General features: G+C 39.8%; 1 protein-coding gene across 1 annotated transcript; it reads right to left on the bottom strand.

Moving 5' to 3' along the window:
• Nucleotides 1–28,315: 28,315 nt before the first annotated feature.
• On the bottom strand, nucleotides 28,316–67,863 carry SYT10 (synaptotagmin 10). Its single transcript, XM_064457644.1, has 7 exons — nucleotides 67,600–67,863; nucleotides 54,878–55,235; nucleotides 47,968–48,532; nucleotides 36,088–36,208; nucleotides 35,556–35,727; nucleotides 33,948–34,077; nucleotides 28,316–32,901 (listed from the first exon to the last, which is right to left on the bottom strand). The coding sequence occupies exons 1-7, from the start codon at nucleotides 67,748–67,750 to the stop codon at nucleotides 32,830–32,832; spliced, it is 1,569 nt and encodes a 522-aa protein (XP_064313714.1). The 5' UTR covers nucleotides 67,751–67,863; the 3' UTR covers nucleotides 28,316–32,829.
• Nucleotides 67,864–72,089: the final 4,226 nt, after the last annotated feature.

Here is a 72,089-nt window from a genome sequence, read left to right as displayed (position 1 = left end):
CATCTCTAGGTGTTAATATTTATCTTTCTAGATAACACAAAAAGCAGATGGTTACCATCTCCGCCACCTATGCCAGGCTCCTACTGATCACTTCAGTAGTCTTGGAAGTCAAGGTGGTGCTAAATTCATAACAGAGCATTGTTCTTGAGGTAAATTTGAGCACAGTTGTCTCAGGAGAGCAGGTAGGCTTACCAGATGGGACCAGGCAGGTGGGAGAAAAATGCTGGTCTGCTACTAATTAACTTTCTTAAAGTCATCAAGAGACTCTTGGCATGATAACCATCAGAAAATGCTCTACCTTTTCAGCTGCACATACATGTATGTGTACATGTGAGTACATATATATTTTTATATATGCAGGTCTACACTTATTGGTATGTATATTCCATGTAGCTATTGAGAAGTTTCATCCATCATATGCAGGGCCCAGCTTAAGAAAGTACAAGATGCAATGCCAGAGGCATGCAGCTTGCATTGTTCTCACTGAGTAGGTTATCATATAACCTACTACCAACATGTCACTAGACAGACAGAACACAACCACTGAGTCCAGTTCACAGAACACACATAGGAAATATCGTCACTGAGAACACAGTGTACAATAGTGTGCCCTGGCAACCAAGAGGGCCAGCTGTGTCCTGGGGTGATTCAAGTACTGTATTGCAGCTGGTCGAGGGAGGTGATCGTCCTGCTCTTCTCTCCACTGTTGTGGCCTCACCTTGAGTACTGTGTGCAGTTTTGGGTGCCACAGTACTTTAAGGGTATAAAGCTGCTAGAGAGTGTCCAGAGAGGGGCCACGAAGTTGGTGAAGGGTTTAGAGGAGAAAATGTGTGAAGGGTGGCTAAAGTCACTTGTTTTCTTCAGCCTGGAGAAGAGTAGGCTGAGGGGAGACCTCATTGTGGACTACAGCTTCCTCACATGGGGAGGAGAAGGGGCAGGGGCTGATCTCTTCTCTCTGGTGACCGATGACAGGACATGAGGGAATAGCAGGGGAGGTTTAGGTTGGATATTAGGAAAAGGTTCTTCACCCAGAGGGTGGTGGAGCACTGGAATAGGCTTCCCAGGGAGGCACTCACAGTGCCAAGCCTAATGATATTCAAGAAGCATTTGGACAATGCCCATAAAGATAGGGTGTGAATTTTGGGGTTGTCCTGTGCAGGGACAGGAGTTGGACTCAATGATCCTTGTGGGTCCTTTCCAACTCAGGACATTCTATGATTCTGTGATTCTATGATAAAAATGAAAATATATTCTCCTCCAGTGCCAAGGCAGTAGATACCCCTGGGTGGGGCTCTCACATGCTGTTTCTCATTGACTGCATCTTACAGACCACCTTTATACACTTGAGACTTCTTTTACCTGGGTTAATGAAGTGAAGAATCAATCCTTATCAACAGTCTTTTTTTCAGGGCACATGAATATAAAATGTCTGGCTGAGAGGGGTAAAGTTATATTTCAAAGTCTGTTCTTTAAAAACTGCTGATTAGTGCTGAAGAAATCAATTTAACACAAGAAAACTTCATAACAGTATATTCACTCTGCAAAAAATAAATCCATAATTCCATGAGGAAGTGAAAGAGAGAGAAGAAGTCAGCTTCTACAAGATTCTTCTTCCCTAAAGGGACTTTCTGTGTGTAAATTAAACCACTGTACTGGAAAATGGTTGACTTGAAGAGATAGTTCTTTGTTTTAAAAACTGACTTACTATTATGCTTATACCTCTGGGTCTTGTGTTTTAAAGGTTTGGTTTATTTTATTTTATATAAGATGTATATAATATTTATTTCATTTTGGGCCAAGAAAACAATATTAGAATATACAATTACATTAGAGTTAAAACAGCAATCCAGATCTAAAATCACTGTATAATGAAATTTAGACTTTGGTGTTAAGGCCACCATTTTTCAAAATTTCTCTGCCTACTGCTAGGAAAGTGCAAGAGCAACTCAGGATCTGTTATAAACTATATACAACATTTGAAGAAAACTGCTCTTTTCCATGAAATTTCTGCTACATTGAAATCAGAATTTGAAAAGAAAGTAGAACTGAAATCAAAGTAAAGGAAGAAAGTTCATATTTGGCAATTTACATTTCAACACCCATGTCTCCATGTTTTGAAGGTTGCAGTTTTGTGTTGTCTTGGGGTAAACTCCAGTGTATGTCACTATGTTTTTCAGTGTCTAGTGTCTAGGCAAGTTTTTTGGCTTAGTGATTGACATTCTAGTAAAATACTGTAAAACATCATGGAACTATGATTTTTACATATATTCCTTTAAAGTTCAAACTCTCCTTACGCTTTGCAGGGAAAGCAGCAGGCATTCTGGGATGAAGCTGGGGCCTTCATTTATCTTCAACAAAGATTGGATAAATTTTCATTTTATACACTTAAGTGAGTCTGTAAACTGACTTTAAAGGCAGAAATAAGGGAGTAAAGTGCCCAGGAGGGAAAGAGTGGGTGATACCTTATCTCTGCCCCATCTCCCTTCCCCTTGCCCCAGCTACTGAGACAGCTGACGCCATCTATCTGAAGTGTTAGGACAAAAGGAAATGGTTGCATGTGGCACCAGGGGAGGTTTAGGTTGGATATTAGGAAAAATTTCTTCACCAAAAGGACTGTCAGGCACTGGAACAGGCTGCCCTGGGAACTAGTGGAGTCACCATCCCCGGAGGTATTTAGAAGATGTGTAGGTATGACACTTAGGGACATGGTTTAGTAGTGGAGTTGGCAGTGTTGAGTTAATGGTTGGACTTGGTGATCTTGAAGGTCTTTTCCAACCCAAATGATTCTATGATTCTATTGCAATGATTAGCACTCCCAAGCTGTTGATGGGTAAGTACCTTTTCCTTAGGCTTTTCTGCCCATCCTCAGTCACTTGTCACTTTCTAGTCCTGTCAGTTCTGTGTTTTCTTACAGAGGATTATGGAAATTCATGTCAATTAAAGCTATTTTTGTTGGAAATTAACCATTATTTATAATGCACTCAAATTACTAATTATGCAGTTAATTTTCAGATCAGTTGTTTACTAACTGTATTGTTTGACCTCTAGCAAAGAAAGTTTCTGCAGGAGCTGTCAAAATAAAACATTTTAGCTAAGATACATAGCATGTGGTCTTCATCCTTGCGGCTTAAATTCTATCATGACTTGTGGCCTATTGTTCACTCTAGTCAGTGGATTTGAGTGGGCTATGGAACAGAGCTTGGTTTCATGATACTATTTTAAAAAGAATATTAAAATTAAAAGCCCAGCCCCAAATACCAGCATCATTTTTAGCCTCACAGCAATCAGACAGTAAAACTGACAACACAGAAACCAGTAGAAACTGACATCATAAATCTGATGCTAAGTTTTTATTTTTGCATTACCATTACTACCTGATTTTAAAGCAAAATGGTAATAAACAACACAAAAGGAATCTACAGCAAACCAGCAGGGAAGAACTTTAAAATGTTCCTCATCAATCTGCCAGAGGGGCAAGACTGGACTGGAACTGTTAAAACTTAAAATTTTACTGAAGATTTTATTGCTGTAATTTTTCTCTAAAGAATACGAGAAATAGAAGTAACTTAGACTACATGTAGAACAACACTGAAGTCAAATCATAATTTTAGAAAGGGTCATCATAAAGGTCATCCACTCTCAAGAATAAGCCTGTGTTGCTAATGAGAACCTCTCCTCATTCTTGTTAACAATTTGTTTTGGAAAGTTATCCATTTTGTTGTTAAGCTGCTCATATTACTGGTGAACTTTAGCCCATGTTGCAGAGTCCTGTGAGTGGAGAGGACTTTCCTGTGTCACAGCTCCACAGCTCCCTGAGGTCCTGCAGGGAGACAGCTACTGAGAAGAGGTACAAATGATCTCTTCTGATGAGAGAATTAGGTTAATCTGATTCAAGAACTCCTTCACATGATGAAAGGCTTCCTATACAATGTAGTTGTGTTTTGCCTATCTATCCTTCTAGGATCTTTATTTTCCACCTATTCCCTGTGTTGATTCATATCATTTTTTCCTTGCTGTTTTCTTTATTTCTTCATTTCTCTTTTATTAACGTAGTTGTTACTCTTACTCGGTCAAGTCTATACTATGTTTTCATGACACAAAAAAGAGATCCAGGTATAGGAAGACCTTTTATTTATAAGGACAGAAACAAACCTGGGCAAAAATCAAACACCTCTTCCACTTGGAGAAGGGTCAGGCAACATCTAGCACAGTTTCTGCATGCTAAAATAAGTACTTCCAGTGGAAATGGGGAAGATACACATTACTAACACATGCCCTTTGTACCATTCAGATATAGCAAAATGCCCATCTTTGTTTAGCAGAGAACTGCCTCAGTAGGAGAGGAGCTTATCTGAGATATGACATTTTAACTGACTGTCAGTCACTGACCATCTTCCACATGGAACGGTGTTCAGGTAATACTGTGCTCAAGAAATGGCCAAAGGTTGTGAGAAAAGCATGCCTCATCTGTTCCAGTGCTTCTTGCTGCTTTAACATCACTGTGGAGCAAACAAAGATGAAGAGAATTGACTCCCAGAATTTTACACTTGAGTAGCACTTGGTTGCAATGAAGGATTTTCTTTGACACATCTGCTAATGCAGTGCTCCAAAACACACAAAGAGTTGGCTTAGTTGACTCACTGATGCAGTGCCTGGCTTCTTCTGAGACATGGGCCTCCATCTAAACAGAAAACTTAAATTCTACATAGATTAGCTTTCTGCAGAACCTTAAAAGAAATTATATTAATGCAAGCTCATTTCTTCTTACCTCGTCGCATGGATTATAGTCAAGCCTATTTTTTGACTGTGTGCACAGTCATTAACTGAAGCTTATTCTTTGCTCTTCTTCATCTAACACTCATCTGTCTGAAAGTACACAATGGGAAACTTTCCAGGATGACACTGTAACAAACAGAAGTGCCAAATGTGAAGTTCCTCTAATGAATCACATCTCCAGTGTTGAACGCATGGAGCTTACGTTTTGGATTTTCTTAACACAACTTAACAATGGCAGAGGCAGAAATAACAATCTTTTCTTATTCTGATTGACACATGTTAATTTACAACACAAAGTGCATCAGGGCAACCACACTGCGATACCTTTTTTCTCTTTACTCCTTGATTTTAGCCTTTGGCATTTTTTTTCTTCTTTATTAACCCAGCATTTTATCTCTGGAATTCAGGAGCACAAGAGAAACTCCACAGAAATCTAGAGTAAAATTTATTACAAGTAAATAAGAAACGTATCCTATAACCTCCTTTCTGAGACTTCTTCAAATGTTTAGATCTTTTGCCATTTTATATTAAAAGAAAGATTCTGGGTGAAATAGGAAGTGTTTAAAATGTGAGGCTTCTGGGTGGGTGCATGCTTCATGTACCTAGCTTCACTGTGCATCTGTATGATCATACCTGTTTTGAATGACATGAGTGTGCCAGCCTCACTGGCCACTGCTCATGTGGTTTGCAGGGGATGGCTACTTAAAAGGGAAAGCGGTGACAAGAGCCATTTCCCACCCTGCTTCCCTCCACCCCCCTGCTACATGGCCCTATGTACTTCCTTTGCTTTTGTGGATTTTGCCAGGTTGTCAGTTGAGAGAGCTGCTAGCATTCTGTTAAGCTGTTGGCTAGCTGAAGGCAACGCAAGAAGTGCCTGAGGCAAGATGTGCGCTATCAATCTATTAGCATGCAGCATACGAGAAAACCACACAGACTTCAAAGAAACACACACTTCAGAAGATCACCACGAGCCTTTCAGTAAAATTATAGATGGCATTTGCAATGATCCAGAGTACAGAGGCTGTCAGCCTGGTGACGACCTTGTGCCTGTGTGTGGAGGGGGCTGCACATGAGCTGGGGGAAGGGTAGGCTTTTGTACAGCAAGGGTGCAGTCGCTTTTTCCTTTCCATACAGATAAGTGAAGGACATAAAGATCCTTTGACTGGCAAGGTAGACCTCAGATGAAAAATCTTGGGTTGAAGACCACTACTTTTGTATTTCAGTGTAATGAATGTTAGACACAGTACATAAAAAGATGCACTGAAAAGTAAATTTTTAACTGTAGAATACCATTGGAACTACATAAAAACCCCCAGAAACCTTCAGATTGTTGTATTTTATTTCAGATTGCAGTGAAAAATCTGCCTAGGTCCATGCAAGTTGCACGCTAGTTTACAAGTACATATGTGTTTTTAATAGGAAAAAACGGAGTTTCTATTTTGTGTGTTCTTTCAGCCATGCTAATTGTCCTCCTAGTTTCTCTTTTAGTGAACTATATGAAGTATAGTGTTATTCTAATTTTCCATAAAACGTATAAGGAAAATACATAAGAATCTGTTTCATTAAAAAAATCCAAACATTCCTGATTGCAGAAAAAAAAAAAAAAAAAGAATATAAGCCTTGAAGGTTTATCATAGACAAATAAAAAAGTCACAAAAACATATGACAATGACCTCATCTACATGTGTGGGCTTAATAAAATATATTATCTCTTCTGGTAATCCCTCCATTGCCTTTAAAAAACAAGATATTTAAGCTGCTATCATGATTTTTAAAAAGCTGGTTTGATTTTGCTGGGTCTGGCTGAAGGGAAAGGACTGTTTTTCAGAGGTTATTGCAGAAAAATTGGTGTTGCTCATCTCCTGTAGTCAGCTGGAACACTACTTCATACACTCCTTATGGTTATGCCTGCCAACTGATGGGTTTACAGGGTCAGTGGCAAGTCACAATCTTCTCTCCACTTCTTTTTTTTTTTACATTACTGTATTCCAAGACACTTTTGCAGGCATGAAGCGGCTATGTCTATAATATATGATTTTAAAAATATTTTCTCAAGACCTTTAATTCAGTTAGTTAAGACCTAACTTCAGTATGTGTTTTTCCATGTTAAATATCCAAGGCTGAGGTCTCTCTTTTGGTAGTATGAGCTGACTAAAATTTTTTCATTCTAGCAACATGACAAAATAAAAGCTACAGAATGATCTTAACCTGTTTTGAGAAGCAAGTTTAAGAAATTGCAGGTATCAGTTGTACCAGGGGGTGAAGAATTTCAGCAATGCAATGTTTTTTAAGTTTTCCATGCACAAAACCCAGTAACTCCTCACTATACACAGTTTCAATATTTGAGTGATTTTTGTCTTGCTATTGAGTTGTAATAAACTATTTTGTAACCTTTCTTAAATTTTATCTGCATGCTCAGGAAATCTTTGGTGAGATTGAAAGGCTGACACTTTTTCAAATGTCATAAAGATATGGTACATATAACAAATTCTCAAAAAGAACAGTGTTAATAACTAAACACCAATCACAGTTTTCCAATACTTAAAGGGTGGCTACAAAGAGGATGGAGGCTTTCTCTTTACAAGGAGCAACATGGAGAAGACAAGGGGCAAAGGGTACAAGCTGCACTGGAAGATGTTTTATCTCAACATAAGAAAGATTATTTTTTTTTTTTGCAATAAGAGCAGTTATTCACTGGAACAACCTCCTCAAGGATGTGGAAGAATCCCCATTGCTGGAGGATTTCAGGATGCAGTTGGATAGAGTGCTAGACAATCTCATTGAGGCTCCCTTTCCCATGAAAGGCTGGAGCAGACGATCTTTCAAGGTCCCTTACAATCTAGGGTATTTTATGATTCTATAATTCAGTCAAAGCTTACTTTGAGTTTCACACTGAATATTTAAATTCCACACAAGGCCACGTTGTACGTTACAGAGGATATGAGCAACAACTGAGAGGATTCAGTCTGGCTGCAGAGAAGAAATAAAATCCAAAGGACCTTCCTATCACAACATAGAAGCAGAATGAAAGGAAGAAATTATGTAATTTAAAATAATACTTGTCTTATAGATCAACGTTAACAGCTTTTCTGGTCTCTGTATGCATGAAGAAGATAGAGAAGGTGTCAAGTTTATGTTCACATTACATTTGAGATAGCTGGTCTCCAAAGCAATTTGAACAGATAGCATACTCTGGATAGCTGGCATCTCATGTCCATATTGACCTTATTGGCAACTGATGCTCAGTTTGAATTTCAGAAGGTTGCAGATCCCATCTATCTTTTCAGCCCTCACCACTGGTCCTTTCTAGAAGGAAGTCATGCCAGACTGTCCTGTCCACCTGGAGTTGGTCACAGGGCAGCAGCACACACACAGAGAGTTTAGATGGAGGCTGTTGGGCCAGTTTGTATATTTTGCACGTGGAGAGTGTTTTCGTGTGGACCAAGGGTGCGCCTGGAGGTAGATAAAGTGGATGAAGAACTTGGCCTTGATCTTGGTAGCTTACTAACACAGAGATGTGGAAGTAGGCAATGACTCTTACCTTAAGCTGAGGTTGAAATCTGAGGGCTTCCTATTTTTATTTGGAGGAGTAAGGGAGGTAGGGAAGAGAGGAAAAGCTGTTTTTCAAAGGTAAAGTAGATTTTCTCTTAAACCAAAACTAACTTTAAGATGCCAAAATTGCATTGTTTGGAGTTAAAACTATTATCATGAGCATCTAAAATTGCAAAAGCAAGATATTTCAAACCAGTAAATGAATATTTTTTAATATTTATAAAAACTAGAAACATTTTGGATGACTTCACCCTGCCACTGTTTGTCATTTGCCCTTGCCCTTCCACAATCCACTTTCCTAGTGTAGCGTCTGTGATGTTTCTTGATGACATTTGAAGAGCCAGACATTCAGTTGACCTCCATCGACACCCACTTGCAGAGTAGTTCATAAGTGCTGTGGGAGGCCTTCACACAGATGGATGCAACATAGCTCGTCTTTATGTAGGTAGATCAAACTCTACCACTGTCAGTGTAAATATTCCCTTTTATGTCAACGGCCTAGGTATAACTCCATGGGATGGACATACCAACGATGCTACTGGAAGTTGGGCTTATTTTCAATGGCTTCTCCTTTCTTTCCTTTTCCTGAAGACTGTGTTACCCACGAATATTCATACATGTGTTTAGAAGACCACATAAGTAGCTTTGTAAGTTGTAAATGTTCATTCTTTTCTTCTTTTTTTTTCTACTTAGCAATTGCAAGCACATTTAAAGACGACAGACTAAGGCATGAAAGATGAGGAAGGAAAAGATGTTTGCTGTGATCCAGCTGACAGATGTACAATTAAACTGCCAGGGAAAAAAATACATGGTTTACTTGTCTAAAGAATGGTTTCTAGCCAAGCACATTTTGTACTGCACGTTCAAGGAAGTAATTAGCATATCTGGCATTGTAATAGCTTAGGTGATGGGCAACAAGATATTAGTCACTGCAAATAGCTGCAGTATGGGACTAAAGTATATTACACGGATGGTTGTTGGACACCATTTGTCTGAGGAGAAAGAACATAGAAATGCATCTAAATAAATTAGAATGCAAAATGACATTTCTCCCTTCCTTTTGAAAACAGGACTAAATTTATTGAAATATTTTTTACATTCTTGCCTCACATTGACTTGTGGATTTTTTTAGAAAAAAAGGGCCAAGGACAGTGGGTAATCACAGATCTCCTAGTCTTTGCATTAGCCTCTCTAGGAGCAGCAGAGATGGAGATTACTGTATTTGAGTCCCTGCTTGCAGTGATAATATGTTCTTCAGATGAGTTAAGAAACAATTCATCAGAATCAGTTAATCATGAAAAGGTGTAATACAAGACCTCGCATGGAGTAATGCCAAGGTAAGGAAATCATTGCAAGGAACTGCACTTAGGTCCCAAATCTCAGTGGCAGCCAGAAGGCAGGTCAGCCTCTGTACGCACACTGGACAGCCTGAGATCAAGGACAACCACAATTTCTTTTTTTGTCTAATAGAACCAAAACAAAGCACAACAAAGGTCAAACTGTCAAAAGGAAATTCTTGCCTGGGGTGCAGTCTTCTTTCCATGAATTGCCTTCCATAAAACTTCTACTGAGATAGATTATTTGAGTCTTCAAAAAGACTATGTGTCCCTGTGTACTCAAGGATAGCGCCTGCTCAGCTGGCGCAGTATGAATGGCAGAACTGATACAGAGCGCTAATTAGGTGTCAGCTTAGATGTGACAGTAAGTTCAGAGTTAAATTATCCATGAACACTCACTAGATGAGTCTCTGTAAAAGTAAGGCCACAACTAGATAGCAGACCCTTGTGCATTGTGGATACTAAGAAAAACTTATTGCAAAAAGAACACCATTGATATACAGGCCTTGATGTTTGCCCATGGCTGTACAACATGCGTGTCACCTTTTACAAGATGCTAATCTTAGATAAAAATCACCAAAGACTAAGTGATAGAAAAGACCTATCACACTTCTACGTCCAGGAATGGAGAGATTATTTTCTTCAGCTACGAAAACCAGCCTATACGGTTTTAGGCACACAGTGAAATGTCAGCTGTGATTATCAAGATTACTGCTGTAGGCAGGTGTCTAAAGGCTAATTGCAGAGAATGGCTAAAGCAGCATATTAACTGTATCTCTAACTGATTGCATGGAGAAACTCCTGATATATATGGGGGTCTGAAGAAGGCAGCCAAGAGGGACATTATTACTTTTCCTCAGTCTCTCAAAAGGCATCAAACCAGTTTAGCTGCTTGTCAGAGGGCTTATTTTCATATTATTGGCCAAATCAGAGTAGATCAAATTGAACTTCAGTAGTCTTAGATATAGTGTTCTTGAACTAGTCATCTATTGGGAATCTCTCTGTATCATTAGCTAGTACTTGCTGGCACAAATGGTAGTACCTTTTGTGGAGAAACACACATAGAACAGGTGACTTGCAGGTGGAATTACAGTTTATGTATAAGTAGGAACCACAGGGGAAATTTAATCCTCTTCAGGAGAAAAATTATCTTCAGAAAGCCTTGCATTCTTTTTTATTTCTCAAGAACTTCTCTATTCCTGCTGTTTTTATTTTGATTCTGTTTTGGCTCTCTGCTACAGTCTATGCTTTATAAATTGGCAGTAGGAGTAGTGTATGCTTCCAAATTCTTACTGCTGCAAATATTCTCATTGTTCATTCAAGAATTAATCCCACATCCGGAATACAGTTATACTCCTATTCCTAGCCCAGGTAGCTAGCCACTGTGAACTGAACTATTCGGCTTTTCACTCTTGGCATATACAAAAGTAAGATTTTACTCTGAATATTAGGACGTGTTCAAGTGTACCTAAGTCCTTGTGCCCAGGGTCTCTCCTGGAAGAGCATTACATCACTGAAAGATGAGACATGCCCTCCTGAAATAATTGATTTGGGTGGTCTCGCTGGGGTCTGTTCACATTCAAGCTGATTGCCCCGCTGTTGTATCCCAGGCCCTCTTGGGACATCATCTCTGGGATGACACAAAATCCTTTCTACTGTAGTCAGAGATGTATGAGCATTTTTTGTACATATATAAAAAGACATTTACAAACTGTACAGACTGCAATACAAGACAAAAGCAGGCCGGAGGAGTAATTTTGCTTTGTCTATTCTTTTTTATCTTACGGAATTAGTTTTGAACTTTTTCAAGTGATTCATGGGCAAACTTCAAATAATTACCTGTTGTTATGATGCCACATTACCAAATTGTGTTAGCCATGGCTAGTATTAAATTGTGCTGCTTTAATGTTTTGGGGTTTGTAGTGGAGGTTTTATATTTGGGATTTTTGGGGGTTTTTTACTGGTTGAGCCACCTAAAATGACAATCTTTTAATTTGTAATCTACGCTACTTCCACATATAGTTGTTTTAGTGCAACTTAGCAGGTGAAATTGGTCACTGCTGTTTGAGTTGGTGGAGGCATCACCAGGTATACTAGCTGGCAAGTAGTTCCACGCTATGTGTTTTCCACAGGAGCTTATTTTTTAGCTAAACTTGAATTCAACTTTTTTGCAGGATATTTTTACAGTGAAAAATCTAGTGAAAAGTACAAAAGTGTAAGAAAAGCAATAAGAAAAAGTATTCAAAATGTGCTGAATGACTGAAGTATGCACATGAGTATAGGAGTTAGCGTAAGCTAAGCCCAGTTGACAACAGCATCAGCATTAAGTAAGATGAGGTTTAGTTAGTCTCTTAGAATCAGGGAGTAGCTTTGTCATAAGAATAGAGGATTAACTTAAATGTAGTCAGTTATTCACTGTGAATGCTGCAAGGGTGTTGTGATCCTTTCAGGCAAGCAGATCATGAGCATTGGTGGTGGTGGCAGCCAGTTGTGGGGTGCCAATTGTAAGAATGAATCAACTAAGAATGAGGTATTCCTTATCCAGTCCTGGAACACTCAGTGCCTGGAGTCGCTGGGGAAGACACTAGTGGAAAGGTAGAAGAAAGGCCATGTCTGTAATAGTCAGGTCTACAATTTTCATGTCCAGCCTTCTGAGATTTACTCTACAGGAAGCTTCAGAATAATTTTAATGGAAACATACAGATTGTTCTAAGCATGTATGTGTGAAATGAAGAAAAAAATGGTTATTTATTAGTAATAAGCAGTTTGTCCTTATGTTAAATGAGACAGAAAAAAGGAGTTTGAAAGAGTTGGTTCAGCTGTGGCATTTGTTCAAATTTGACAAAGTAAACAATCTTTTAAACAGCAAGAGGTCACAAAGAATATGGGATATAAGTATTGCACATTTATAAATCAACATGTATTGCTCAGTGTTATCAGAGTGTGAGGACAAAGAGAAGAAAACCTTTCTACTTACAGTGATGGCTTGATTTTGCACAAATATTCTCAGAAAATGAAGCAACGATTTCTTCATCCTAATTACAGCATGACACAAGTTACCTTCATCCACACATGCCTGATGAGGTGACTGTAGTGCATAGGAAATGTACAGGACAGCCAGACTTGTCCTTGTAGCGTTCTGAGGTTTGGATAGAAGGGAAGATGGAACAAAGGAAAGGGGAAAATTTTCCCCTTTCTGTGATAGAAGGGGAAGATGCTACTTTTACATTTGTGAGATGAGTACTCAGCAGGTTGAGGAATATGAATGTGATGCAGCTGAGGGAAGCACTGGGGAACTGAGGGGCTTTGGAGGCTACCACTATGAGAAATAGTTTCAGACTCTCAGGGATGAGTAGAACAGAAACTATTTGTCCATGCAGATGGGTAGGACAGCGAACAAATAAGATAACCTTGGCTCTGCTTACACTCTCTACAGCTCAGGAAGCTTAATTCTGCCTTTCATAAAGAAGGAGCTATCCTGCGAACTCTTGCACATTATCCCTCTAGTCACCCACCCCAAAAAACCTTGGCTTTAGTTGCTGTATTACTTCAAAAGTGAAAGAAACTACACACTACTCAGGAGTGTAAATGCAATTTTCCTAGTCCAAAGAGTCACAAATTCACAGGACTTTTTCAGAAGGTATGTGGTATATACTTGTGGATGGTGAATGTCAACATTTATCTATATCTATCTTTATCTATATATAGATATATGTGTGTATATAAATATATATACACACATGAATTTGTAGTCTCCCAGGTACACTTCAGTTGCACTTTCAAATTTATGGCATAATAATAATGATAACATTTGCTTTAATAAAAGCTTAAAACTTAGCACCTTCATGTAGGGCCAAAGGCTGGGGTTTCAGGAAATGAAACAACAAAAAAACCCAACCTCAGAACAAATACTGTAGGATTCCTAAGAAACCTAAGATATCTGGCAACTGCCAGATCAAAAGGACCAGGTCTGTGTCTTTGTTTGTACCTTGTACAGACAAAAGCCCTACACCATGGCTAAAACAAAGGCTGCAGTGATTTTGATAGACAATAATGAAATCTATCACTCTTTGAAAACCCTTTACAGATTGTATACAGCAGTCAGTGCTGCATGCCTGTGTACCAGCACTCCTCAGCAACAAGAACTGAACTATATTACCTTGGCTTTGCTCATCACAGAGGGCAATGGGATTGCTTTGGAAACACTCAGGACTGTGAACTGTAATGAATCCACCTGCATATTCAGAAACTCTCCTTTGGATGCAGGAACAAGAACACTCCTTTTCGAGGGGAAAATTAACCTTTGTATGTAAAGAGATATTATATCTTTTTGCATATCTCATTTGTTTCTCTGGAAAGGATAGTTATATTTGAATCAAAATGCTTGCAATTAGAATGTATGTTCCAAAATAAGAAGGGGAAACTGCTTCATCGGGTTATTAAGCCTAAATAATACAAAGTGACACTAAACACTCAAAGTAATTTGCCTGACTGCTGTCACCAAGCATTGCTACTGAGAATGGATTATAAAATTCATTGAGTTTTTCTGTTTCCTAGGTAAACAGCTGAAGGAAATGTGTCTGTGTTCCTCTATTCTTGCCCTAGGGCATTTTGATTAATATTGCCATCATCAAGCCCTGTGTCAGTGGACCAAAAGAAGAATAACATATTATGGTGACTAATCCAATACTGACAGCAGCAGGCAGCCTGAATTCAACACAGAAAAATATTTTTAGTGGATTTCTCCTGAGCCTAGGACTGAAGCCAGCACTTGGCAAGAGTCATCACTCACCAGACAACCAGCTGTAACTCTGAAAGCTTTTGAAGATATGAAACAATATATCCTTACCCTTTAGCATCTCACCTTGCACAGTTGGTTTTAAAGATAGCTCCATTTTTTAATTCAACTTCTCTGGACAAACCAGTTATTTAGAAATATCTGCCAGTCTGTAGTGTTGAATACACTAAGTTGTATGAACACAACCAAGCAATACCAGCTGTGGTACACTTACAGGATCAAAACTGCGTGACTTTCACTAGCATTGAGAATGTTCCATTTTCTTCTCTTTCCCTTCTCCTTGTTCACCACCTCCTCATCATTCTAGTTAGGTTGGAAGTGTTTAACAGGAGCAGATACTGATGGGCAAACCATATAGTCTTTCTTGCAGCCTGAAAATTATGTTCGTGGGAAACAACATGTTTCTGGGCTGTGCTGGTGGGGCTCCATTTTTGCATGGCATAGAGGAGTTGGGTGTAGCCAGTTGCTTTGAAGACAGGATATGGTCTTTCTTAAACAGTGGTGGAAGATAGACCACTATCTCACACTGTCTTCTACTACTTCTGCATGTCAGGGCTGCAGCCATTCAGAGGAAAGTGAGTTTTTCATGTCATGTTCTTCTTCGTGCAGGTAGGGAGGTAGAGAAGGTAGCAAAAGGGCTAAGCTTTGGATTTTTTTCAAAGTATCTTTTCAAATGGAAATGACCTGGATTGAGCAGAGAATATCTTGTTATGAGGAGAGCTGTCACATGTGCTTTTTTCCTGAAGCAAAAAAAGAAGCCATGAAGACAGTGAAATGTCACAGATTACATTTACTTCCCTAGGCTGATCCTGGATTTTGTAAGTTCTGTCCCTGAGGAGAGAAGTGAGGTTCAGTCCAGTCACCTAAATGTCAACCATGAAGGGTGAAGGAAAGGAGCTGACTGAATGGTGCAGAAGACTTTTGGGTAAGTAAGTGACATGCCTGAAAGGGAACAATGCATTGTACCTTTCACTACAATCCCACAGCTTGCTGTGGTAGGGTCTCTAGCTGAAACAATATAGAAGTTTATGTTCATTGGTAAACAGGAAAGAACCTAGATGAGAACTTCCCAGCCACATGCACTATTCCTGAGTTAGTAGGAAAAAACAAACACTTTAAAAGAATTTAATTTCATAATGTGCTTACACAGTCATTCATACAGCATACAGTTTTAAAAAATTACTTACAGGTTTTCAATTAGATTTGTGAAAGCTATGCTTGATATCATTTTACTTGAGAATGCCGCCTGTATTTGTCTCCATAATATAACTTAAATATCCAAATTAAATTAGAACTCAATGTAAATATTTAAATCCAATTATTACTAGCAGGCAAGCACACGATAAATACTATCAGACAACAATGTCAGTCAAAATTACATGTAATTCACTGCACTTGGAAGATAATCAGAGTTTATATCAGCTTGTGAGTTCTTTATGCAGTAAAATGGATACCAAAATTAGCTTGTATTTCCACACTGTAGGCAGGTTATCACAACCAGCTAGCTAAGACCCCATGTGGCACCATGGATGGATAGCGTCAGACAGCTTTCCTTCTCTCATTTGAAAGAGTTAGAGACCAGGCTTTACTGCTATTCAGATAAATGGTTCTATGTGCCTGTCTGCTAGAGATATTTATGTAAAGTCACATTAAAATCAGGCCATGAGAACTAATGAGAGTTAGCTGAGGGCAACAAAACATTGTGTAGCTTGTCAACACTTTTTGTTTTCTTTTTCTTATCTACCCTGGATTTCTTCCTTCTGCCTCACCCCAAAGGCTGCTTCTCTGAAACATCCTGAATGGTGGTTGAGTTTATGGTTACGCTGATCTTATTAAAGAGGATTTGTGTCACTGTTAGAGCACATGAACAAGTTTCTGCTGCCAGCAAAAATGTTTGTGAGACATCAAGGACCAGCCCCTGTGTTATTGCAGTGGGTGGTCATTTTGAATACATAAGTAAGTTCATGGAGCTTGGGAAGAAGAGGAGGGAATATTTTTTCTGATTCTTGCCACTGTTGTATACTTGTGTCATGGATTAACTCCCCAACCCTTAATCTTAGTGGATTGATTTTATCAGGTTTTAGGAATAAAGAACTGATCAACACTTTAGGAATAAGGTTTTAGGACTAAAGAACAGACAAATATTTCCTAGAACATCTACATGCACTTTTTAGCCAGCAGCCACAACTCCAAACCAAAGTTTTGCTACACCTTCCTCCTCTGAAACACCTCTCCTGATTCTATGCATGGGCAAAACTATCCAAGCTGCCAGTTCCCTACTGCTAGTGATCTGTGTACAGGAGGTGATGCTCTCCTGAGAGGTGTTTCCCATGCCCACCTCACCAGTTAGAAGACCTGACTTTGCCTGCTTAAATCCCAGCACATTTAAGTCAGAAACATTATCCACAAAAGAAAATAAGTGAGGAATTGTTTGATGCTGTCTCTCTGGATACCCTCCAGGTTAGGGAGGTTGGCTGCTGTGCTGGTCTGTGCTCTGGCCTTAAGGACCTGAGCTCAGGTACTCTTCTGTTTGCCTGTAATTTATTAATGATGTAGAAGATGTTGGATGACTATCTAAAATGTTTAGCTAGCTCATTTCAGACTGACTTGGCATGAGAGAGATTTTAGCAGGATGTTTCCTTAACAAAGAATTTCAAGATTTTTAATTCAGGGGTGTCCAAAACTGATAGTTATGACTTGATTTTCGCAAGCTGGCTTTAACAAACATATCCTAAAGAACAAGGCTAAAGAACAGAGAAACTTATTAGGCAGGTTTCTTTGTGGACTTAATGGACACACAGCTCAGAAATGAAGAGCTCAAATGTCAAGAATTCCCAAATGTAAATTCTAAGTTAAATAAAATCTGAGTGTAAGTGAGCCATACTTCTGTTTTGCTAGTTTTATCTATATTTAAGTACAAAAGCATTATCATATTTCAGTATTTTCAGGATTGTTTTGTGCTATTGACAAAATTACTATTCAATGATTAAAACAGCCAGCTTTGCATAAAACATGTCTACTCAATCCCACTATTGCAAAGACTGTACAAAGAATTTGTTTTTATGTAACATCACATATGGTATTTAATATGTAAAGTATCGGATCTTGATTTGATTCTTGAATCTCAGGGAGTGCTTCATAATAGCCAACCTTACAGAAAGCCTTCTTCAGTCACTCCAAAAAAAATTCTGATCCTCAAAGGCTCTATGTTTGCAATTCTGTTAGAGTTGGGACAGGAAACAAACTTGACAATCTCACTCACTCTTTGGAGCAAAGCAATTTCTTCACCATTTATCTTGAGAAGCAGCATTAGAGCAAAGAGAATTTATTTTGAAAAGCTATGAAAGAAATTAAAATGGGAAACTCTGGCTTGTCATCTTAACTGAAAATGCACTACTCTATGGGGCACATGACACTGACACAAAGAGAACTGCTGGTTTTTGAAGGGGTATAGTGTGAGGCCTGGGAACATAAAAGATATATGCTGGCAAAGGCAAAAAAGCACCTGAGTGGGAGTGCTTCAGTAGAAGAGCTAAAGCTGTGACTGCTGCATTTTAAAATTCCAAGGGGGAGAGTAATTGAGCAATTTAAGCATGGTGGGCATGTTACGCAAAATCAGTGCATGTGCAAATCAGAGCACTGCTCCCAAAAATACCACCTTCAGAATGTGACAAGTGATAAAAATTTCTGTCTTTATACTCCCATAGACTTAAAGCTTTTAAAATAATCTGTTTTGTATGACTATAACCAGCATTGTGAACAACTGAGCTGCGTACAAGCAGCACAGAGAACAGAGTTCAGGCAGGACCTTTTGTTCTAAAAATACATGTGTCTGTCATTTGAGTTAAACAACAGACTGTTATCTACAACAGTAGCAGCAGGAGGGCTTTTATTTAACTTTCAGAATGACATAGTAGGCAATATTGTGAGGAAATATTTCTGTTTCCTTATCTGAACCAATGGTTTTATCCTTCCAATGTGTTTTAGCAGGATAAGGAGCCACTATATATATATTTTAAAATTAATTTTCCGCCTCCATATGCATAACAAATTTTCCTTTGGGAGACTCTCATGTATTCCATGCAAAGTGCAAATCCATCTAGAGGAATGGTAGTTTTATGGCCTAGAAGACAGGAGATCTGGATTTAGTTCTGATCCCCAGTTTTCTCTGCATCACTTTTAATGTTGTGGTAATAGTGTGCATTGGCTGAGACAGAGTGCTGTTCTCTATGCATAAGAATATTGAATAATTTGTGAAATTATATCATGTTTTTTTTTCACTGGGCTAAAGGGCTAGAACACTGTGGCTTTTTAAAAGAGCCATTCTCCTCTCCTGAAGTCAATAGGATGTAACTGTTTTAGTGTATTTCTGAGGCAAGCTGGAAACAGAGGCAACAGCCACGAAAAGTTTCCCCAAACCATAAGGTTGTCTGAAAACACATCTAAGTCTGGAAACACATATCATGGTGCATCATGAGCCTTTTCACTTGCAGGAACAGGTGCAGGAGAGGGGGAGAGGCACAGCTTCCCACGATGCAGCATGACCTGAGCCCCACGCTGGGGCCAGGCTGGGGACACGGCACTGCAGAGCAGGGGAGACGCCCGTACCTCCACCCTGACACCCCTCCCCATGCAGCCTGCGTTGGGAACTAAGGGGAAGGCACCACACCGCCCTGCAGAACACCCATTTCTTGCTTTGTGATTGCAGCAGAACTAATAGAAAGGCTAAATCTCCCAGAGTTTTGTTTGCCCTCCTTTCTTCTCCTCTTCCCCTGACAAATCTGCTCCTGGTTTCCCTTCTGGTTCTTGCATCATTTAAAGCTACACTTTCTCCAGCTCCTTTTTGGGCTAGTAAATTTGATTATTGTAAGGAATGCAGAAGCATTCAGGAATGATTTAAGTAGAAGAATGGGGACTTTAAGAGAAAATTATATTGCACAGACTGCGAGGAAATCTTAGAGAAGGTGGTATTCCATTTACGTGAATTAAAGCCAATTTTCCAAAATAAACTACACTAGTCATAACCATCAAAACCCATTCCTCTAATGAAATCAGTGTTTTATATATTAAAGAGGGAATACTAAGATTAAAGGCAATGGCAAATGGGAATGACATTACCCTTGCTAGATAAAGACAAGCAGTTTTTCAAAGAAAACTGAATCTTTCAATCACAGATGTAAACCAAGTCCCTGAATTGAAGTGAACAGAATTGCATTTAATATCTTAGCAGAAATTCAACTTAAGATAGATTAATGTTCAGCCAGCAGAGATCAGAAACAGGACTGGAACCTCAATACTATATATCTAATTTCACTGCAGGAGAATTACAAAAGCCTGCCAAGGGGCAATTGCTTTTATGTTGAACTTGGATACTTTTGTCTCCAGACAATATTCTCCAGTGCTGCAGATACACTATGGTGGTGGTTTTTTCCCAGTTTTTATCAGATGGAATTAAGCAGCTGCTAGAATGAAAAAAAGATCACATCCAGCTGAAACCGAACAGCTGCACCTTAGGTTCCAAACAGTACTGTCCTGCTAAGTGCCAACAAAGCATCTGACTTGCTTGAACCTTTCTACCCTGGATCATCATTGCTTCATAGCGTGTTGTCATTAGCACCAATTCAGCTTAAACATAAATTAAGCCCTGTCCAAATCTGGCTTTTTTTCCTATGCATGGTGGTAAAGTCCTTGTCTGTTTGATCTAAACAATTAGGCAAGTGGGCACAAGGAAGTTGGAAATTAGGCTTATGTCTTCTGGGTGAAATACTTCACTAATCTTAAATACTTTAATAATCTTGAATTGAATAATTAACCCATTATTTAAAATATAGTCTAATGACTTTGAAGATTACAGTAAACAATATCATTGCAGGAAATGGAAGATAATGTGAAAAGCATTACACAAAATATTAGCTAGTTAATAATGGGGCTGCTTGACTTAATTGTTTTCAAAGACTCTTTTTTCGGCCCTGTAAAGCTGGTGGCAAAAATGTCCTCCACCTCTTCATGGTGTAGAGTTTTAAAGTAACAGATTCATGAGAAGAAAACATTTTGTAATGATACTGGGATATAGGCAGGGGTGCTCAACATGGGGTGAAAAGATTAAGGCGGCTGCTCTTCCCACCCATGGAAATGAAAGTGAACCGACTTTTCCATTTTAGAGTTGATCTTAAGGCATCGAGTCAATGGAATATGTTGTAGGTGCGCAAGGAATCCCGGCATGTTAAAGGGAGAGACTAAATGGGAAAAGATGATCTCTACATCTACTTAGTAATAGCTCTAAATTTGGAGCTGATCAATAGCATTTTTTTTCCCAGTATTGTCCAGTATTGTTTTCTCATAAAACAGAATGCAAAAAGCCAGTTCTAACCCACTGGCCTCTATTTACTTTTGAACAGTTTGCTCTTATAAGAAAGACAAAAAAAAAAGAATAATTTTAATCACTTTATTTCTTGTTCAAAATACATATGAAACAATTAGAATAAAATTATTTCAAATGTGTTCTTTTCTTTTTCTTGTCTTTTTAAATATAAAATTATCACAAACTGTACACTTCATAACATCTTTTGAGGTTTCATTGTTACATATTTTTTCAGAACTGACAAATAGATTCACACTTTCTAGAGAATACATTGTAAAAATACTGAAATGTGTTACAGGTCTCAAAGGCTAGTGCAAAAAAAAACCCATTTACTATCAGTAGTACAATTTTATGCTGTCAAGTTTCACAAATGGCCATTTAGCGCATACAAAAAGCCAGTAACACAAGTTCAAAAAGTTTTGTTTTCTTGTCTCTATAATGCAGAAGCCAAGGATATTGACTTGAACAATGGATAGGTATCAAATCACAGACTTCTTTTTAAAAGTCACATCATGAACACTGAATAAAGGGTACTAAAACAGTCAGGTATTTAATATTAGATCTTGGTCAGCCAACACCACATAGCAAGAAGAGACAAAATCTTAGAAGAACTCTGCAGTTCTTTGTAAGCTACACAGGCTTGGCAACATTTCTGATCTAATCATAAAGTTTATTTTAAAGGTAGGGAGTTCTGTTAGAGTTTGGGCCAGTTAGGGCCTAAGCCAGACCCCACACTGTCACAACAAAGATGTTTATTCTGACAGGCGTTGTATTGGGTGCTTTCTTTTAACATTTCAGAATACTAAGTGTTTAAATTTGAGTGGGTTTTTTTGCTGTCAGGGTTTCCTATGGCCAGGAACTCCAATTTAACTTCCTACCTTTTGAAGCATACAGTCCGGAGAACGCCTTCGCCACAAACAAGCATATACTAGAAAACTGTAATGTTCTGTGCTGAAGAAAAGATGTGGCTAATTTCTGAATTCTACTCCCCTTGCTTCGTTTCTCGTGAGGAGTGCACTGAAGCCAGTCGGCTTGAACGCAGTGCAGACTACAAGCTCATGAGAAGAAAGGAGAAGCTTTTTGGGACCCCCCTTGCAGTGGCTAGAGGAGCCTCTGGCTGGCATGCAGAGGAGCCAGTGCTGCAGTCCTGCTACCTAAGGTGGTGAGGACTGGGCAGAGCAGGGCGATGGAGAAATGCAATTTGGCTTTGCCCACTCCCGTCCTGGCTAGTGTGGCTACACTGGCATGGAGGGTGCCGAGATGTGCTTTTAGCATAGACCAGCTGTGAGACTGCCCACATCACTCTATTCCTAGCCAGCAAAGCACCTGAGAAGCTGCTCTGCTCAGGGTGTGTGCCCAAGCCTTTGTGGCTTCACGGGGGCTTGATCAGCAGGTCATACGTAAAAAATATTTCACATCGTTTGCTGAACAAAAGCCCTCGTGATCTCCACCAGAAAGTGGAGAAAGCACAAGTTAGAAGTGCGTCTCCAAATCATGACGCCAACAGCGCCTGCATGTAGGGTAGAGAACTAGCCGTACCCCATCCTTAGAGATGTGCATTTAATATCCTACTGAGACTACTCATGTAAATAGAGAATAGAAAGAGTTTAGACTCACACTTGGAAGAAAAAGAAACAAGAAACAATATGAAATATATATCTATAATTTTCCTTTCCTTGAGAAATAGTTTTCTATTTATTTAACAAAAGTAAATTTTGTTCAATATTTTTCCATAGAAATATAGAGTGAAAAGAAGTGCTTTATATCTGATGTGCAACAGGACTATCTAAATGTTACATATTACAGATTTAGTCTATATAGATGCCCTCTGAGCTTTAATAACAAGATGGCATCATGTGGAAAACTGTAGGCCACTATTAAAAAGGAAAAAATCCAGTAAAAATACATCTGACCTCCATGCCTGACTACAGAGACCAGACTTTTTTTTACCAAACCAGGCAGCTGAGGGTCATATTTCTTACCAGTATTAGTAAAATCAGCATTTGCAATAATAGTTCATACCCTAGAGATACACTGAAGACTTTTCATATAGTCTGAATTGTCAGCAAGCCACAAACATCCATGGTGGATATAAGAGAATGCAATCTGCTTGCTGTGAGACTCCTTACACGTTCGTTTCATAAGATGCTACAAGACATCATCACATGCAACCTGATGCAAAGCCAATTGAAATCAAGAGCAGTGCTTCTGCTGGATTTCAGTGGTGGGCTGGTCAAGTGCGTAATGCTGTGCTTTGAAAAGAAATGAGATACTAAAAAGACCTACAGGAGTAATTTTGCTGGATATATTTAATGGTCTATTGCCATGATATTAAAAAATATTTTCATTTTAATTAACACAGGAACAATTGCCATATTAAGTAGCAAGTGATAGAGTAAAAGAAACCTTTTGAAAGCATGTTATAATTCTTGTAAAATGGAAATAAGGTAATGAATAGATTTTGGTAAGCTTTTGTAGTAATGCAAAATATAGAAATGTGTATTGTTAAAACTACACCTTAAAAGGCTGAATTGAATCACTTTTTCTGCGCTATGTTATCTTAATAAATATTAAAGCTACAGTAGATACATTTACCATTTTGTGTTTTTCTGAGATAGCCCAAAAAAGGGAGGCAAAGTATTCCAATTCTATTTAAAAATAAACAGAAGAAATATCACAGAAAAAGCAAAATGTCCTTTTCTCAGCATCCTTGTATTTTGCTGCCACAGGTACTTTTGCTAAAAGGCTTTTAAAATTTTTTTTTTGCGTCAACATTATTTTCAGTGCATGAGTAGACTGGTACTTTAGTACCACTTTTTGCCCTGCTAGAGATTAAATTATAAAGTTTTGTCTTAAGAAAAAGTTAATTTTTTAACAACAGTACAGAAAACGAGGCAAAAAATTCTAAAAGATGCCTTGGAACAATTTGAATGAAATCTCTTTTTCTCAGCACGGATTCTCAAGCCCTCTTTAGGTCGGACTGCTCTTTGACTTCATAGGCTGCCCTGTTTCTGGAGGGCATGCAGAATTAGACCCAAGACTTTGGAGGTTAATCCTCAGAGCTTCTCTGAAACCTGGCTATGACCTACAATTGTTTGTCTGCTACTGGCAAGTAGCTAAAGTGCAATAGTGCCAGGCTCCCTTTCAGAATTACACAGAAAAGGTCTAGCTGTGCAGATTCAGTTGCTGGCTAAGATAAAGCTATACTTTTTCGTTAGTGATTTTGATTCTCTGGCCCAAAGTTACCTTGGTGGACTAAGAACTGAAAAGATTGTAGGTTTAAATAAATGAACCAGGTTCTTGTGCTATAAGGATAATTAAGATCCTTAAACACTTATACAACATAAAGCTTGAAAGCAATAAATGTAAGAGTGCAAAGTGCTCTTTGGAGAATCTACCAAAATCTCCTTTTTCATTTTCTGTGGTAGCCAAATCTCCATTTACATAAAGACACACCCGTCCACACATACCCATTTGCCAAAGATAATTATAACTGGTAATTCTATGTCTTGTTCAGCTATGCAGTCATTTCCCTCATAACTATGATTATGCAATTAAGCCTCAGAAAACTGTGGTGAGGGAAGTAATGGTCCTCTATTGATCACCCTGATTTTCTGTAAGAGGCAGCCACTCCCAGGGTGAAAATATCACAGTACACCCAGTACTATGTGACGATTTAGGACAAAAGATTAAGAACTCATTATTCAGCTGAACCTGCATGAATAGGAAGAACAGGAGGAGATGGGATTTGCCTGGAACATCAGTTCCAGGACCCTATTCATACAGAAAGACCTGGGGGATATTAAGTGCAAAATACACCATAATTATGACTTCAGTTTTGTGAGTCATGGGAGAATTAGCACCTGCAACAGCCCAATGACTTTTTCACCATTGTGTGACATTAGTTTAGGCTTGACTTGAAAGCAAAACCAGTACCCTGTGTATCACAGCAGCATTTTCAGAGGTGTTTCCTATTGGTAATTCAAGTACTGATTGTCAGAAGCTTTGAAAATGTGAAGGGGTGACATTATAAAAAATGGTTTTTCACCTATTGGAGACTTTCCAATCTATGCCAGGTGCAAATAAATAGGAGGCCATTACAGCATCTAGAGAGGAATGTGTTTGAGCACATGCTGGCAATGGGCCTTTTTGCCTCAATTATGCTGCAAGAGAAAGACTGTAACAGGAGGACATGCCATGAGCAACTACCAGTGCTCTTTGCACTGTGAATCCTCTGGAGCCAGGATCTGCGGGGTGGAGGGCTGGTATTATTTTAAGAACACATCCAAGTTCTGCAACATGGTTCCCACTACCCTTGTAAGCTTGCAAATGGCTATACAAGATATGAGGTAGGGGAATTGCATCAAAAATCTCTTTCTTTTGGAAGTGTTTGCTACAAATACATTTTCGACCATTGAAAGGGCTCTCAATTCACCCTCCTTTTATATTTTCCACTTTTAAACAGTTTTTTTCTAGAGAGCTCTTTACAGGCTCAAAAGACTTTCTCCCTCCTCTCTCATGTCCATAAGTCAGATGCCACAAAAGATTTAAAATATCTTCTTGTTCAGTCCTCTTCACTTCTGATGCAACTGTCAGCTTCAACTCATAGTATATTGAAAAAAGCAACTTCATCCTTTATCTCTCTCTTCTTGCAGACTGTGTTTATAGAAATATATCTGCTTCACAAAAACAGCTAACACCCCACAACCTCTCCTCCCCTGAAATTAACCTACAAACTGTCCCAAAAACCAGGTTCCTTAAGATTAAGTGCCTAAATGCCTGTCTGTTGACAAGCATTTGTTAGAACATCTCTGTTATTAGGAATCACAGAGGAACTAGGGAAGTAGGAATTCTGTACCTGCAGAAAAATATTGTTTTATCATAGGAGACACAGCCTTTGCTTTTAACTTCAAGACCTCTCAAGATATCAGGTCTTAATTCTATACCATTGTTCTACACAGGAAAGCAACTTTAGGTATGTTTTAGAGCTTCATTGATTTTTACTGACGGTTTTGATTTCTCCCCCTTTTTTTCCTCATAGGTAGGTGCATGGGTAGATTTGCTTTACTTCAAGGGTTTGACATTTCTATGGTATGATAAGATCCCAGACTGTTTAAAAAAGTAAACTCTCCAAAACATTTCTATGCTTGATTTTTAGGGAGAGTAAAACTGTGTACAGCGTAGGTTGCTGTCATGAAAACATGTTGCTGGCACTATTTTGCTATGCCCTGTGTAATAAATGAGTGGCAAAGCTCTGTGTAAGCTCTGAAGTTGTCATGAAATAGCTGTACACCCATCCTTTCCTTGGACTGTCTTCAGATCTCCCTTAATGTCAGGCTTCCTGACTTCACCTCTCCAGGGGAGAGACAGAATTTCACAATTCTCCTATAATTATGCCGGGCTCTGGGACACTGTCTGTGTCTATATTAACTGTGCTAACCCAGACAGTCTGAATGGATTCACAACTTTTATTTCAGGGAGTCTGTGAATACTTCATTAAAAACAGGATGCTATTTAAATTCATAAGCTTAAATATTTCAAATAGATGGATTTGAAAATAACAGTCTATATGCAATTCTGTCCTGCCTCAAGCTTTCCTATCCATTAATGGGAGATTAATCCAACCTAATTTCTCTGTAAACCATAGCAACAGCTTGCATCCCAGCCTGCTCAGACATAAAACTTGTCTGTCATGAAACAGACCTCTCGACCTTTGCTATGCTTTTTTTCCTGCGCCTGCTTGGGTTTTCACCATTTTAGATGAGATGCATTTTTCAGACTGGTTGTAGTGTCTGTAAAATCTCCCGGGCCACCAGTATGGACATTAATATTTTGTGAATCTCTTTTTCCTCTAAGAAGCACTCCCTTGTCAAACATTTTCTGCCTGTTCTTTTTTTCCCTAAATCCTACTTATTGAACTCACCTAATTTGAGACCAATAGCCAAGTCAACATACTGTATTCATAAATTATTACAGAGAAGCTCCACTTTCATCATAGGAGCTATGTGACTTCCTGCAGATCCAATTTTCAGAGCACACTGTCCTGAATTATGTATCAGGGAGTCTTTCCCACCGGCGAGGGCTTTGGTACTCTGATAACCTATGTAACCTGTATTTATAGTTATTAGTTGTATTTTGACAAGGTTGATACTGAGGGTCTTCAATAGTGTTAACATGGTTCACCAACACGGGCTTCACAATACAGAGTACTGTACGAAATGCCCTCTTTTGGATCAGTAAGGCACCAACACTTGTCCTTAGTATCAACAAAGTGAATAGTCCTCCTGATGGTATAGTGCAAAGCTTTGATTGATTTTTTCTGTTCTGCAAATTTAACATGCTTTGTGCCCTTCCAGAGGACTGAGATCCGTGTAACTTAAGAGTCACAGTCTATACTTGGGTGGAAAAATTTTACATAGCAATACCAGAGGCGTTCTCCTCTCTGAGCCAGTAAAGAAGAGGTTTCCCAGCAACAGCAACAGTAGAGGTACTATCAGATAAAGCATAAAATCACAGCCCTGAGCACTTGCTATCATCAAGCATCCCCTAGCACTCAGCACAAGACTGAGGGTGTTAGTTCCATTTTCCGGGACAAATTCCCCTGTGATATTTAAATCCCACCTGCAGCTTCACTTTCTCTTAGAGTTCCAGCTCTTGGTTTCCTGCACGCTGTTAAAAACCTGCCAGTTTCTAGCTGGGGCTAAGGAAAAGGGGAATTGCGTAGGAGATATTTATACATTTTGGATGAGTAAACAAAGGACACTTTCTGAAGTTAAAGTATTATTTGCCTTGGAAATGGGAAATGGCTGCGATCAGCCCCTCAATTAACTCCTATGCCTAACACTGACTCTTTTTCAGGAACGCCCCTCTTTCTTCCTGCTTTACAGTACAGAAAGAAAGGACAAGTGATATGAATATTGTAATGATTATCGGTTTTGAAGGGAGGCTTTTAATTTCAGAGTGTTTGCAGTTGCATTGAATAGCTGTGTGTCTACTGCCACATTTTCCTTTGTCTTCCTTAGCTCTGTGGTCTGCTCTGTGCCATGATTTAGCTATTTTCTGACACCAGAGAGCTCCGTTTAGACTGGCAAGCCTCAGAAGCCAAGAGAAAGTGAATCTTGAGCAAAGGGCTTAAACTAAGTCTCGGCTGTGGTGTGAATGAGAGGGAAAACGTTCCATCAAAACATGCACATATATTTTGGATGGTCTGACAGATATTATCTGACATTTTCAGCAGGACAAGAACTCTATTGCAGAATTCTAAAATAGCTACTTACCTTTCTTTTAAATGTTTACACACTTTCAAAATAGAGTCAAATGATTTCAGATATATAAAGATAGTTAAATTAATGGACTGTATATAAAAAGTACATATAAAAGTTTATAAGGTACAAGCAGTTAATTGGTTAAGAAGATACAGCAAAATAATTGTGGAACTACACTATCATGTATTTGTTGTGCATCATCATGTTAAAAATTTTCAGAAGGATTACATTGAAACCAATTTAAAAAACTGAGAAAGAGGAGAAATGGATGGATCAAATAAATCTCTTTTGAAACTTAAAGTTTTCTTAATATTGCTCCAAAAATGCATCCATAGAAAGAAATTAGGAAATAATTGCCTTTTTTCCCTTGGAAAAAATCAACCCAATGAAAACATTTCATGTTTACTCAAAATTTTCTTCAAAAATATTGAATGTGGTTGTGATTCTTTAAGAAAAATGTATCGTTTTGTTACTTAAAAATAAGAATTCAAAACCATTCTATATATTGAAGAAGAAAGATTGCAGGGGAACTTTTGTTCTGATATACTAAGTTTTGTTTTATGTTATTGGTTCTGGCCATTTTCTCTGTCCCTGACCAATATACATATCCCTGAGATATGTATATTGCTCTTCTGGTGCTTGCTAGAGGAAAAAGCCAGACAGTATTACTGATTTCTGAATGTCTGCTGATCATAAGGGACTGCAGAGAAGGGAAGTTTCTTCCTTGACAGCTCTTTATAGAATGAAAATGAGAGATGTAGCTATCCTAAACATTTTGATAAAGATCCCACAGGTTTCATATTACTACTTTTTAAGGCCAGGAGTCATCTTTCAGCAGGGCAGATAAAAGTAAGGGTCAGGACTCTACTGCTTGAAGAGAAGCCCAATATAGACAAAAGTAGGTGGGGAAAGAGATGGTTACTTGCTGGTAGAGAGAGGGGAAGGGCCATATCAGCAAAAGTACACAATACAGTGAGCTAAAGTTGAGGTCATGGGGTGCAACACGTGACTTACATCTTATTGAGCATCTGGTCGCCTCTGCTGCTGTCTGCAGTGCCACTAGAATCCTAAATCTACCGGTGGTTTAGGGTCCTACTTAACATTTTGCATAGACCTAATAAGAATTTTATGGTTGCTTAGAGCAAATCTAATAGTCCCTGAAAACTTATTTAATGTGGGGAAGGGAAACAATTGCTTGCAATCAATATTTACCCAAAAGACTAGAATGGCTCATTAGATACATTTGTACGTGGGCTTTTTCACTTTACAGTGCATTATTGAAAATAAATATCAAAATTTAACAGCTCCCCTGGAACCACTTAATCCATCATGTACTTTCTCTGTACAGTTCTGTGGTTTACTGTTGTGAAAGTATAAAAAAGCTCTGCAGTGCAAAATACAATTCTTATTAAGTACCGTTACTGTTTCCAGTAAATCATTTCAATAAAAATAACTCAGGCTTTTAAGGAATTTGAGTCTTTCAAACTGTTGTAAAATTACTACAATATATTTTACACCAACCATTTGCCAGATTTGATTTTGCTCAAATTAGGCTAATGTTTGCGATATGGCAGAAATGCGGATAAATAACAAACAACCATTCAGGATGGAAGCCGGGAGTTTACAACTTCTCCAAATTAAAATATTTTAAATTTCTTAATAAAAAGATACATAATGCAACATATTCACTGACTAAAACTGTACTAATTTTTTACTCAGGGCTTCTGTGAGTACGTTCAGTGATTAACTTGTTAACCAGGCTCTAAAGGTGATGGCTTGGTTATACCAAATATATACTCTGTCTTGTGAGACAGCTAAGCAAGCGGTGGAAAAAAAAATAAAAATCTTTTGCATTAGTTCTATTAATCACTGATAAGGGACTAAAAAGAATTAATTAGGTGATCATTTTTGAAGTTAGATGTTCTCATAATTTTGCAGCCTGATTTTTCCTAGATGCAGAGCACCCATAAATCAAGTTTAGACACAAAAGTCATTCACTATTGTTATTAACAATATCAAAAATAACACAACAAGAGGGCACAAACTGAGCTATTATTCCTTTGGTGTTTGACAACAATTTAAATTTAAGAACGTGAATACTGAAATACCTTACTACTTATGATGAAACATACAGGATACTCATCGAGAACAATGAAATAGTTAAAAAGATGTTGCTCATTGCTGAACACTTATGCTACATTTGATCGTGAAATTGTTAGCTTTTTGGATATTAGGTGCAAAAAAGTGCAAAGAATATTCAGTTAACTGTTACAGTACCACATTACAAAAAGTATTTTCTAGGCCACAAAGGCCACTGCTGATATAATTTATATTAAGATAAATGTATACACAAAATAGTTTTTCAATCTCCACATATATATATATCTGTTTCTATATCAAGATTGCAAAATCATGATGAAAATTATCTAGGCCACAAAATCTCATAATGATAACGATGATGGGAAGAAAAAAAAACCACAAAGGAGAGCTTGTTCTCCTATTGAAAAAATTACTCAGCCAGAGCAAACAGAGGAATGAAATTCTGCAAGGCTGCTCTGTGTTTATGGTGATGAAAATACAATCTTGAGCAGGGAGGATCAGTGTTCAGCATTACCAACCCTCTCTGGGAAAAACTATTTCTGTCTAGAGGACGTGAATAGCAACCTGGAACAGACATTCAAAACCTTGGGCTGGAAGGGCTGGAGCCTTTTTCTTTCTTTTTTTTTTTTTTTAATTTGTAAAGAATGTCTGAAAGCTTTATTTATTTGTTTGCTTGCTTGCTTGCTGTGTTCGTAGGCACAGAAGGCAAGGAATTAAACCTGCCTCCTTTTTTTGCCTTAAAAACACCTGTAATGTTAAGATCAGCCTTCCTAACTTTCCTGGAGCAGTTAAGACACTTCAAGGCGTATTTGACTGTCTTAGAGATTAGTTAGCAGAATGGATCTTCATAAATATATTCTGTGTCACCTGCATCAACCAGGCCAAACTAATCAAACCAAAACGGTTCTTCAGAAGTCTCTCTCAACTGTCTTTTCCCTTCACAACTAGATTAATTCTCACAAATTCTTCCATTATCATAAAACAAACTTCCACTGGCATTTTTCTCGTGTATGACACTCTTCTGTAAAAACACTGTTTTAGAAAATACTATCCTAGTTTTCTTTTTACATTACAAAGATCCAAGAAGAGCCACCACCCCAACTTTTTTCTTGCAGTTCAGTTTTCAAAATCTTAGGTCCAATCATGCAGTCTTTGCCAAGCTCTTCGCAGAAAGGAAAAAAAAAAAAACAGAAAAAAAAGAAAAAAATAAAATAACTGTCTGATTGAGGTAAACTGCAGAGCTAAAAGAGCTAAATCCACAAAATAATATGCGGCGCTCTTCCAGTTTTTAAAACAGCTCACTGTAGCCAATACCTTTCTGCATTTGCTGTCACTGTGTTTTCTAACAAATGAGTTTACTCGTTTATAAAATTGTTACATTTCAATTTCTGTCTCCATATATTGACACAAAACGTATCTCAAATTCACATTTGGCATATAATTCTAGAGGCATCCAGCCAGGGACCAGAAACTATTCCACGTGAGCTATTCACTCCGTCAAAATAACTTCAAAGAAATTTAATATTGTCACACTAAATCAAGGATCAGAAAAATGTGCTGTGTAACTGCAGCTTTTGGTCAATTTTTTGAACAGCTAAAACACATTAAATAAATTCCTTTACTTCAGAGAATTCTCTCACCTACGGTTTGACCTGTATAAAGACCGAATAAGGACCGCATGATGCCAGCAGCAAATGGACTATTTCAAAGGGCCTGGATCCACCTTGTCAGGAGACACCTACATCTCTGTTGAGCGACGACAATTTCCACACAGCTCGCAGCAGACATGTTTGCTTTCCACAATGATATCCGTACATGCGCTGTTCAGCGCCATGCAGAGACATCCGAGCTAGCTCTTCATCAGCCGGTGGGTAGCTGAAGAAAAACAGCCGCTGAGAACAGCCACCTGCCTGGGTGAGTGCGCCTCGTTGTTTTGCTGGACGGGCTAACGAGTTCCTGTAGGTGCAGCAGGTGTCTTGATTGCTGGAAGATTATAACTGCATAGATCCAGTTGTGAATCCTGTTCCATAAAGGCTAAACTAAAACCCAGTGAAGCCACTAGGGTCCTTCTCACCGGCTTCAGTGGGCTTTTGATCAGCCCTTCCTCCCTGCCCAATGAATGAACTGACTTTCCAAACACTCAAAATGTGACAACAGTTGATTTTTCATGCAACATTCAGTTTGAAGTGTTAACCTTGAGAAGTCAAACAGGATTTAGTGCAATTTAGAATAAATTTACTTCAAGAGCCATATATGACTTGTTGCTCTCCCTCAGAAGAATTAGGCATTACAAGCTGCAGTGGTTTTGAATTGCTTAAGGGAGATTTTTTTTTCATTTCTTTGTCTATGCAAAGGTATAGGTCATATCAAAACACTGCTTGGATATGACACTGGATATATGCCAGAGAGAAAACAGGTGAATGAATTTGTATGAGGAAGGGTTATACTTGGCTCAAGTCAACTTCATTCATATATTAAGAAATTATTATAAATTGTAATATAAGACGTAGAATAGGAAAAATGTATTTTAATAAAAAAATATGGATACAGTTCATCTGCGGAAGCCAAACCTTCTATTTATCTAGATGTGAGCTACAAAGGAGCTTTGGACACTGAACACGATGAATCCACTCTTGGTCCCTAGGGCGTAAGCGGTGGTTTTGGTGATGAACAAGATCCCTGGCTATCAAAACTGGTTGCTCGGCCAGGTAACTGCAAGAAAAGTGTTAGTTTTGTAAATTCATCATATCTGACCACACATCACACTCATTTCAGAGGATGAGAGACTCCCTCAAAGAGGAACATGAATCACATCTAAACCCTTTCTGGATCAAAGTCTCCAGCAGAGTAATAATGGAAAGAATTCCTAAAGTGAGCTCCTGAAATGCTTCTGACTTGTTCCACAGGAGTGGGTCTACTGCACCACTGAGGGGTGGTACATAATCCAGAGAAAGCCATGAACCTCTGAAAAGAGGCTTCTCTGCTGCACTGTCTCAGTTTTCCTGCCCCCACACTTTAGGTGTTTTACTGAAGCCTTGCTGTTGGGCTTTTTCTATCTGTCACTGGAGATGCTGTGCAGCCACGTGCTACATAGTGGAGAAAACAAATGGCCCATGATGCCTCAGACAGCAACTCGTTTTCCTACAGAGACTGGGTTTGGGGAGGGCTAAACAGTGTGTCCTGTGTCCCAAAGCAGGGCCTGCTGCTTCTTGAGGCTTTAACATGCATCTTTCTGAACCCAAATCTGTGAGCATTTTGTATACAGAAAATCAGTAAGATGTGGCCACAGCAGGTTGAAGAGGGAGTCCAAGCCCAGGGCCTTGCAGATATAATCACCCATGTGTTTGAATAAGCTTCCAATAAGCATCTGTCTGAGTAACTTTGGAGGTAGCTGCTGGTACGTTGCCTCAACTTAGCCTAATTAGCAGGCCAGTTTCAGATTAATGTTTTAGCAACATAACTGTTCATGATAAAGATATTTTGTAACAGGAAATGATTGCTTTTGAAATACCTGCAAACGACCTTTCAAATGTCTTAATTGTTTAATGGTACAATGCTGTCAGCGCATTATGGAAAATTTTGAAGTGGTGCATTTAAGTAATCCATAAACCCATGCAACTAGATTTGGAGTGCACTAAGGATCTTACAGCTGCTCCATACATGCTGCACTGATTTTCATGATTCTCAGCTGCACGTAAGTGTGAGAGAGACAAAAACATTCAATATATTAAGAAGGAGAGAATTTTGCTACTTCTTACCTCTACTAGAGGATGCCAGTGAGTTATTGGTTTACGTGGGTAAGCCAACATTTCATTCCAATGATCTCTTCCAAGCCCTTCAGCATCAATTCCTGTCCGGCACACCCCAATGACCTCATTGTGCCCTACTCTGAGAATTGCAGAGAGGCAGAATTTTTTTAAAATAAAAATAGTTTTAATAACATATGATGTATAATTCAGTTTACTGGTTTAGTGCAGCACAGTATACATGCCCAAAATTTTCACATTATTTATTACAGATATTAGGTTTAGTGGTAGTATAGTAATATTAAGTTCTGTAAAGGTAGCATCAAAAACCTCCAGCCACTACCAGAGTGCTTCTAGCAGCTATAAAAATAGCAATGAAGACATAACTCTTGCCATTAAAAGGTTACAACCCTAATGGCACAAGGACAGAAAAGGATTGTAATACATGAAATGATCTAGAAGGTAAACATGCTTAAATTTTGTGGGAGATGAAGGTTCAGGAAGATGATGGGGAACACGTTTTGTGCTGCAAATGCTTCAGATGTCATTTCACGCTATATTTCCCAGCTCTACGTCTTGTGGTCATTGGAACTTCAGCTAAAAATGTGAGAGTTGTGTAGTTATAATAGGCAATACCTTAATACTTCATACTCCTCACAGCACCATAGAGCTGTTGAGGGACTCCAGAAAGTAATTTTCTGCACCTTGCCTCTACGTACTTCAGAATAATGTTTACTAACTTCCCGTTAGCACATGCTTTGAAAGGAGCAGCTGAGGAGGACTGAAAGTGTGCAAGTTGCTCTGCTTTTCTCCCCCTAACAGCACCGCAGTGCCCCTTTCACATCTGACTGAAAAAGTCTTCCTGACAGAAGTTGGAGGATGATCAGAAATCTGATGGCAAGGAAAAATAATCTGGAGGTTCATCTTACTAAACTGGACTTTCACTGTTTATTTGCCCTGCAGTCTCAAGAGCTCATTACTAATAGCACTTGAATGAAGCAGACTTGGCTCAGGCATTATTCTGGCACTGTCTAGTTTAACCTGCGGTCCTTGAGCTACTCTAAGCAGGAGTATCTTCCTGTCAGTTCTCAGTGAGGACACAGATAACTAAGGCTCAGATGTGTTATCACTGAGTGCTGAACCCAAAGGTTGCAAAGTTGCTTTATTGAGTGAACTGAAGGATTAATTATGACTTAATTCAACGAGGTAATTAGCATCTAATTCTTTTTTAGTTAGCCAATTTTTCTTTGATTTAAAATACCTGGCTTTTAAATAGAAATTAGAGGTGTAAAGGTCTTTTTTAAACTGAGAAATACCTGATTTATAAAGCTTTTACATAGTCGAACCACCAGATGGGGACAGAAATGTATGCCAATGCTAGTGGCCCGTAAGAAGACTGAGCCATGTTTCTTCCTCATCACAGTTATTTATGACGCAGACAAAATGGCCTGAGCTCTAAAAGGCAAGAAAGCTTTAAACCACTTCAGGAAAAGACCTGAAGGCTTTATCTTTTGTGGCGCTGAACTGACTTGAAAGTTCAGGGAGGTAGAAAGCAGTCACTTGAAATGATCAGGTAATCTTTCACTGACGATTAATGTTCAGGAAGCAAACTGTGCTTACCGATCATAATCCATCACTGCAATGGAGAGGCTGACCTGGTCCACATTCTCTGGAGGGATATCAAAGATGATGGCCTCGTTATAAACGGGATTGAGTGTGTTCTTCTTTGTGGTTGTTTTCCGCTTTTTCAGTCTTCGACCCTCACACATCAGTGACACTTTGACATATGGATCTGTGCAAGAGATAATCAGTTGTGGGCATTTGAACTCAACGTCATGCAAATGTGTAGCATAAAAGCAAATATTTTCTGTAGGACTGTCATATTGATAAGACAAAAAATTACAAAGATTTTAGTGACCCTGGCAAAACACTGCTTTCAGTATGCTGTCAGTTGAAAGGAAAGGCATATCTGTTCTGAACAGACGTACCAACTGCCAGACCAAAGATAGTCAGTAGGCCTGAACAGGGTCTATACCCATTCTCCTGCTACTTCCATTTCACAACCATGCTAAGCACACAGAAACCAAGGAATTCCTATTTGTCCCCTTCCTGAATGACTCTGCCTTGTCATTTAAAAAAGAAGTAGATTCACCTGATGCGCCAGTTATATCCATTGCTTTGAGATTCCTACATTTGATGACTGTAAATGTCATTCTCCCAGCAGTAGGCAAATAACAGAGGGAAAACATGATCTCACCCAAATCTATGCTTTCCTGAAAAAGAAAAACAATTATTAGAAATCTGACCATATTGCCAACAATTCAGTTCAAATCATGCAAAAATTTAGAATTTTTTTTTTAACACTGAGAGACTTCTTCTGCAGCCTCAGATGCTTTTGGAGAGGTCACAAACAATTTTCAGAAATCCTTTCTATAAAATATGGAAATAGTACCAGGATCTAGAATTACTAAACTGAGAAATTAAACCAAATGCAGAGCCCAAACTTTCTGGATTCTTGACATGTTTGTGTTGAATTCACACAAATGAAAAAGTGCTGAATGTAGAATGTCAAGTTCTGATGTTGAAAAGACTCAGACTCCATCCTCCCCAGTAGAAAGAAATACGGTGAAATATTCAGATCACACACATTTACACGCCTTTTAGCCACTGGAATTTATGTAGGAGATTTATTTCTATATACATGAATGCATACGAAAAGCTTGTCCTAAGTGCTTTGAAAAGATGAACGTGCTTGTAAAAGTTGCTAGCTTTATTGCTCTTACTGTTGAGGGGTTGTTCTGCTTTACAGGAAAGCAAGTAAAGGAGTAGCACCTATAGTAGCACCTGTTTCCTGGCTCAAGGCCAACTTTTTGGAGGATAATATACTCAGAAAGATGGATAAGATCCATCTCACAAAGAGATAGTTTCTATGTTGAGACAATGTGCCGTGAATTCGTGCGATATGATGTTGCTATACAGTTCAGATGCTGGAACACTTGAGAAATGTAATCTAAGGAAGAGAGGTTCCATCAAGTCTTATTTTTTCTTTCCTCACAGTTATATAATTACCCTAATACCACAAAAGTTGAGTTGTTGAGATGTTGGTTATGTTCTAAATTCCTAATTCCTGTTCTTCTAAAATTTGAAAAACATTCCCAAAAAAGCCCAAACAAAATTGCGTATTAAGAACAACTCAGGAGTTTTAAATATAAGCTTGTAAGGAAGTCACTTCTGTAAGGCAGCCATTCTCAGGCATGCTCATGTGATCTCAAAGGACTTTCTTTGACTACATCTAAAAACCTTATTTTTAATATCCTAGCTTCAATATTTTATGTGTCAAACCTCCAGCTACCCCAAGAGTACAAATCTGTTTGAGTACTGCTGGATTTATGGTACAGCTGTTCTAGCATCAGAAGGCAAGCATGATATATTTTTAAGTGATACATACTAAAATAATGATTGCTGTGTAGATGACAAATACATTGCTTACAGTTACGAGACAGACTGGGGCTTCTTGTTCACATTTTTCAGTTGCTTATATGAACAGTTTTATTGACTTCCCTCAGGTTAATGTTTGCTCTAAATTGAAAAAGGTACTTCAGATCTTTCTTGAGTAAAGATGGACTTAATCACATGCTTCAGGGTTTTTGAGGTTTTTTTCCTGTATTGCAGACTCTAGTCAAAGAATGCAGTTTTAGAATAGCTTTAAACTCTCTGTTGTACTGTTAATAAAATATTGACTTTTGTGTAGGTTGGTCAATTCGCGTGTTCAGTCATTTTTCTGGGATTCTGTTCTGAGAATTAACAGATTGTTAAGTATGTGAACATGCACTGTGGGCAAATTTCACGTTTGTAAGGATTTCAGGATTTCAGGATTTCAGAATTCTCAGGATTTCAAAATTATCTCATACAGCCCACATAGGATAAATACAGCCATTTGACATCTAGCTCTTACTTTTCCACACAGGGCACAGATTTTTGTGCCATGGAGTACGTTAACAAATTCACTTTTCTATTTCAGAAAACATAAATAAAACTTGAACAAATGAAGTGGAGTTCTTTCCACTCATTTGTTAAAGTGGCAAGTGCTCTCTGTCATATTTTACGGTTTTTGTCATAACTGAAATGTTTTAATCTCCGCTTCTGTTGCTAGCATTACCTTCCAAATTCAGAATCTGATTCTTGTTCCTCATATCCGTATGTGAAAGAATTGTCACTCTTTTGTTTGAAAAGGAAATATAGTTCCCCCACATTCAGTACTTCAAAGTTTAAGGTCTATGTTGAGGGAGGTGATGAGTTGGATCAAAAATCACAGTGGGCAGCTCATAAAAGGGACCAATTCTTCCTTCTTCAGAGACATGACTTATGCAGGTGAATAGAGAAAAAAAACCTTTGTAATATGGCAGTATGACCCTGAGTATTCTATTATTTATTTTTGAAGAGAAATTGGATAGACACTGTAAGGTTTGGGTGAGCTCAAATGATAAACAAGAATGCAGAAAGACAGGACTATTAACCATGACTTAAATACTTTAAAAGAAACATTGCTCAAAATACTTGCAAAACTCCATTTGGTGGTTACTTTACCCTACTTTTCTGAAGAGCAGAGAAAACATCGACGCTTAACAAAACGGCAATAGTTTGATGCTTATGCCCAGTCCTTTTTCTTTCCTTTCTGAACACCATGTACTGAAGTTATATTGAAGAAGAGCTTGGAAAATCCCCTGCAATCAAACCCAGTGATTTGACGATGCAATGAATAAGCAAGATGCCTCAATGCAAAAAGAAATGCTTGGGAAGCAAATGGCAGGAATCTTTTCGCTCCACACAGCAGACTGTCCAAAGGGCAGATATACTGAAGTTACTGGAGCTCTGTAACCTGTGTACTGACTACTTGGTTTTAAGTGGTAAGGGATGGTTTTAGCATTAGGAGAAGGCTCTCTACCACTCCACTACTTATGCAAGCATTTTCTGATACCTATAACCTATAACTGAAAAAAATGTTGTTTGTGCTGCCCTGAAATGTATGATTTTCATTTTGTGGAACAACACTAATGTTGCTTTATGCACTACTTCAATAAATTCTGCATAGTTAGAATAGATATTATTTCAAATAAACACTCGTCTATATCAAAGATGTTTGTAAGTCATGCATTGTAAGATCAAAGGGCTAGAAATAAAACTAGTAGTTACCCTGCACTAGTTCATAGACACCATTTAACTCGCCTTGTGGTGGAGAGAACCAGCTGTCCTAGATTGCCACCACAGACTAGGAGTTCCCATGTCCTCAGAGCAAGTTCAAATACAAGTCTTTTCAGAACTCTGATGATTTTATCTTTTCAATTTAATTTGGTACTAGTTGCGGCAGCTGATGTTTGGGAGACAGTGACTTTTTGATTAGTAAGGAATGAGAAGTCCTAGTACTTTTACTCAGTTTCTACTCTGAGTGACTGTTGAGATTGGTGGTCTTTCTTCATATTTGTGTGAACTGAAGTACATTTTGTTAGGAGTTCTAAAAGTCATAAGGCAACTGGGGATTAAGACATTAAAATGCATCAGTAAAATAAACACTCTTTGTAACTCAATTGCCCAAGACTTACAAACTTTTAAATGTTCTTTTCAAGGATTAAGATAAAAATTATGTGCATATATATGATAGCATCAGAGACTGGGTATTGGGTAAAATGTCTGGAATATAACCATTCCCCTCCAGCCCCTCCTCCTTTTTTGTTAACTTGAGCACTACAGGTTCATAAATTTGGAGCTGAAAACACAGGTTGAAACCTAGATGATGAACAAAGTAAGGCTTGGCATTTAAATTTCTCATGGCAGTCTTTAAATGCCCTGGATCCTTAAGAATTATTCATTTTAATTGAGATTTAAGAATAGGATTTAGATTACTTCAGAATCCCAGGCTCTAGAAAATTTTTATTTCTCCCACTTTAGATAATTAAAATAAATAATTAAATATCTCACTCACAATTAAGTTCACACAACTCATCTGACAGGAACCCTTCAGTACAAGCAAATCTGAGGAAGCCAAGGCACAGGCTGTCCTCAAAAATCATGTCTGCATTACAGTCCACTTCAAACAAAACAAGACTCAGGAAACACAAGTCTGAACCCAGTGGTTGCCATTCATGCAAATTTTTAACTATGCTTCAGACTGTCTTAGATGTACCATATATACAGCTGGAATTGCACATTACTTAAGTAACTCCCATGAAATTTTATCTCTTTCTTAGGCCTATTTTGAGGGTTTCTTTTTCCTCTTAAATTAAACTTAGATTTCAATTAACAGCTAGTTTTACAGATGCTTGTAATGATTCCCATCTCCCCAACTTCAAATAATAGGTACAGAAAAAACAGCATTGAGCACAGCTGCACTAATGCCAAAGGAAGCATTTGTTGGTACTGCATATCTCTTCTTCACTGGTTTCCCTTTCGTGTACACAAGCCATCATACAGTACTAAGGAATTGGAACAGTGCTAAGCATTATACCAGCTTCAGTTATTTTTATGGCTCCCAGTTTACCTCACTATCCAATCCGTTTTCTGGTACAGCAACGCTAGAACAAAATAAACCAGAGAAAACACCGACCTCAAATGCATGTGTCAGCTATTCAAATGAACTTGGACTTTTTTAGCTACGCTACAGAATACAGGTTCTTCAAATAGCATAATTTTCATGCATCCACCCCTGAATGGACATGCTAATCATTTTTTCCATTAGGTTACCAAGGATCTGTCCGCATTGCCTGCTTTATGGGCTCTTGGGACATCAGTCTAGGGGTTGGCAAAGTCAGATGAAAAAAAGGTCCTTATTCTACTACGTTTTGTTTTCTGACCCACTGGACACCAGTGCTCTCATTTTCACACTTACACCTGTAAAGAAGTGCCAGCACTTCTACAGGGGCTGGGGTCCCTACTCACAACATGGATAAACAGTGGAGGGGTGTGAGGAGAAGTCTGAAGCCCTTGTAGGGAGCATCGATTAGTCTGATCAAGTTTTTAGAACCACTGTTGCTGGAGAAAGCTTTGCTGTTTCTTCTCCTAATTTTCACATTCTCCGTCTAATTGTTTCCATTAAATTCAATTGAAGAGACAATTTTTAGCTAGGAACCACTGCAAATTCAGTGAGGAAGTTAGGCAGAGAACTTTCCATGTTCAGGGTAGCTTCTCACATATCACTGCTCATAATCCTAAACTGAATGGGAAAAATTATTTACTGACAGTGTAAGAATTTGCATAACCTCCCTCCTATATTCCAAGACCTTCACTGGTTTCTATGCCAGCAGGATTGAAAAGCTTACAGGGAGCTAATATGTGAAATAAAGTGTAATTTTTTACATGATTTCTGTAATCACAAATGAACTCTAGGTCAAATGTATACTTTTATTGCTACTGGAATGTCATTAATTTCCATAGTTAGAACAAGTATTTGCACAATTAATACTGCATTAGAAATGGAATTCCCTAAAATAACTGTTGTTATTTTCCTTATTATTCAGATTACCGTAACCCACAGCAATTAACAATTTTGATTTTTAATCTCAATTTTAATGTCCAGAACTACTTTACTATTAATTTTAATTTAAATGATGTTTTAAAGATTGCATGTGAGTATAGCATAGTGAAAGCACAATGGGTGGCATGAATTTATTTTGTGCTTGATTCCTAAACAAGTGATTCACATTTTTTTTCTCTTTGTTTTCCTGATGTATTTTGAATAAGCATCAGTACTAATTAATAATACTTTTCTAAATATCAAAGAAGTTATTCAGGCATTTACACTCCTAGACTTTTAGCTGTTTCCTTTAGTCACAATGAAAATTCCTTTTCTGTACAGGACACAAATTAAGAAAAACATTGGCAGAATTAGCCCTTCAGATTACTTGAATACACAGGAAGATAATTCCCCCAAAGGATAGATTTAGCTCTCTCTCTTCTTGTTCTGTTTAGAAACATATTATATATGTATAGTCCTGCTTTCCAAGAAAAACTACTGACCTCAAGCTTCAAGAATCAGGGATAAAACATAAATGTTGGGGGTTGGATGAAAAGTGAGAAACCTGTCCCCTCAGACAGCTAGTTAAGAATGTACGAAGACATTTATGATTATGAGGTATAGATTAAAAGAAGGATAGGAAAGAGCGGTACAGAAATCTACCAGTCTCTCTGTTTTCTCATCTATGCATTTGGAGTTTGATGGCATTTATGCTATCACAGAAACTGTCAAAAGTTACATGAAGCTTGAACTGGATAGTTAATTCCGCCACCTCTCCAGAGGATTTTGTGTTGGAAACCTTGTCCCTACAGCTAATATTTTTTTTTTCTCTCCTGTTACTTTTTGCATATCAAATCCAGCTCTTTTTCTTCCTCCCAGCACCACTTACTGATTGAGCTGTTGTTCTGGGAAACGAATCAATGAGGTTTGTGTTTGTTCTTGCCTCTGTGGAAGGCAGTATGGAAGCAGTGGGGCCTGTTGCTCTATAATGACTCCGTCTTCTGCTTGTGGAGGCCTAATGCTTGTTTTAGCCTGACATCCTGATTGCTCTGGGTAAGCGCAGCTGCTGATTGCAGTCCTGATTGCAGAGAGAGGACTCCCTGAGATAGCACGCTGGGTCCAGCAGGCTGAATGCTCTCAATATCATCCCAGGAAGCCTCCTGGGTGCTGCTTTTGTCACTCCCTCTGTACATAACCATCTGTCTTGTGCATCAGGGGCATAGTTTCATCTTGCCAGGCAGCAAGGAAGCCCATTCCTGCTTCAGAACAGCTGACAACAGAGGTACTTCCGTGAACTAGGCACGACAGCTACCAGAACGTGAATGAAACAAAATGTATGCGGCTTTCAGCACAAAGATGCTTTTCCAAAGCAGCAATGCATTGACTGCAAAGAGATTATTTGCAGTGAGAAACTCAGAGAACACTTAGGGCACAGCAGGTCAGTCAAGCTGTGCACCTTAGTGTAGCTACCATAGTACCACCTGGATGCAAAGATATCAACTTCCCTTGAAGAAACCATATTCTTTGTTCTTCTAGTATTTCTTATTTTCAATATTCAAATAATTTATTGTTTCAAATGAAAAGAAACATCCAGTACTAGGAACCTTCCCTGCTTTCAGTAACTGGACAGAAACCCACCCTTTCTCCATCATCTTTTCTAGCTATTGCCCAGAACTAAAGTAATCCCGAGCCTAAACGAAAAACATCAAGATGTTTCCTGTAAAGACTGTCCCAGGCTATTCGCTCATGTACTCAGCAGCAGGTGATCATGTGAATCGTTTATGTCACTGGCCCTGACTAGAAATGGCAAGTGCCAGCTATTCTTGGCTTTAAAGGGGCTGTTCCCGTTATGGGGATGATCAATGTTTCTATACTGACAAGCCTTTACTCTTTGACACATTTAACATTGTGTTAATGCTTTTATGTATATTTACAGAAACACTAATAGTCCTCTGATGAGGATGGCTAATAGTAGAGCATAGTCCCCTACATTGCTGGTGATAAAACATTGCCTGATATTGCTGCTCTTTAAATACTAAGAAATAGGAAAACCCTTATAATGTGGCTTCAAAGTTTGACCACCATAAGACAAATCTTTGTTAGCTCTATATGACTACTGCCTTACTCACAGTAGGACCTGATGTGCCGAATTTTGTCCACTTACGAAATCGCTAACTATGGAGAAAACTAAGCAAAGACAATGCCTGCAAGTGCTCTGGGTGAACTGCAGAGGTGGACTTCGTTCTTGTTTGATCAGGAAGTCACAAGAATCTTTTTCCACAACAGGGGCCAACAGCGAGGATTACCTGGGTGACATCCTACTCTGGCAAGTGTTTGAGATTGACCTACTGAGACAAATGTTACTGTCCCGTTTATTAAAATAAAGGTATCTAAGCTCTTCTGTCTTTTCCAGCAGTGTTTTCCAGCAATGCTATTCCAAGTGTTTTAGAAAGAGCAATCACACATCAAGTGCATCACACGAAGTCTGTTTCCTTACAAAACCTTCTTTTATATCCCACTTCACAAATGAGAAAACTGCAGCGCTGAAACGCCTGGTGCTGGAAAACTATATAATGATCAAGTTCCATCCGTCTACATGAGATAAATTCAAGAGGCTACAAATATATGACAGCTCCACAACTAACATCACCAAGAGACTACCACTGTGCTGGAAATGGCTTTCATCTGGATTCTGAGCCCTATTTTTTTTTTCCAGTTGCATAGTTTCCTACAATTGCTTACACTGAAAGAGTTCACAGAATACCTTTGGAAAGAAAATGTTTCTGACAGTCACTTGCCAATTTTTTTAGGCAATGACGTTAGAGGCAGAGGTTTCCAAAGCACAGAATCATTTTAAAAAGTACAATAGGAAGTTAATAAACTCGTACATCCAGGAAGTGTTAGATCACAAGAGGTGGTCTTTTTGTCTAAACAATTTTACAACAGTGAATATTTGCACTTAAGTGCTTGTTAGCAATTCCTGTATATGAGTTTTCTTTCTTTAAAGTATGAGGTATATTTTGATAGTAACAAAACCTCAGAAATATATGCAAGACTCACAAGCACTTTGCAAAAACAGAAGCTAGATATGTTGGCTAAACAATCTGATATTATTTGTTTGCCTCTGATGTTATGAATTAATGTCCTCAGTACGTTAAGAATTACAGTATTCCAATAGACTGAACAACCCTCACAGGTGGTCCAAAGCTGCCTCTTGAGGTTTTTTTTAATTAATCAAACAAACAGAAGTAAATGATGGATTATTTATTGAAAATTCAATCACCCATTTATATGCAAAATTTGGGGATATTAAAATCATCAGATATCTAGGATAATTCTTTTCCATAACCGATTTTGCACCAAATTTACCTTGATAATGTAACATTAAGAAATTAAAATGCTTTAGCACTTACAACAGGCATATGCTACATGTTATACAATAGCTGCAGGTTTTCAACATAACATATAACAGAGGAACAATGGTATGAAAGAAAAATTAAAGGAACAAAATACAAACTATGAAAGATGAATAAGCACCAACAGCTGAAAATCATAAGAGTAAAAATGAGCAAGTGGGGAGGCCAATCCTGCACTTGTATAAAATACTTTCAAATTAGTATTATGAGCAAACAAGAAGTGTTAAGCCTGTGGATTCCTGCAGTCACTGGTTTTATGGCCAAAAGGACTCAGTGCAACCACCCAGTCTGATCTTCCCCAGACTGTGTATTTGCTGTACCAAATAAAAACTCTTTATGGATGTGCAAGCAAATCTTTTAAAAATGTTATCTACTGACAGAGTTTTTGTATAGCAGAGAATCTCCCAGTCTCTTGTGGTAACTTCATTCACTGATAAAATGTTGCAGTTCATTTCCTTGGTAAAGTTGTCTAGTAGGTGTTCAACTCTGAGACTGCAGAGCCTTCCATCATAAAAATAGCTTCTCTCCAAGCAGGTAACAGGAATGATTTTTACCCTTACTCTATCTTCTGAATAGAAAATTCTTGACTATGGAAAAGATGTAAAAGACTCAAAGATGAGGAGATGCTAGTTCTGCTCTGTTTTTTTGAGTTTTGGATGAATCCTTTGATCTACCACTTCTACCATTTCCTACCATCTATCATTTAGCAACAGCGTGAGCAAACCACTGGGTGTAGGAAGCTTGACTGAACAAAAGGCTGAAAAACTTCACAGAACATACCACAAAACAGAGCAGAAGTGAAGAAGGAAAAAGCATGGGAGAAATATACATGCAGAATGGTATCTTGGTTCCTACGCTCTACCATGTAAGGCCCTTCCCACTAAGACAGACAGTTTGTTTTTTAAAGATTCTTTATGAAGACCAAAGCATGCTTGCCTGGATGGAGTTCAGCTATTTTTCACTAATTGTAGAACCAGCTGAATCTTTTTTTTCAAGCCTTAATCCAAGTCCAATTGACTCTGGCAAGCATTACTTAGTTATTTAATTGCTAGTTAGTGACTTTGGTAGACTTAGATCTGGTGCTTAAGACTGTAATTCCCTGTTGATTTTACACAGTGTTTATTCCCATGCAGGATTGGCTCCCTCATCTTACAGCTTCTGAAATGCCAGAACTAGAAACCTTTATTATGAACCAATTTTAATCTACATGAAACAGCTGAAGTAAAACACAAGGCAGCACATTGCACATATAGCAACAGGACATCTTATAGGAGGGTTTCATTTTGCCACAAAAAATCAGTTCAATCAGTTTCTTACATAATTTTCTGAGAATAGTGTAAGGCTTGTGACAGCTGATGTGGTCACCCAATACTAGAAGGTATCTCCATTTGATGCGTTTATGGTTCATGATTTAAGTGGACACAACTTATTCATACACATGGTAAACTGTACTAGCTGAAAGGCTGAAATCCAAAAACTTCATGCTTTCTCTTAAGCTTCATACATATCAAAACACCCGCAAAGTGACTTAAGCACTACAACTGCATGTACTAACCCTTAGTGAGGAAGAAACTTGCATTAGAATTCAGCACCAAGATTAGCAACCATTTTCATCCAGATGTGTATTAGTATCTCTCTGAACTGCATAATTTGGTTTGGCATTTCAATCTGATCAAAACCAGTGATGAACAGTCCAGGGATTTGCTGAAACCATTCTAGTTATCAGCTAAAAATCTCACACACATGCCTGTTGCAAAGGGCCAGTGAGCGTTTAAATCATTACTGAAGTATTAGAGATAATATCAAAGCTGGAAGAAATTAAAAAAAATTTACTGGGCTATTAGTCCAAGACCTCAAACACAGATTCAATTTTAAGCTTGAGAACACAGCTCTTAAACTGACCTGAAATCTGAGCTTGATCAAACTAAGCACACACAGACATGGTTTTCTGGAGGTGTGCCGCAGGCTGTTCAGACCAGTTTGGTAGACCCAGCAGTTAAAATACAATAGCTGTTGCTGTGAATTAACATTCAAAATCTATCTCCACTATGCTCCACTCCCTAGTATTTCTCCTTTCTTAGGAAACACAGTGCTTATATGCTCAAACTCGTGAGGAAACACCAGCCCTCTTTGTCCTTCTAGTCATGCAGACCTAGGCTTCCCTGTCCAGCAGGTATGAACAGCAAGAAAAGATTTGGGAGAAGAGGCATGAGAAGCCTCCAGCTCTATTGAAGGGATGGCAAGAAGCACCTGTCACTGAAGCAAGTGTCTAGTACTGCCCTGTCCTCTGTTCATACATGCTGTGGAAGTTCAGCCTATGCTCAAACTCAAGGATGACTCAAACTGTTTTGGATTTCTCCACAGAACAAGGGATGGGAAAACTTCTATATAAATAGCATAGTAGTTAAAAAAGAAACCTAAACAAACAAAAAACCCCACATCCCACCATTTAGTTTCCCCCACCCCCTCAAATTCCAGCGAGGGAAGATGAGTTTGGATTTCAAGGTTAATAAAGACAATGTTTGGAGACTGGTGGTTTTTCCGCTGGTATCCTGTCATCCACTCTGAACAATTTCTACTTCCTAACTCTGCTTTTTTGTGCCTGCTCAATTTTGCTAGTAACCAGCAGCAACACAGATACATCTACTATGGACCCTAAGCACAGGGCAGCCAGCAAACAACATTTTAGACTTCAAGCATTTTTAGCCTGTCTTCCTTCACAAGATTCCCAACCTATGAAAATCTGCTAACCAGAGCAGAATGGGCCCTTTTCCTTAATAGATGGTCTTTTTGAAGGACAGGGTATTTTGCCAACAGGAACATGTTCATTGTTCTTATTAAGCAGTGACTTTCATGATGTTCTATTTCATTAATAAACCTGATTTATATTTGCACAGTGAGCCATAAGGGTGACAGTATGTTCCCAGAAGATTTTTTAGTAATTAAATTTTATAGCTTCCTAAGCATCTTATTCTCTATGCTCAAAGGAGAATATTGACAACTTTTTTTTTTTTTCTTCCAGACTCTGCTGATGAACAGGATGCTCTCCCACAAACTACAAAAGAGAAATAAAAATATCACGTTAATGCTTTTGGAACACATTACTTACTGTGGTGGCACAGTGGATGTCTTTCCATACATTGGCTTCCCTGGAGAGATCTGAGACTTCAAAAAGGTTATCAAGAATAACTTCCCCAATCATGTCATGTCTAGAAAATCTGTCAAAATCATAAACACTGAAATGCAATTTCCTGTTGCTGAGTTGATCATAGGCTACAGGAAACTGAAAGGTTTCATCAAAGACAGGATTTAATGTCTTTCTGTGAACTCGTGTCTGAAACTTCTTTTTCCTATCTGGAAGCAGATAAATCTTAACGTAGGGGTCGGATGTTCCTGTGAAGTCTTTAGCAGGCAGATCTAAGGCTTTGACAATTGTGACAGCCAGAAGTTCATTCTCATAATCATACCGGAGAGTGAAGTTAAGTTTTCCACATGTTTTCACATCTTCTTGTTGCCCATCAGAATCCACAGACTTCTGTTTGTAGAGTTCCGGTTTTATTCTCCCAATGCTGGTTGTCGTCTCTCCCCTTTGCAAAACTGGATCTGTCCCCATGTTAAAATCAACACTGGACACTTGCATCTGCCTTGGCAAGTGCCTCCTGAAAGAATTGTGCCTGCACACATACACACACACACACACAAAATGAGCCATGGTTATCTCCGGGAAAAGACCTGGCTGTTTCTAAGTAGAAAATACAAGGAGACCATATTAGTAAGGGTTCTTCTCTTTAAAATAATCTTAAAATAATGCCCCCCAAACGTTTTGCAAGTGTTAAAACATCCTTGAGAGGAAATGATCATTCAGAATGAACTTCTTGGCTCAAGAGACACCCAGTGTCCTGGCAATACATATATTTATAACCTTGTTGTCAGACTATTGCAGCTGAAACGGAATTCGGGTTCTTTCACAGAACAAGTTGATAGTCCCAACATTGCTTGATCCCACTGTGCTAGGGCCTGAGTATAGTATAGTCAGGCAAAAAAACCAAAAAATCACTTGCGGAATTGTCATCGGTACTTCCTGGCTTTCGGAGGCATTCCATGGTGGTTTCCCAGTTAAATATTTACCAAGCTTCACAATGATCACTGTGAAAGGCACCTGAAAAGGCCATGCAGAACTATGTCTGGAGGTTTTCAGCATAGTGCTTTGCCACCCTACAACATTTTATTTACACCTGCTTGGTATTTGCCACACTGAGGTACAGCCTGCCTTCTCCAATCATACTGGGAACATTTTGTTCTGGCTGCAATACATTTCAAAGCTTTGGTCAACATTTTTCTGTGATAGTTTTCACACTCTGCTGTGTAGTGTGTTAGAAAGCTGATTCTTGTGCTCCTAGCAAAAAGCAGTATGTTTAATTCCTTGTAATTCTGAATACAGTGTTGCATAAGCATATGTATTTATGGGCTTATCTTGACTCGTGATCAATGGAAATTTGTGCCTTTCCTACTAAGACTGAAATCAAGCCCCTGGTATGCCAGACAGTCTTACAGTAGTATAAAACTCTGGTCCAAAAGCTTCATAGAATTAATCAGCAGCAGATGCCATTATGACCACACTGTCCAGTTTATTTTTTGGACATTTTCACATTTCCTTGGTACTTCACTATCCCAACAATCTGTACTGGAAAAGCTTACTACCTCCTCCTGTGAGCATACTTAGTTGCCATTAAAAAACAATTTAATTGTCAGAATTTCCTCTGCTTTTTGCAATCAATTGCTTATTAATGCCAAATGCAGCATTGCCTTATTGCTTGGTTTCCCTGTGGTGTTGTGTTCTGAAAACAAGAGGTGTCACATCTGTGTGTTTCTTTCTTTAAATCAGAAATGCAAATTGTCCATTTGAAAGCAACCAGGACTCATTTCATAGATATTATTTGTATTTTTGCTGTAAGTGAAGTGGTTGCAGAAGGCATGAAGCACAAAACTACCGCAGTTCAGCTAAGCAGAGATACAAGAGGGCAATCTGCAGCCATTAAATAATAGATAAGAACGTTTCCCCTTTTGGTTGTTTCAGTACTGGTAGGTGCAGGGAACAGTCCTGTCGTAACACAAGAATAGGAGAGGGAGAACTTCATCGTCTAGGTTTGAAGTAGCTCCAAAAAATCCAGGTGTTTTGATCTCAAATTTAGATGAACATTACATGTCTCTCAACAGTCTACCTTTCTTTTTTACAGACAGACAAGGTGAAAGCTCTTCTTTTCTCTTAGATGTTGAAACTCACCAAATTCATAGTATATGATGTCTACACTGGAATGGAGTGAGGAACTGAAAGGCCCTAACTAGTCAGAAAAGTACAATATTGTCCTCAGGGAGTTTCAGGGCTGTCCTTGTGCCTTTGCCCTCTGCGAATTCCAGCCTCATAGGTGTGCTAAACACAGGGAAGGAACTGAACTCCACCCAAAATATAGTGGCAATAAATGTTTGGGCACACAGCAATTTAGGCACTAGCTCTCTTGTATCTTTGACTCATAATGAAGTCCAGGAAGACCTGTGTTACTGCTACTTTGGTCTGTGCTAATGAAACCTGTGCAGGTAGGCCTTCCTGAGTGCTTCTCATGCCTGCAGCTGTAGCACTGAGGCGCCCAGGTAACCACGTTCAAACCCTGCCATAGACAAGCAGTAGGGGAAACTACCTATGCAGGGAAAACAGGGAAGCTGACTATATGGCAGTTCCAGTTTGAGTCAAAATGGATACAGGACGAATTCTCTTTTCCTCAACTTCTCTTGCATTTATGAAGATCTGAGTTAATACTTGTAAAAGTGACATATAAACTCCCAAATCTATGATTTCTAAGGTACCAACATTCTTTCAAATTTCCAAAATTTATGCATGCAAGATTCTCTAGTGAACGTAGTCAACTGTTGCGAGATGTCACTAAGTAAAACAGTGCAGCTGTGTGGCTGTTCCCTGTGGGAACCAGCAGCGCTTTTGCTCTAGTAAGCCAAACTCCTAATTACATAGCACTTAGTATCTGTTCTGAGTCACAGCATTTCACCAAGATAGCTAATTCGTCTGTTAATTATTAAGATGCTTCATTGTCGTCATGGCAACATATTTATCTTCCTTTGTTCTGCAATAACAAAGGAATTAATGACTGTGATAATGAAGTACACGGATATCAGGCCACTATATTGTGAAAATGCTGCAAAGCTATTAACGTGTGCAAATCCAGGTACTTCAACCCCTACTGGCTCTTACACATAGCACTCCTGTAATAGACATGCCTTCCATAACTTAGCACAAATGCATTTTGAGTGACAGTAAATGCATATGTAAATCTCTAAAACAAAATTATCCTTGCACAGGAATAATGTTAGTACGAAGCTGACTTCTAACTCAGTAAGACTGCCACATGTAAGACAAAAGAGAGGGATAGGATGCTGAACTACTACGTGACTTGGGATTTATGAGGGGTGACTCTAACCTAGCTTTCTCAAATGACGTTAGACCAGTCTTTTGGACCAAATCCAGGAACAGGCACCAGCACTTGTGGTGTCTAGCCAGAACAGAACTGCTGCCTCCTCCTCGCAACCACTGAAGTCAACAGACCTGCTCGCTTTTCTTTGACATTCCCAAGCACCTCACTTTTGCCTTTGCGCCTCTTGGGAACCAACTTACTCTTAGCAGAGCTGAATGACAAGCTCCTCTTCCACCTAGTGCTAAAGGGCAAAAAGCATGTCCTTGGAAAATACAGGTCAACATCTGGAAGAAGGAATATCATAGAAGTGATAAATCATATTACAGAATATTTTCAGAAAGTGTTCGGAAGAGTGGTTCTCAGTAACACAGAGCAAAAATGAACACCATTGATGCAGGACTTCTATTGCAGTTTACTGGTTAGGTGGGATCAAGGATTAAAGAACTTTTGGTTTTTTTAACAAGCAGGTCTTTTCATCTTATTGGGAAACATGAAAATGATACAGTTCTAATTAAGTAGAAGTTCATCATTTCCCTACACTAACATGTCTCCATGAACACCCTATAAAAAGTAATCAGGCACATTTTATTACTGCTCTGAATGGTTTCTTAAAATACTTACGCTTCAATTACAATGACTTAATATGATTCAACTTCTTTTATTAAGAGATGATGGCCACACAAACCTACCACAGCACTGGTCACAACCCTTTTCTTTGCCCCCACTCAGGTGAGATCAGCATAGAGAAGACAATCCAGACAGCAAACATTTCTCTTCGATCCTTTGTCAACTGAATAGTTAGGAGATGGTGCGTTTGGGTCACTCGGGACTCCTGAGTACAACGACGCAGTGCTGCATCAAAGACGGTGCAACAGAGAGCTATGCTACCTCTGTGTCTGCTAATGGCTCCTCTTTATTTAGAGGTTCCCAATGAAGGAATCATAGAATGTTTTTGGTTGGAAGGGACCTTCAGCGGTCATCTAGTCCAACCCCCCTGCAGTGAGCAGGGACATCTTCAACTAGATCAGGTTGCTCAGAGCCCCATCTAACGTGACCTTGAATGCTTCTAGGGATGGGGCATCTACCACCTCTCTGGGCAACCTGTTCCAGTGTTTCATCACCCTCACTGCAAAAAATTTTTCCATATATCCAGTCTAAATCTACCCTCCTTTAGTTTAAAACCATTAACCCTTTGTGTTGTCACAACAGGCCTTGCTAAAGAGGTTGCCCCCATCTTTCCTATAGCCCCCCCTTTAAGTACTGAAAGGCTGCAGTAAGGTCTTCCTGCAGCCTTCTCTTCTCCAGGCTGAACAACCCCAACTCTCTCAGCCTCTCCTCACAGGAGAGGTGCTCTAGAGACAGTTTTTAGTCATTTTGTGATCCAGTATTCTGTGATACAAAGGAAAAGAAGTAATCCAGAAAGCTGGTCTAAATGTCCAACCTTCATCTCATATGTGATATTCTTGGCAGTAGTAATTAATAAGGGCTGTGGGAATGTTAAGACTCATTTAAGGCAGACTTGGGTATTGAAAAAATGTGCTAACAAACACAGAAAGGACCATTTCTGGGTATTTTTAAAGACACATCTCATTCTAAACATGTTTGTAGTAAGGGTGCAGAGTTTTTCAGCAAACTGTAAAGGAAGGTGAGGTCTCCACTCTGCTATGGACTGGATGAGATGGGACAACCAGGGTTACTCAAAGCAAAGGAACTGTCCTTCTCAGGAGAGATTTAACCCTGATAATCTAGAGAGAATAAAGAGGAAAATCTCCTTTATAGAAGTTACCAACATGCGCAGAAAGCGTAGGATTGATGGCAGGTTTTAATTTTGTAATACTGTCCTTGGCTTCATAGATCTTTTATATGCATTTAGATCCCAGTCCAAACCACGCTAGAGGTCTGTGGGAATACTTTCACAGCCTGAAGTAGCTCTGGATCATGCCCTAGAACTTCCTTCTTCCATTATAGGACCACAGGGACTATTCAAGTCCATTTGCCAGCCAGCTATTTCTTTTGTCTGTTCAGGAAGTCAGACAGTCTGACTACCTACAGATTTTCCACGATGGATAAAACTCTTCCAATTAATATCGTATTAGGTAATAGTGAGTTGTGTAAATATCCTTGTCATGCTAAGCTGAATCAATTTTGGTCTCTCTGTGTTTAGTGTAACAGTTACAATTTCAAAGTTGTCTTCCCAGTATTTTGGAAATGTTCCTCACAGCGGCTTGGATACTGCGCTCCCTCTCCTAGCAGATGGATACAGTAGCTGGAGCCAGGCATAACCAGGGCAATGTGGCTTAAAGCCAGCTGTACAGTGTCATAATTCAGGAGATGGTTCAGCTGCTAAAGTCAGTTAGACCTCCCCTGACTGGAGCGCTCTCATTTTTGGGAGCCTCCTGTGGTTGCCTGTTGGCTATTCCACACCGCTGGAATAGCTGGGAAAAAGCACTTCAGCACTCACCAACCCAGTGAGCTGGCAAAATGCTGTCTTAGGGACTCATAGAAGGCCAGCAAAGTATGTGCCCACTAAATGTAAAGCATGAAAGCATGTGTCTTCTCCAGTCTTGTGCCTCCAAAGATTATTGTGAATGTAAGCTTTTTTTTTTTTTTTTTTGCTTTGGTAATGTGTTCATTTAGCAAATGTTTTCTTGAGGAAAAGCTACTTCTATACAGTGTTTGTATTCTTGCTTATGGCATTATGCAACACTTCAGGTGCCTCCTTTAGCCTTCATTTTCCTATTCTTTCTTTATGAAACAGTGTCTCTCCCCCCCTTTTTATTCTGACGTAGAAAGTGATCTTTGCAGTTCACTGTCTGTTTTCCACACATTAGATTTGCTGGCAGTATTCGAAGAAAACCTCGTTTGAAATTATAGGTCACTGCACACATCTTCACTATTTTTCAATATAAAGCAGTACCTGAGACAAAATAAAAGTTTGCCTCCTCCACTTCAATACAAAAGAAATCACTTCAGCAATACTATGCGCTTGTCATTTATTTAAAGATCTATATCTGATCTGCTTTAAGATCAGTCCATAAGGTTCCACATTCTTAGACTGAGGCTTTAATTCCTTTAAAAGTGGCAAACCATGTCTTAAAAAAAAGTGCTATCAACAACAAATCTGTTGCTTATTTAGTGGAGAGGGAAACTTTTGTCTGCAAATGCAATGGCTGTATCTATAAAAATATCTCTGTGAAAAGCCAGACTTGCAGTACTTTAAAAAGTAACACTAAAATAGATTTTCCTATACACCAAAAAAATGGGAATGCTTAAAGTAGTAACATACGTATTTGCAAAGTAGTAGAAGACACAGATTTGATGTCCATATGTTAAAATAATGATGTAAGTGAAGGTGCACGATATGTTTCAGAATATTCTGTTCAAAGGACACCGAGGCTTCGCCTTCACGCGACTGCTGTTTCACCCATAACTGCTAAGAAGACAGTGAATAATCCAGGATCCTGGAAATTTTCAGCAGTGTTCTGGCTCTACTTGTTCCCAGGAAACGTGCCACAAACGCGAGTGCCCCTGACTTACCTTGATGATGATGTGGGCTCAGTGATCTGCCTCTGCATGCGTGCATGTCTGATCAGATGCTCTTTCAGTGCATTCTGGACCTCTGCTGGTATATCAGGTGAAGTGTGGCTAATTTTCAATGCAGCTTCAAGTACCTTTGTAGTAGGTTTCCCATTTTCTTTAACTTCCTTTTTCTCAGTGGTCTCAAAAACCTCCGTAGGAGCACTGGAGTTGCTCTGAGGGACATTATTGGCACTGGAAGTGAGAGGTTTGCTTCTCCAGCAGGGCCAACACAACTTCCAAAAGACAAAAAGCGAGACCACCAGCAACGCGAGCCCGCAGAAGCTGACGACTACTGCTAACAGACTGACTGAGATGTCTGCAAGGAATTAGAAACAAAGATCATCATGACAGACAAACACGGAGAGAAAAAAAAAATTAAAAATAACACAGGTAAGGGGATAGAAGCATTTTGATCATTATCTTGCATAGAGCTTTAAAGTCCTATTTAATGTTTCTTTCCTTTTTGATATCTAAGCCTGTGCCTTTAAAATGTTATCATTCTCTAGTATCTATTTCACAAATACTCCATTAATTGTTGTTCAGGCCAGGGGCCGGTACCTGTACCACTAGTCACGCACTAGTCAGGCTTCTCAGGAAGTGAGGACTACCCAAGTGGTCCCGAAGACACCTAGCTGTTGTTGTCAAAGGGTGTCTGCTCAGGAGCACATCTTGCTGAAAAAGTCTAATGACAGTCAACATATTCTATAAGTGCACATGAAGATAACCCAGTTCTAACCTGCCAGGCTGATACAGAAATTTCTTCAGGACTTGCCAAACTTTTGACTCTGTGCTAACTGCTTCAGATGTTAAAATGTAATATTTAAGCAGCGTAAATAGGGATAGGACATATTCTGTCATAAACAAGAAATTTCTAGGGTTAAATCTTAAGCTCTGGACCACAACTGTGTTAGACCAAGGCAGCACATACACATCAGTATCTAAAATTCTGCTCTGAAAATGCAGCTGACTTCAGAGTACCCTGTACAATGCCCCGAGTTGTACAGATACCATACTGCACACTTAGATACCTCTGCTGCCCTGTATTTGACTTTTTCTGCCACAATTAGATAGCATATCCAATTGCATGGCCAAAGATAGGAGAACAGATTTCATATCAACAAACTCCTGTGAACAGACTTGTATTTTAGGAGGTGGTGGATCACCAGAAATGCCATTGGGCCCTAATTAGGAGTCTTGTCCTATGTGACGTGTTTCAGTTTGATTTTTCCAGTATCATGTAATATTATAAAATATAAATTTAAAAATCCCTTTCCTTTTGAAAAGAGCCTCTTGTATGCTTTAAAAGTATTCAATAAATGCTGCTTAAATGTCCCTCAAGCAATGGCTGCTGCTGCTTGTTACAACAAGTTTTGACAGTTTAACAGCTAATATTTTGTATCCATAGCTCCAGGCTAGAGGCTACTAAACTGAACCAGTGGAAAAGTGCAACAAGAGTTTGAGCATATTTTCCCTAGAGGGCCACAGGAAGAAAAACAGTCTTCTCGGTATATATTAGCTCCATGGAACAGTATGTAGCTCACAGGACCCTTTGAGAGATAAAGATTCCAGTAGAAAATCTGGGAACTTTTTTTTATTAATACATAAAATCCAGATACATCTCTCAGTAACAAACACTGAGCTTACGGCCCACTCAACATGGAAAAGTGCAAGAATTAGCAAAAGCAAATACAAAGCGTTTGTAGTCTGGAGATTTGAAAGACACAGTTCCGCTCAACCTTCACTACTTCATACACTTCCTGGCCAGTGTCATGGGGGAACTGGCAGGGGATGTGCTTCTTGATTTGAAGAGTTTGGCACAAGCTGCTGCCGTGCCTTAAACAGAAGTATGTCTCCTTCAGCATTTCCTGCCAGTCCTGAGAAAAGTGTCCTCTTTTTCTGCCTGTAGGTAAATGTCAAAACGTAGCCCTTAGAATTTGCATGTCAGCTTAATGAGAAATTCATATGGCAAATTCTGATTTAAGATGCTTCCATAAAATGAATGGATGCATAATTATATCTAATAATAATGTAACACAAGAGCAAACAATACTTTTGCATGTGAGTTTTCTAGATAATTTATCCCCAAAAAGGATTATTCGGCTAGTTCGTTTAATCTACTGTTTACCCTGATATCCTTTGTGAGCCCAGTAATTTTTACTTGGCTTGTGCATGTTCTGCAGCAGACTGCCCTATCCTGACAAGAGAAGAAATTAAGAGATGCTGAGGTTACAGATGCTTCATTGGTTAGTCACTTGTTGCAAATTTGTATTTCTGAGTTGTATTTTTTAGTTCTAATTTACAGTCATTGCTGCTTTCACGTCTTTGTATGAGAGATTAAAAGGTATGATATGGTTCATAAGACATGACTATACAAAATACAAATAAAATAAAGCCTGCCAGGAAACAAACCCAGGACTTGAAACTCAATTGCCTAGGACTCAAGTCCCTAGAACGGTTTTAAACTGGGTCAGTTCATACTTCCCAAGCCAATTCCTGGGCATGGATCAGGAATTAGAGTAGGCCAATGATCATTGTTGATAGGTGGTTTAGACATGGCCCTTCTGTTTCAGCAGATGACAGACTTCAACAGCATGGAGAGAGGCTCTTACATGAGTCGGCCCCAGTGCCAGAGAATGGTCATAAGTGAATTTAATATATTAATACAGAGGCATGCCCCACCAAAGGAACTTTTTTGATAAACTGAACCAGCTGAATTTTCAATCAAGATGGACAAAATATTTTTCCATTCTCAAAGCCTGACAAAATGTTGAAAATGCCGATGTTCTATCAGAAATTAAAAAAAAAAAAAGAAAACAAAAAGCAATTCAATTTTGGCTCATTTGCAATATTTCCAGCTCAGTTTAGAGATGGTTGGGATAATTAGGTTACATTTTGAGAGGAAGGCTTTGAGAACTGGTTTTTCTTTTTCATTTAGAAAATGTTGAAACAGGATGTTTTAACAACTTTGAAACTGCTGGAAACATTTCAAAACCAGAAATATGAAAATTGATCCCTTACAGCACAGTTTCAATTTGATGAATAGATACTATCACCTGAAAAATATTCCATCAAAACATTTCTAGCCAATTCTATTTCAACGTTTTCACTGCAAGACATTTTTCAAGCCTTCAAATAACTTGGTGTCTCCTTTTCAACACCTACTCCCGTACTTCAACTTTCTCTAAGCTTTTTTTCTGTATTGCCATTAAACAATTTCAAATCTGAAGTAACTCCCAAAATCTTTACAGAAAATATATGGTTTATAGCCCTATGAAACATCTGAAGGCTCAAGAGCAGAAAAAAGCTATTTCTACACACAGTTGTAAAAATTAGTTTCCATTTTTGCTATTTTACTAATAAATTAAACCACCTCACAAACTGTACTTCATAATACAACAAATACTTAAACAGAAAAATTAAATATTTTAATTGCCAGGAATATGACAAAAAAAATGTTCATTACAAAAAAAGTATTTAATTACATTTACTGCCGTAATTGCTAAAAAACAATCAGTATGCCATATAAATTGACATAAAAAGCATATTACTTCATTTCCTCACTTCCGAGAGTCACTCAGTTGAGCAATTACGAGATTTGCTGTTATGTGAAGACTGAAATCATCTGTAGAAGAGCAGTCAAATGCAGCTTCCCAGACCCTTTGCATGTTAGACTGGATATCTCTCTTACATTACCTTTCTATAGGCAGTTTGGTTAAGAATATAAAACATTAAGAGACAGTTCTGCAGACTAGGAGTTTCTTCATATCCCTGCCAAGGAAATTTGGTTGGGAAGGAAAATGGGTACTGAAGGATGGACGTGTCATCGGACCAGGGCTGGAGTTCACATATGTAAGTATTATTTAATGATATAGAACTGGTGACAAATTCAAAGGCTGCTTAAGTTTTTAGAGGGAGATATACTTGCTCTGCTGGGACAATAATAATTGCCAACATTGTAAACAATGTTCTCACTGGCCTCTGGTATGAAGGAAGAGAAAAATTATGTCAAACTACAAGTAGTTGTTTGACAACTCTTTTTCTGAACTGGTAACTGCAGCTTGTCTTCAATGACGCACATCTGACCAGAACAGGACATCTTTCTGAATATTCATTTGGACATGCAGATTATGCTTTTGCCATTCCTGTTTTCATGCTGGGTAAACCCAGCAATGTTAAGAAAATCCTCTTTCTCACACACCCCCTTCTAATCAGTGGGAAATCATCCAGTGACTCCAATGGAGTTACCATTTCACTCCTGGCGATTTTCTGTTACTGACCTCTGTCCTTAATGTCATCTTCATAGTCTTGATAAAATTTCATAACTGAAAGAAAGTATCCCATTTCCTCATGGTTTCCCACTTAAAACTACTCTTTCAAGATATGGAATTTGGGACAGTTCTGTATTTCTCATTTGAGAAAGGGCTGTCTATTTGGGATGTGCGTGAATTCTATTTACCTCAAAATCTTTCTGCATTTTTATAAATAGCCACAGAAACGTTTCCACCGTAAGAGGCTCCTTGATAGCCAGTCTTCCATATCAGGCAAGTACTTCAGAAACATCCTAATCTTTTTTCTGGATGCTAGGGAATGTTTTGAGCAAAAGTTTCTGTACTATGGCTTCCAACAACTTGTTTTTTGAAACTTGCCTCAGAAAAGTTCTGCCCGTGAAACCATTCACAAACATGCACATTGGCAGACTTCAATTTCCAAACCAAACTGAGTTCATTTACATTTTAGTCAGTGCCCTGACAGCATATGCCCCTTGACGCTTAACTTTGGAAAAACATGCTCCACAAACCCATGGTCTTGGATGGAGAGAGAGACCAGATAGTGCTGTGGCGTTGCTGCCCACGTGCATAAGGGGCAGCTACGTGTCTGATGTGGACTATGCTAAAGAGAATGTACTCTTGCCACCAAAGGAACATGGGGAAAGGAACACCTGGAAAAAAAAAAGAGGTTTATACTCTCTTTTGACCCATCTCTTGGTCTATATCTGATCTTGGTTCTCTTAAAAACTTAAAGTACAACATTTCTGTAACTTTTTTCACACTTGTTTTTCTTTAACTTTTAATTTGTTCTCTTGCTCATCAGCTGTAAGAAACTTCACTCTTTCCATAGTGACCACTCTAAAGGGAACTCTTGTGTCTGGAGTATCAGGAGTCAGCTCAAACAGATAAATTAATATGTCTATGATTTTCTAGGATTTGGAGGGAAACAGGAACTTTATCAATTATAGACGGTCTGGGTCCAATAAATCTCCCTTATCCCCATGTATATTAACTAGTTGGTCCAACCCATAATTTCTGCTGTTCTGTTGTCCTTGGGGAAATCTGAAGAACATGAAAAGTTGTTGGTGTTTGTTTTGACTTGGCATTAACAGATCTTCCACAATTACCTCTACTTCATTCACATGACTGCGGATTGCATGCCTCAGAAAGTGGCAGATGCAGAGTCTTGTATTTTCTTTCATAACCTGAACCTGTCAAAACATTTTACTTCAATTTCAAACAGCAAAAATAGCCTTTCACTGAAAAGTCTGTATGTGATCTCCTCTCCTGTTCTCATGGCAAAACATACTTTGAAGGTCTTCCTCAAATCTTTTTACTCTGGCCCTATTGTGAATGTGTTCCCTCCTAGGCTGTGAATCCAGTCTGATGGCTGAATTTGTTCAAAACAGACATCACCATCTACTGGCTGGTATACCACTGCTTAATGCTAACAGAGCTCTACAGTAGCATGTTTCTTGACAATAAAAGAATCAAATGAAGTCAGATATCACTGTGATTTACTACATGATTACAAGCACATAAAATTATTAATCTCTTGACAAAATAATTTTATCTAAGTTATAATATTTATTAATGCATCTGATAATCTGTCTCTCTCCCATCACAAATGGAACGCCCTCTTTTGCCATTTCAGACTCCATGTATGGGACTTTAAATTATGGGACGCAGAGCAGATACAGGGTATTTCCCAAAAGCCTGTCAGCCTTCTTCTAGCCCACATTATCTTCAGTTTTGCAGAAATCAGAAGGAATTTGCCACAACAGCTGTGTATTCATGAGCCTCAGTACATGATCTGTGTGCTGTAGGTAACCAGAGAAGATGGCTCTCACTTTTGCCTGACTGGGGCACCATGTTTTGCCTGCAGTGTAGCAAGCAAAAGATGTTGCACTGAACGTTGGCCTCCTCTCTCCAACACACCAAATGGCAATTATTTGTCTCCACTTCCGAGGCTCTTTCTGGCCTACCGACTTTCCTACTTGTCAACTCTCACTTGATCTCAACAGGAGGTGACTCCCATCTCTCTAACCCACGTGTGCCCCCCTTGCCTTCTGTTAAACAAAAAACCAGCTTTGGGCTTGGTCCCCTGCGGCTCTCATGCTTGCAAGGATGTCTGCAAGCATCTGCCAGAAAACCTCATTATCCTTCTTCAGACAAGAAAACTAAATGAAAACACATCATAAGCCCACTGGACTGCCATTAATCATAAGCATGCCACAGCTGTAACAAGGTTCACACAGCTCAAGTGACATGTTTGAATTGTCATGGTTACGTTTATTCTTACCCAGCATTATATAACGAACATCTCACACATGACGAGACCCAGCAAAACACTGTGTCTCTTTATCATTACAGATCTGTCCTCCAGCTGTTTTAACCATTTCTGTATTTTTCATCTGTATTTCTTTGCAAAATTTGTATGGAGGAAGATTATTTCATAAAATTCTTGCTTTTACTGCATATCACTGCCGCCTGCGTGTTGAGCACTTCTGCATTGTTGTGACTGCCTTCGCATTTACAGTAAATAAACCTGGTCTCTGTGGTATGTTTGCCCCTCTGTTCTACCTTTACGATGCTGAATTAGATGCATTTCTGGTTTTCACAGCTTGTTAACATTGATTTTGTAAAGCATATTTTTCAGTAACCCGGTACATTTTTCCCCCCCAAACCCATATTCCTCTCTGGGAATAACTTTGTTCTGACCAGGTGATGAGCTGTATCATAAATACTTTGACTGGTCTGTTAAATGTTCAGATGTTTGTTGTTTAATTTTATCACATTTCGCTGTAACAGAATGCTCAGTTGTTTCACACAACAGTTACTTTCTCCTGAAGAAAAATGTTCCTTTCTTGTATGACAGCGCTACACTGAAGACAGTAGTCTTCACATTCATTCGAGCCATTTCTGCCCCCTTCATGCTTGCTTTGGCACAGTTGAGAAGAACTTGCAAGCACACTACTGGATAAATCTTTTCTTTATCCACCCTGAATGTGTCCAGGCAGTGCAGGTATACCTACAGCTTATACTTTGTGTGTCTGTGTGCATGCATGCATGCTTCAAGGAACGAAGACTATCAGTAAACCATCAGCTGCCATCAGCTGGTTGAGGCTGTCAGGGAAGCGGCTGACGGCTGATGGGGGACTCATGGCAGCTACAGCAGGAGGACCCATGACATCGCCCTTCAGGGAAGAGCAAGATTATGTTACAGGATGGTCACGCACAGGATGCTCCACACTTCTATAGTAAATGGTGAACGGAGGTAAGGTTAGAAACTTGCTAGGTTAAACTTTTATGGTAATAAAATAATCGTGAGTATTTAGGTGAATAACATATGATCCTGTAGAAGCTGATGCTCTTTGCATGGTCAACTTAAAAAAATTTGTTGTCTGACAAGTAAAAGAGCAAGAACAAACATCACTCTCTAGAACTCTCTAGCCACTCTAGATGGCTAAAACATGCCTTCCTGGCAGGGAAGCAACTGGGTTCCCAGCTCTGTTATAAACAGCAGTTCCCCATGAGAAGTCATAATGAGATAGTGAAGTTCTGCAGGGCCAGCAGGCCTTAAAATAAGCAAAGACAGCTGAAGTGCCCACCTTTTGCAGGGGACACGCAATGAATTTTAAACAAGTGTCCCTAGAGCGGGATGCCAAAGCTCCTCTTATTACACTCTTGTGCAATTGGCTTAGCCTTCAGAAACGCTCCCAGCTGAGACTTTTATCTGCACGGTTCCTTTGAAAATTAGGAGGGATGCTTAACCGGCGAAAATTAGAGTCCTTTATTAATCAGAAAACCTGAGTCAAAATACAGGTATCACCAAGCTGCATATATGAATTTTGGACACTTCTAGAAAATTATTTACTTGGGTTAGACATAAATTTTGTTAGGTGCGATCCCGTACATCCAGCTCCCATTTATTTTCCACCTGAACTCTTCCTACTATTTGATAAACATCTCAATAATTTTGCCCAAATCTACTGGAAATAAAAGGTGTAAAAAAAACCCAAAACAACCAAACCTGAAACTGCTGCACATCTAATTCAGCATTTTCTCAAAAATGTTATACCCTTCAGAAAAAAGCTCACACAGTCATCTAACTGTATAAAGGTACCATAAATGTAAACAGCTTCCTAATCTTTTCTCTTGAGCATTCCCGAGATGAGAGAATTAATAGTCCTTGTAATTACCCAGGCAGAAAATATAACAGCAGATGTCATGTCTTCACTAATTGTCTAAAGCTCTTAGAAATCTACAAAATGATTTATCTCACTAAGATTCTTTGCTCTGAGTTCCATAGATTAATTATCCATTAAACTAAATATGATTACCCCTTCTTGACCCAAGCAGTGAGCAGTAATTGAAGGTCCTAAGGTGGCAGTGTTGTCACTGAGAGGATAAAAACATAGAAGAATCAGCCATTTCTCTGATGTAATCCTGTTTGTCCACATAGAATGTCCAAACTCTTTATTTCTCTGACAGTAAGAGGAATCAAGCACAAGGAGGTTATTTTTTTTGGTAAGCAGCAAACCTGAATAGCTCTCTTTTCTGCTTTGTTGTTTCACTCTGTTGTACTCTGCCTTCCCAAAGCCATACTCTCCATTTTTCGTTCTGTCTGTGTCTCTGGCTTGCTCTTCTTTGTGTTTGATTCTGTCATCCGTGTTATGCTTTTCTTCTCATACTTAAGACACCTACGCTATCAAAAAAATCAGTACCCAGCCTCTCTGCTTGCCAGTAAAATTTCTTGGGTCATGAGGTTAATATTGTCTTGTATTTTGTTTTGAGCCTGTGATTGGGTGGTGCATCTTTCGTCTCAAGGAGCTGATTCCTCTGAGAAGCTTGGCTGCTTTTCACGGTCTAGCTGAACAGAAAGCAATCATCACACCCACCAACACAACCATATCACAGCAGTTCTAGCTGCCTTTTTAAATGTTTTTGACTTCCAGAGCATGTTTTTTTTTTCTTGTATGAAATAGAAATGGTCTGCTTTCCTTTTTACCATCTACTTTTCTGCTTTCTGAAATGTTTCTTGCTCTGTTCTTTCCAAATATGCGTCTCCTCATCTTTTAGACTTCTTTCCTTTAATGAAATCTCATTAGTCATTTTTACTTATGCTATCTTTGTGACACTTTCAGGTGGCATCTTTCTGAGATTAGGAAAACTGAATGAACCCACCATTTAAAGAGAGAATGCGCTATCCCTATATAGCCAGCTATTATTTTCTCGCCTCTTTCTACCATCTCCTGGCTTTTTGGGTTTTCACTGAAAGTCTAGCTGTGACATAACAACATATAGTAACAAACCACTATTCTGCAATAACCGTCTCACAATCTTCTATCTTCTCCTCTTCCAGAAGTCTTCCTTTCAACTCAAGTATCTTCTTACTACAGTAGTTTCTTTTCCACACACTTCAGTGCTTGTTGCAGGAGCTGATTCCCATCGCAATGCCAAGGCTGGAGCTCCAGAAACAAGTAACTGAACTGCTTCCATGATGCGTATCACCCACTGTGGGCATACACTGGGAAAGTGCTTCCTGCGTCATCGCTTGGGGGACACAGCAAAACTGGTAGCGCTAAACTAGCCATTCCTCCCCTCTGCCATACAGCTACACCTGCATGACACCAGAGCTGTGCAGAATTTACTCAGCCACAGAAGGATACGGCTACATGATATGGACCCTCATGCCAAATGCTACCATCCTGTGCATGAGACAGATATTTCAGGAAAACCCCAGCATTTATGGCTTCATTCTCAGCTGATGATAGAGAACACTTAATGTTCTACTCTTAATTAACAGGAACTATGGATGCTCAACACTGTGGACAACATTAACTTTATCCATAGAGATGACAAGGAACTCTATGTGCATTTGAAGAGCAGAAGAGATGGCATGACTGGCCTTTCAATGATCACATTTCTTTCAGCCTAGACACTGTGTCAGCCTAGACACCCTTCAGTTCATAAAATTCGTGTGATATTTATGTCTTGTCAATCCAAGTCTTTACATATTAAAATATGGCCAATTACCAACAATGACCTGTGTCTGTTCCTCCTCTGGAGCCAGAAAGTATTAACATATGCTCACTGGCAGTGCTATTAATGTTTAATTTAATACTTGTGCCAAGAAAGTCGTCACCCATCATCTAATAATTGTTTCCTTTTAAGGAGGAAAAAGTGAGGTTTAGGAACTCAGCTGAGATGTGGTTGAAGCCCGTGGTCTGTTACATATCAGGTTTTTTCTAATCCAACAACTGCAAGTCAGTTAGGGTTTACAAAGAAAAAACAAGAAGATTGTTGGCTTTGAAGAAATGTCTAAGAAGTAGATCCTGTAGATCTGTAGATCCACAGATCTACAGTAGATCCTGTATACAGTGCAACATCAAGACAAGTGTTGAAGACTCAAGTTTTCTAAACGGGGTTTACCTCATGGGACATTTTTATATCCTTCACATCCCACCTGTTTATATATCCAATTTTTTTTTATATGACACCTAATACTGACTCCCTGTGCAGTACTCTCTAAAAACCACTTAGAGAAACTAATCTTTCCAGAGCTCGATTTTCCAAGCTCTGTAGCGTAATTTTATTTTTATGCAACCTCCTACGATTCGGACCAAGACAACTAATACAGTGCGTGATCAGAATATACTCGCTAGTTTACATTTACAAAGCACAACAAATGCACTATCTGTGCTGGTGGAAGCATGCTATGACCCCTGTGCCCTGCTGCCCCCCTGAGCCGGGTCACCCCGGCGAGGTCAGGGTCACCCCCCTCCCTGGACACCCCTGCCTCCACCAGCTGGAAACTCAGCACTCGCCTCAAGCACAAAGCCCTGCAAGAACTGTACAGGTACCGGAGACTGAAAGAACTGCTCCTCTCTCAGACAACAGGGTTTTTTTTCTGAGATACTACAAATACCCCAGAATTTGCTGCAAAATCTGTGGGCATTAGAAGCAAAAAAAAAAAAAGGTAACAGCCGCGGCGGCAGCAACAGCACAGCTAGGGCACATGCTGAGGACCTGCTGCTTTTCATGACTTGGTGTTAATTTATTTAATTTGCACTGTATTGTTGCCCATAATGCAAGCTGTCTATTTTATGGACAGACAGAATAGGTTACCAACCCCTTCTGGCAGAAATTAAGGACTGAACTTGGACTAATTTTCAAGCCCCGTCCTAAAAATAAGTACCATGGAAAGCAAGGGGTCCAGAGTGTACTCCACAGCATAACGCAACACCGTGGAGCCAATCCTGAAAGATCCAAACAATCCAGGGATCAGTGACCACAGATACCACCATTAGGAGTCAAAATCCTGGTTTCGATCAGAGTTTTTCTGACTTAGGAATATTTAAATTAACCTGAATTCTCCCACCCCTCTCCCATATTTTCCTGGACGGGACAGGACGGGACGGGAGGGCTGCCCTGACTCCACAGGCTCCCACCGGCTGGCACAAAGCTCTCCTGCCGACCTCAGCGACTACCGGAGGGGATGTCAAATATCGCAAACCCCGCTCAAAAAGCACCGGGGGCTCCGTCCAGTTTCACGGCACGGACACCCTGAGCCGCGGCCAGGCCGAGCTGCGCCCTGAATCCCGGGGTGCTCCCCCCGCCCTCCCTCCCTCGCCGCCGAGCCCCCCCCCCCTCCTCCCGCCGAACCCCCGCGCAACCTGCCGCGGCGCCGCCCGAGTGCGACACGCCGAGCACAGAAGGGCGGCCGAGGAGAGGAGAGAGGGCGAGCGGGGGCAAAGCACGCGTGGCGCGCCCCTCGCAGGGAAACGCTGCCCACCCCGTCACACCAGCACCGGACACAGCCCTCTCCCCCGCTCCCCGCCCGCGCGGACCCCCAAACACATGCGGGCTTTGCGTGACGAAATACCCCCACCGCGGGGAAAACCTTGCCGAAGCGGAGCTGCCGGGGGCAAACGAGAGAGCTGCGGGGGAAAGGGGCCGGCTCCGGCGGGGCGGCTCCGGCCGACGGCGGGGCTCGCACGTCGGCGGCGATTTCTCTCCCCTCGGCGCCTCTCCTCGCTCCCCGTCCCCCACGCCTGCACCCCCGCCCGCGGCCCCACGTTCGCCGCGCCGCCCCCGAGGTTCCGGCCCCCGGCCCAGGGGCGCGGGGTGGGGGTGGAGGGGGGGGGTGCGCACCCGGCGGCGGCTCGGCGGTCCCGACCCTTCTCCCTCGCCGCTTCCCGGGCGCGGGAGCCTCCGCGGGCTGCGAGAGGGTGACGATTTTAAAGCGGGCTGTGTGACTGCCCCCCCGCTCCCCCCCTCCGCCCCCTCCGCACGCACGGAAGGCAAGGGAAAAAGTTGCGTTCTCCGGCCGCCCACGCCGGCGCTGCCCGCCCCGCGGCGGCGGCAGGACGGGCTCGGCGGCGGCGGCGGCGGGGCCGGTGTCGGTACCTGTGCCGCCGATGCCCTGGCGGGCGGTCTCCAGGGGGAAGATCCCAGCGCACTTCTCCCGCTCCACCTGCCCGCCCAGGCACAGCTCCGAGATGATCTGCAGCGCTTTGTGGCAGAGGCTGCCCACGCCGTCCTCCGCGGGGAAACTCATCTTCTGCCCCGGCCGCCCGCTAAGCCATGGCCGGTGCGGGACGGCTCCGCGCCCGACCCGCGCAGCCTCCCGCGGGGAGCGGAGCGGGGCGGAGCGGCGGCGGCGGGAGCGGAGCGGCGGGCGCGGAGCGAGTGAACCCGCGCTCTCATCCGAAGAAGTAGTGAAGGGGGGGGGGGGGGCGGAGGGAGAGGCAAAAAAAAAAAAATGGGGGGGGAGGGGAAAAAAATGGGGGGGGGGGGGGATAAGCATCCACTTAGCAACGCCTTTTGTACCTAGCGGGCTTCGGTAGGCGGCTCGGCCAATGGCAGCCCGGCGCGGGGGGCGCGGGGGGGGCGGGGGGCGCCTCGCGTCCCCCGGGGAAACTTTTACTTCCCCCCCCCCTCCCCACGGCCGGGGCGGCGGCGCCTGTCGGAGCGCGGCGGGAGGGCGCGGTCGGGGGCTGCGCGGGGGGGCGCGGAGCGGTGCGGGGGTTGCGCTGGTGCCGGCGGGCGCAGTCCTGCGCTCCTCCCCCCCGGGGTGGGACCCCCGAGCCCCGGCGGCCGCGGCAGCGCTTCGTGCCGGGCTCCGCGGTCGGTCGTCGCGGCGGCGGGACGGGACGGAGTTTATTGGCCACCGCTCCGGTCGTTTTTCCAGGAGGGTTATTTCTTGGGTGACCTGGGCAGTTAATCTTCAGCACTGTCTTACCGGGCAGCGTCCGATGACTTCGTTATCCTAATCGCCATCTCCACTACACTTTTCAGCAGCAGAGTTACGGAATAGTTGATTTCGGTTTTTTCTCTAACTTGTAAAGGAGTTAAAGTAACCTTACGATTGCCCGGTCTATTTCCTCACCAAGTTCTGTAAAGTTGTGGGGTTTTCATAGGCGTAAAAAGTTCCAGGTACTGCGTGTGCTTGAACATACTTCTAAAAAATCAGTACAGCATACACAGCTAGTGGTTGTTCCAGTTACTGGCTGCACACCCGAACAGGGCTTAAGCTGTTAATTTGTTCATATACTTACTGAAATTCTGACACGTTTTTAGGTTTATGAACAAAAATGCTTTTACTTCGACAGCATATGTATGTCTTTCAGTAGTTAATTCTAATTAGGCGGAGCTGAAAGAAAATCTGCTAGTGGTTGCTTAGAGCACTGCCTGCAGTCTGCTCTTAGGGTGCCTTGGTTTCATAAGCATGAGAAGTTAACTTGCGAACTGCTGTGCTTTTCTTCCCCCAGATTTCCGATCTTTTATCTGTTATCTGAAAATTAATAACTCTAACAAACTGTGAAGTTTAACATTTGAAAACTTTATAACCATCAACCAATAACTGTGTTATTAAATAATACAGAAAAGTTTATTCCAGCTTTTTATTAAATAATACAGAAATGTTTATTCCAGCTTTCATTGTGAAATTCCGTACTTTATATAGTACAGAAGCTTGCAAAAACCACAAGATGATACTTCTGAAAATCAGCTTTTTGGCATTTTGAAGGCTCATGCATTTACACATATGAATTCATACACTTGCATTTTTCAGAATCCTAGGAAAGTAGTAGACTATGTTGTGTACAAACTGTAACATCAACAGAAATTTGGTTGCGTAAAGCTTTTTCACAGATATAGCAGGTATTTCAGAAATACCAGATGCTACTAAAGGAATCATTCCCTGTTCAGTTCATTTCCTGAGACTAGCCTTGTCAAAACTCTGTGTTATTTCTGCAAAATGTTCTGACAAATCCTAGAATGTTTAGACTGTAACTAGTCAGGGCAGAGAACTGTGTAGTACTATTTGAAGACTCATTTAACCCTCTTAGGGACCTAAATCTGTAGAATTATCTCATGAAAATAGGCTTCTTAGCAATAAAAAGGTATGTACATATTTTCATTACAGCGAAGGCAACTGATGCCAACTTCCAAACTTCAAAATATGAACACATTTACTGTTAATGTGACATTTACAGTCCTGTTCCCAAAATTCTGTCATGCACCACCAACTAATAATTAAGCAGTCTGTTTATCTTTGAGACATATTCAGAACTCTAGCAGAAGCTAAGAGGAGATAGACATACAGACTGATGAAGGAAGGGTCTTAAACAGAAATTGGTTTTAATGAGAGTAAGGACTGCAGTCAAAGGCTGAGACCTAAGCTCTTCTATTTCTGAACCTTTCCACAGCCTGTCTTTGTGCTCATGGATGTATCAGGCAGTCCATAAGTGAAGTTTTTTGTCTCTGAAGTTCCTGGCACTTTTGCCATCAATTATAATAGAGTCAAAGTTTCACGCATAGATCAGTTTGCCACCCTGCTTGTTTACTTACGTGGTGAGACTTTGGTACGTTCTGATATTGTGTGCCTTTGCACACGAGAACTTCATTTCAGTGAAGATCATACCACCTTATTACTATTACTATTGATAGTATTGATAAGTACATGGATACAGAAAAGCACAAACAGGTATATTCTACATTAGTAACTAAAAAAAAAAAAATTGAAGACTGAGATTTTCAGGTAAGTGTCTGGAGACAGGTACCCAACTGGTATCTCTCTTAACTGCCCTAAGTACTTTAAAAATGCTTTTAGGTATACAGAAAATACCAGCCACAGTAGATAGTATCACTGTATCTTTATCAAATGCACCATCTAAATCCTGTTCTTCAGCAATTAGTATGGATATAAACTTTAATTCATCAACAGAATAGTTTTTCTCAGCTTAAGTACTATGAGATGAGTTTCACTAGGAGATGAATGATTCTGCTGGGGAGATATGCTGACAATCTGGTCCTAAACCAGATCATTGAATCATAGAATGCTTTGGGTTGGAAGAGACCTTCGGAGGTCATCTAGTCCAACCTCCCTGCAGCGAGCAGGGACATCTTCAACTAGATCAGGTTGCTCAGAGCCCTGTCCAACCTGACCTTGAATGCTTCTAGGGATGGGGCCTCCACAACCTCTCTGGGCAACCCGTTCCAGTGTTCCGTCACCCTCATTGCAAAAAAATTTCTTCCTTATACCCAGCCTAAATCTACCCTCCTTTAGTTTAAAACCATCACCCCTTTGTCCTGTCACAACAGGCCTTGCTAAAGGTCCAGGCTTATCTTTTGTTGTGGGGTCAAGTTACTGATGAAGGAAATTCTTTTTCTTGAGGAGTTTAGTCTGAAATGTGAATTCAGATTAGGAATCATGGCATTTTTCTCCAATGTGTTCGTTCAGTGGAAAACTACTTTTTCTGCATATAAAAGGATATAAAAGTTCGGTTTCTAGCTTCAGGTCCCACTGCTTGGATTTTCAATAGCCTGGCAGTTTTTAAATGAATATGCAGTTGCATCATGTACCCTTGTATCCACAAAGACCATTTCCCCTTTGGAAGTACTCTCAGATTGTCTCACCACATGTGATGTGATAGGACACAGTGGACTCATGCCTCACAGGTTCCCGCTGCTGGGATCACACCAGACCTTATCTACTCTTGCTATGCTGACTACTGGTCATTACCAAGTTCATACTGCCTTGACTGCTTTCTGCTGATTGATGTTGACTAAGGGATAAAATTTCCTTTTTTCACATCAATTGCATGTATTCACATCCTCATATTGTCTATGCAATATCTAACCAGTGGTTAGGGTACTACGCTTTGGATTGGAAAAACATGGGGTAAATACCCAGTTTTGTAAGATGTGTCCTTTAACAAACACTGTGTTAGGATTTTTGAAGTTTAGTCAATATGGGTAGCCTAAAGGCAGATAAGGTTCAGATGTCTTTCAGAGTTAAGCTGCACTACTAAGTGTGAGGCCACAAAAAATCTGAGTGAAGGCCTAGTAATTTGCAAAGGAAGAATGGGCTGGTGTAGAGAGTATTGGGTCAAAAGTACCCTCTGCTACAGGTGATGATGAGCAGGTAAAGAATAGCCATAGTAATGGTATACTTCACAATTCGTAGCTTTTGACTACTTTCTGAAGTGAATTTCTGTCTGAAATTCAGCTAGAGTGGCATTTTACAATGCCAAGGATGTCTAAAAGAGAAAGTAGTCTCTGACTGCATTTGTAGCCATGCTTGCAAGCAAAGGCTGGCTCTGAGGGTACTGCTGTGTGTGGCCAAATGGAGGCTTTGTAGATATACCCAGGGAGAACCATGATATATTCTCGACTTGTGCAGCCTTCAACAGCTTCCCTTCGTGCTTCTTGTACATCATGCCTATTCACTTTTTTGCACAGGGACTCTGTATTTTTAACAGGATGGTATCCCAGTCTTAGATGGAACCTTCAAGTATTTCTTTTTTCCTCAGCTGAGAGTTTGGCCTTGGTCTCTTGATTTTAGAATTAAATAAGGATGCCAAAAAAGCAACAGAGTTGGGGGAGAAGAAACA

This window comes from Phalacrocorax carbo, chromosome 1, assembly GCF_963921805.1.
Source record: "Phalacrocorax carbo chromosome 1, bPhaCar2.1, whole genome shotgun sequence".
NCBI lineage: Eukaryota > Metazoa > Chordata > Aves > Suliformes > Phalacrocoracidae > Phalacrocorax > Phalacrocorax carbo.
The sequence above is the reverse complement of the archived record's forward strand: the minus strand, read 5'-3'. Positions and strand labels throughout refer to the sequence as shown.

What these genes read in the sequence shown, in the direction of transcription:
- SYT10 (XM_064457644.1), bottom strand. Translation starts at nt 67,750, where the DNA reads ATGAGTTTCCCCGCGGAGGACGGCGTGGGCAGCCTCTGCCACAAAGCG. An exon ending in GAGCCCACATCATCATCAAG is followed by an intron (nt 48,533 to 54,877) that starts GTAAGTCAGGGG and finishes GTATGTGTGCAG; the next exon opens with GCACAATTCTTTCAGGAGGC. An exon ending in ACATCCACTGTGCCACCACA is followed by an intron (nt 36,209 to 47,967) that starts GTAAGTAATGTG and finishes TTTCTTTTTCAG; the next exon opens with GAAAGCATAGATTTGGGTGA.